Source organism: Triticum urartu, chromosome 4 (assembly GCF_003073215.2).
Source record: "Triticum urartu cultivar G1812 chromosome 4, Tu2.1, whole genome shotgun sequence".
NCBI classification, from domain to species: domain Eukaryota; kingdom Viridiplantae; phylum Streptophyta; class Magnoliopsida; order Poales; family Poaceae; genus Triticum; species Triticum urartu.
Genome location: NC_053025.1, coordinates 111646681 through 111718769, shown reverse-complemented (window position 1 = coordinate 111718769; position 72089 = coordinate 111646681).

Sequence of the window (72089 nt, the reverse complement as noted above, 5' to 3'; positions counted from 1 at the left end):
ATGCATCAGGATATGATTAACGGAAAGCAGTAACATGCTACACTACTCTAATGCAAGCAGTATAGAGGAGAGTAGGCGATATCTGGTGATCAAGGGGGGGGACTTGCCTGGTTGCTCTGGCAAGAAGGAGGGATCGTCAACACCGTAGTCGAACTGGGGGTCGCCGGCAGTCTCGGGGTCTACCGGAAAGAAGTAACGGAGGGGGAACACAATAAATAATAGAGCTATCAAAGCAACACAAGCCATAACATGGCAATACGCGGTGCTAGGTGTGCCCTAACGCAGTACTAGATGATACCGGTGAAGGGGGGAAACATCCGGGAAAATATCCCCGGTGTTACGCGTTTTCGGACCGGTGAACCGGAGGGGGAAAGTGGCGAGTTTGATATGTTAGGGGTGTGTCGCGGACAAGTGGGCTGCGTATTCGGGTTCGTCTCTTCGTTCTGAGCAACTTTCACGTACAAAGTTTTTCCATCCAACCTACGGTTTATTTTATATTAATTTTAAAAGATTTAAATCATTTTTAGGATTAATTTAATTAATTAATTGAACATTATCCAGAATAGTGTTTGCTGACATCAGCATGATGTCGTCATGATGTCAGCAGTTGACCTGGTCAACCTGGCAGGTGGGTCCCGTTCGTCATTGACACATTTAATTAACAGGTTAATTAAACAGGGTCAATTGGTTTAATTAGTGGTTAGGTTAATCTAATCAGGATTAAATAGTTTAATTAATTCTTTAATTAATTAATTAAGTTTAATTAATTAATTAATTATTAATTTTATTTATTTATTTTTTAATCTTTTTTTGTTAAAACGTTCTGGGCACGGGCCCATCTGTCATAGGCCCCAAGGGCCAATCAGGCAAACGGGCGTGCGGGCGCACGGGTGTGGTGCCCGTGCCCGAGTCCAACCACGGGCGCGGCCACGGAAAGGCCGGCCGGCCAGTGCTGCGCCCTGCAGCGGCGAGCCGTGGCGATGGCCGGACGTGGGAGGACGGCGCGTGTGCGCGGCGAACGGCGGGGAGAGCGGCCGCGGGGGTGGGCGCGGCCTGGCGCCGGTGCGGGCACCGGAGGCGGAGCAAGGGCGACTCGGGGGGGGGGGACGGCAGAGGGGCGGGCGCTGGGGCGCGTAGGGAGGCGGCGGTGGCCGGAGCGCGCGGCAAGGCGAGGTCAGAGGCGAGCGGGCGCGGCAGCAGCGGCAGAGCACGGCGGAAGCTGCGGGCGAGGGGCGTGGTGGCCGGTGCGGCCGGGCGCGTGTGTCCGGGCAGGGCGCGTCCATGGGCGCAGGCTGGGAACCCAGGGCGCCGCGCGCTAGCGGGGCACCGGCCGGAGCGCGACGACGGCGAGGCGAGCGCGCATCGGGCGCGGCCGAGGAGGACACGAGCGTGAGCGAGCGCGAGAAGGGGGAGGGCAGTGCGGTGCGGTGGCCGTGGTGCCGCTCGGCGATCCAGTCGGTGCAACGGGGCGGTCGACGGGGACGGGGAGAGAAGAGGAGGCCGGGGCCTCACCGAGGGAGCGTAGGGGACGGGGCAGCGGTGGTCAGGGGGGTGATGGGGACGTCGTGCGGCGGGGAAGCAGGCCGACGGAGGAGTCCGGCGAGGCGGCGCGGTCTCCAGGCGTGGGGGCGGCGACGGCGAAGGGCACGACGTCGGGGGCCGTTCCCTTGATCCGATCTGGATCGGGGGGGAGGGGGGAAGCGAGTGGGGGGGGGCGAGTGGGGGAGTGGGGTGCGAGTGGGGCGTCGGTGGGGGGTAGGGTTTCGGCACCAGGGGATAAGGGAGTGGGGTGCGGCTGGGCTGGCCTGGCGGCCCGATGGCCTGCTGGGCCATGGTCTAGCGGGGGAGGGGATCTTCTAATTCTTTTTTTTGTTTTTTAACTGTTTATAACATTTTTCTTTCACAGTTTTAATTCCTATTATTTTAGTTTTATGAAATATAATTCTAGCACCTAAATTAGTGGTAGTAATTATATTACTGCCACAATTATCCTTTTATTTATTAAAAAGTAGTTTTCAATGATTTAGTCATTTAAGTGACGATTAAATAAATAATTTAGCTATTGTTTCTATCATTTAGTGCATCTAAGCACTTTATAAAATTTTGGGTTCACCACCCTAATCATATATGATTTATTTGCTACACTTTGAACATTTTAGATTTGACTTTAGAAAACTTTTATCGTGTAACTTTATCTTAAGTTAGAATTCGAAAGGGACGTGATACACCGCAAGATTAACAACAGTAACCATGGTGACGTGGCATCAATATCATGAGATAATTGTAGCCTAATTATCCGGGCGTCATAGCACCAGCCCGAAATAGCTCCCGGGCAGAGCCTCTCCAGGCCACAGCCGAACTAGGAGGCCCTTCATGGCCTGTTCGGCTGCCTTGTGGAGCTCGACCAGTTGCTTCAGCTGGTCGCTCAGGGGCACGGGGTGTCCGGCCTCAGCGTACTGCGACCAGAACACCTTCTCCATCGAGCTGCCCTCCTCGGCTCGATAGAATGCGGCGGCATCAGATACACTCCGGGGAAGATCTGCGAACGCTCCTATAGAGCTCCGAATTTGGGTAAGTAACAGGTAACTCACGTTTATGTGTTTGCTTTGCATAAATAATGCCTTACCCGCCGCAATCTTCTTCACCTCATCCAACTCCTGGAGGGTCTTATAGGACTCGGCCTTGGCAGACTTGGCATTTTCTATAGCTGCCGCGAGCTCGGACGCTCGCGTCTTCGAGTCAAGCTCCAAACTCTCATGTTTCTTCATGAGAACCTGGAGCTCTTGCCGCACCTTGCCAACCTTAGCCTCATATCTCTTCCGCTCGGTGCGCTCCACGGCCGCACTCTTCTCGGCCTCGAGCAACGCTTGCTTAAGGGTCGCCACCTTAGACGTGGCCCCTGCAATAGCCATGTCAATCCTGTCATTTTTTGCAATTGCACCTTTTTTATATACATATTCAAACAGGGTATTTCTTACCTTCCTTCTCCTCGAGCTGCTTCTTGGCACGCCCGAGCTCTTGCTCGGACTTCTCGAGACTCTGCTTCAGCACGTCCACTTCCGCAGTCAGTGCGGCGGACGCTAGCAGAGAAGCCTGCATACGCATATTGACTCCTTTTGTTAGACTCCTGCGAATTCTTTGATCCTCTATTCAGCTTTTCTTCCCGAACGCCCAACAGAGCATCATGGGCTACTGTCTATGCGGTAACATTATTTGAACATTCTTTACTTACCTCAAAGCCTATTAAAAGGCTTGTACAAGCTTCAGTCAGTCCGCTTTTGGCGGACTGAACCTTCTGGATCACCGCACTCATAATAGTGCGGTGCCCGTCGTCGATGGAGGCACCTTGGAGCGCCTCCAACATATTGTCCAGCACTCCGGTTGGACGGAGGCCACCGGCACGGTAGGCTTGCTCCTCTTGGAGGGAGTTCGCCCACCGGACTCTGGAACCCTTGAAGATTCCGGAGCTGTGTACGGCCTTAAGCTGGACTTGGAGCCCTGGGTGGTTTCATCCCCTTTACTCCTGGAGTCCGGGAGGTCGCCTTGCAGCGCCTCCAAGACCACCTCCTCCCGGCTAGGACCCTGTTGGGACAACACTTCGGTGTCGTCCGCAGGATGGGGGGATGAAGCCGTCGGAAGCGAGTTCACCTCCGACGGGTCCAGTGAGCCGCTCGACGATGCGTCGAGCTGGTCTTTGGGTGGGCTGCATAAACATATTCGACATAAGGAAAAGCTGTGCGAAAAACGAATACTATGAATCTCCCCGGTATCCGGACACTTACGATTTCGCCAGGGGCTTGGCCCTGGGCTGCCACTCCTCTTCGTCATCGTCGGCGTCGGTGGAGCAGTTCGGAGGAAGGGTTTTCCCCTTCTTGGACCCTCCAACCTCCTCGGAGAGGGCGGCCTTCCTTTTCTTCTCTCCTCCCGCTAGAGGGGGACAGGTCTCTTCTTCTTCCTCCTCGTCTTCACGAGAGGAAGGCACTTCGGGACCATCGGATGACGAATCCGACACCTCCTGGCGCCGGGCACTCTTTCGAGTCCCCGTGGCCCTTTTCGTGGCCTTCTTCTCCGGCACCACATAGGGCGCCGGTACCAGTAGCTTCGCCAAGCGAGCGTCCGCTGGGCCTTCGGGCAAAGGAGCCGGACAGTTGACCTGTCCGGACGTCACCTCCCAATCCTGTCGAAGATAAGGGAGCTTAGATCCCACATATAGTCAAGCTATGAAAAACTGATACCTTGTAAAAGGACGAAAACAGCTTACCGCCAGAGCGCGCGGCTGAGTACTGAATCCGCGATCCTTGGCGGCAGATACGAGAGCCTCGGCGCCCTTGAAAAGAATCCTCCAGGCGTCTTTGTATGTCGTGTCGAAGAGCCTGTTAAGAGTTTGATGTTGCGCCGGGTCGAACTTCCAAAGGTTGAAGGCCCGTCGTTGACACGGGAGGATCAGCTGGATGAGCATAACCTGGACTACGTTGACAAGCTTGAGCTTCTTGTCCACCAGGGTTTGGATGCATGTTTGGAGTCTGGTCAGCTCCCCTTTATTACCCCAAGATAGGCCCGTATCCTTCCAGGAGGTGAGCCACGTAGGGGGGCCAGATCGGAACTCAGGGGGTGCGACCCATTCGGTGTCGCGCGGCTCGGTGATGTAAAACCACCCTGATTGCTACCCCTTCAGGGTCTCCACGAAGGAGCCCTCGAGCCACAGAACGTTGGCCATCTTGCCAACCATGGCACCGCCGCACTCCGCCTGGCTGCCGCGCACCACCTTAGGCTTGACATTGAAAGTCTTTAGCCATAGGCCTAAATGGGGGCGGATGCGGAGGAAGGCCTCGCAGACGACGATAAACGCCCAGATGTTGAGGACGAAGTTCGGGGCCAGATCGTGGAAATCCAGGCCGTAGTAGAACATGATCCCCCGGACAAATGGATGCAGAGGGAAGCCCAGTCCGCGGAGGAAATGGGGGAGAAATACCACCCTCTCATGGGGCCTAGGAGTGGGGATGAGCTGCCCCTTTTCGGGGAGCCAGTGCGCGATGCCGCTGGCCAGATATCCGGCCATCCTCAGCTTTTTTATGTGTCCCTCCGTAATGGAGGAGACCATCCACTTGCCTCCCGCTCCGGACATGACTGGAGAAGGTCGAGGGGGTAGTGCGGACATGGGCGCTGGAGCTCGAGTGCGCGAGAATGGATAGGCAGAGGAGGAAGAAGGCGTGGGCGAAAAGGTGGATCCTTATCCCCTTATATGGGTGGGCGCAACTGCATGTCCCCACTAGCCTGGTAAAACTTGCTTATCTCCAAGCGCCGTAATCAAAGGCGCGGTTGGGTTACCCACGCCCGTATTGATGAGAATCCCGTAATAAGGGGACACGATCTCTGCTTTGACAAGACATGCCAAGGAAATCGCCTCGTATAACGCGCTGAGGTGGGATAATGAAACGATTTGGATAAAGTCTTGGCCATGGCGTGTCGCACCACGGAATACGTCAGCAGATTAGATTTGTGTTAGTATTATTATTCTCTCTATGGCAATATGTGGAAACTTATTTTGCAGAGCCGGACACTATCTTTGTGTTCAAGATCTTCTATGAAGTATTTGGAGGAGGAACCCGCCTTGCAATGCCGAAGACAATTTGCGCGTCGGACCCGTCGTCATTGAAGCCTGGTTCAGGGGCTACTGAGGGAGTCCTGGATTAGGGGGTGTTCGGATAGCCGAATTATACCTTCAGCCGGACTCCTAGAATATGAGGATACAAGATTGAAGACTCCGTCCCGTGTCCGGAAGGTACTTTCCTTGGCGTGGAAGGCAAGCTTGGCGATACGGTTGTTTAGATCTCCTACCATTGTAACCGACTCTATGTAACCCTAACCCTATCCGGTGTCTATATAAACCGGAGGGTTCTAGTCCGTAGGACAACATACACATCAACAATCATACCATAGGCTAGCTTCTAGGGTTTAGCCTCTCTGATCTCGTGGTAGATCAACTCTTGTAATACCCATATCATCAATATTAATCAAGCAGGACGTAGGGTTTTACCTCCATCAAGAGGGCCTGAACCTGGGTAAAACTTCGTGTCCCCTGCCCCCTGTTACCATCCGGCCTAGACGCACAGTTCGGGACCCCCTACCCGAGATCCGCCGGTTTTGACACCGACAGAACCCCATTCCATTTATTCCCAGTTTAAAAGAGAATGCTTTCAATGTTGTTAGGGACTACGTGCATATATTCCCATCATGGGAAGATTATTGTGAAGACAAACACCATTTTCACATCTTCCTGTCCAACTTACGTGTAAGTGCTATTATTCATGGTTATTATTTTCCTGTTTTCTGCCGATTGAACACATCAATGATTTACATTACATTGTTGTAACTAGGCGAGGGTCAATCTGGATAGTCATGACGAGCAAAGCTTGCTTGCGCTTTTCAAGGAAGCATTGCATTAGTATCGGTGTTACCTGAGGAAATCACACTTTGATGGAAAGTCTATAAACGAATTTCCGGTGAAGTCTCTGTGCTAAATTTAGAAGACATTGAATGGAAAAACCTTGTTATGCACTGATCTCATTCCTAGGATGAGGTACTGTCTATGAAATCACATGACAATTTGAACTTCTACTTTTCGGCATGTGCCTTACGGATCTTTTTTGCAGGAAATCTGCTCAAAGAAGAATTCCGGTTTGACAAGAACGACAGGATATCGCAAATATGTTGCCCGCTGCTTTGCTCTTGTTAGTACCTGTTGTCCTGTATCACTGTACTTGCATACATACCTGGTTCATTATGTGATAGCAGTATGCATGATAGCTTGCTTATCAATTGTTTGCTCCAAATTATCTGATCGGTATGAATGGTTACATTAGTGTAGAATATATCCAATGCCAATGTTTTTTTAGCCCTACATTGTTCTTGTAAGTACATGTTGTCCTTTATCAGTGTACTTATAATGACAGGTAGTTGTTCATGTACCATCACTCTGCAGCTTATTTTCCTTTGCCCTCCATTTTCTACACATCAGATCTATATTTACTCTTACCATAAGGCTGCTACTGAAGAAGTTTAGCTGTGCATTGCTCTTGGCTGTACCTTTTGCCTGTATGGCTGCACTTACATTTATAGCTACTTGGTTATGTAGCATCACTCTTCATCTTATCTTAAATATTCTCCATTTTTCGTATATTATCACATCTATATTTACTCTTAACAAAATGTAGAATAAAGGCAATGCTTTTGAAGAAGATTCTGTGGTAAACTTCTTGAATTGTCCCCCCCCCATCAGCATGGCCAAGGCCTTTATAGAGCTTGTCTTCACCAATAATGTAAGTTTGTCCATCTCAAGCCTTCAAACTTTGTTGTATATATTTGGTTACACATGACTGCAACAGCTGTTTATTTTTGGTGTTTGCATCAAATTGCTTGTTTAAAGTTTATTATGTAGTACATAAACAAAAGTTTGTCCTTTTTCAATTTAAGTTTTCAGTTGTACAACCAAGTTCCTTCTTCATACCATGTAAATTAAACTACACAGAGCAAGTGATCTTCTTTTGCACTGCATGTATGCTTCTGTTCTTCATCCGTAATCCAGTGGTGTGGTGAACCTACCCACTACAGCACAATGTCATATTCTGCAATGTCTTAACTATGAACAATGTCATATCATTCTACTATTATTTAAACCATCTCTTTATTTGCCAATCTGAAATGGTATAAATTGACAGCACACTAACCATTGATACTTATGAGTTCTTGATCTGTAATCCAGTGGTGTCGTGAAGCTGCCAACTCCTTCACAATGTCATTTCCTGCCATGTCTTGACCTGAACAATACCATATTGTGTTAATGCAATTTTAAATTGTGTCACTTTATTCGTCAGTAAGAAATATGATGAATTGTCAGCACTGATACTTTTATGTGCAAAACATGTCATCTGTCTGCTTGTTTATCTTTCAGAGTGAGGAAGATATAAGTGTTGAACAAGTGCAGTCTCATCATCTTGCTCAGCTACTTGCGCTGCAGCTCCCCAGCAGGGCTAACCTTTCTTGAACTCTATTGAAGTGCTGTCGGTTTTGTATATTATTTTGTCGGCGTGTTTATTTGCACTGGTGGCGATCTTTGATGCCTAGTGTATGTAATCTGCAGTCTGCTTGTGCTTTATTATCATAGTGGCGAACTTTGATGCCCAGTGGATGTAATATGCCGTAATTTCTTTATTGTATATATAGTCTAGGTTTTCTCTTATTCATGATGCTGCAGTTATTTTACTGTGTATATATCCTGTCTTCTCAGTAAACCGGCCAAACTGTAAAATTACGGTACATAATCGGGCCGTCATGCAATCACGATGTAGGTTGGGCCTGAAACGTGTCGAACAGCTCACGGGCCGGCAGCAGCCCGAAATGAACCTCGGCCCATGATTGTGCGAATCAAATCACAGGCTTTTAACAGGCCAAAATTGTCTCGGTCCTTGTTTGGCCCAATCATATATCGGCTGCGAGCAGGCCGGATGCAAACAGGGGCGTAGTTAGGCCCAACTATATGACGGGCTTTTAACAGGCCGAAATTAATATAGGGCCGAAATGTTAAACGGGCCCTTAATAGGCCAAAATTAATATCAGGCCGAATTACTAAGTGGGCCTTTAGCAAGTGGGCCCAAAAGCATAGTGCCCAGTTGACGGGCCGAATCTGCTATGAGCCATAATTGAGCCCAAAGCCTCTTAAAGGGTCGGACCTGATCTGGGCCGTAATTTGGCCCAGAACGTGGTAGGCTTTTAACGGGCCGGATCTCATATGGGCCACTATTAGGCTCGGAGCGTGGCAGGCCATTAATGGACCGGATCAAATATGGACCGGCATTTGGCCCAAAACATGGCAGCCAGTTAATAGGTCGGCCTACTAGGGTCCTCAAAATCTTGTGGGCCTATAGCTGGGCCGACCCATTAATGTCGGCGAAATCTTGTGGGCCTTTAGCTGGGCCGGCCCATTATGATCCGCAAGAATCTTGTGGGCCTTTATCTGGGACGGCCCATTATGGCACACAAAAATCTTGTGGGCCTTTACCTGGGCTGGCTCATTATGGACCACAAAATCTTGTGGGCCTTTAGCTGGGCCAGCCCATTATGGTCCGCAAAATCTTGTGGGCCTTTAGCTGGGCCGGCCCATTATGGTCCGCAAAATCTTATGGGCCTTCAGTTGGGTCGGCCCATTTAAACTGGATGGGTCGGTCCACGTGTCAACATATCATAGGCGCGTCTCGCCCATTGGATGAGTGACACCTGTGCCAACGCGGACCTGACACGTGTCTCCTCCAGCCAATGATGATTTTACACGTGGAAAATCCCCATTGGTCGGGGCTGTTAACGGGTTATCGGATCCAAAACCCGACCCGATAGCTTAACGGCGTTCCATTATGTTGGATGCCACGTGTCGGTCACCCTTGATGAAAGCACTTATGTGACGCGTGATTTATCATCATGGAAGTGGACACTTCCGTGATGATAATTTTGGTAATGTCATGGAACACTTCTACGACAGCACAGGTACGACTATCTTGATTATGTCATAAAATCGTCATGGATGTACATGCATGACAGCAAACGCGACCTACTGTGACAAACACGTATCATCACGGAAGTGTATTTTTTTGTAGTGTAAACCATCCAAGAAAGAGGATGGTGGGGATTTTGAGCGCTTTGCTAAAATGGTTAGACCTATCTTTTTGCGTATGCGTTTGAGTGATATGCTTAAAATGAATCCTTATGCTAAGTATATGAAAGATATTGTTACAAATAAAAGAAAGATACTGAAAGATGAAATTTCCACCATGCTTGCCAATTATACTTTCAAAGGTGGAATACCTAAGAAACTAGGAGATCCGAGAGTACCAACTATACCACACTTCATTAAAAGAAACTATGTTAAAACTGCTTTATGTGATCTTGGAGCCGGCGTTAGTGTTATGTCTCTATCTTTATATCGTAGACTTGATTTGAATAAGTTGACACCTACTAAAATATATTTGCAAATGGCCGATAAATCAACTGCTATACCTGTTGGTATCTGTGAGGATGTGCCTGTTGTGGTTGCAAACGTTACTATTTTAACGGACTTTGTTATTCTTGATATTCCCGAGGACGATAGTATGTCGATTATCCTTGGTAGACCCTTTCTGAATACTGCAGGGGCTGTTATTGATTGCAACAAAGGCAATGTCACTTTTCATGTTAATGGTAATGAGCATACGGTACACTTTCCGAGGAAACAACCTCAAGTTCACAGTATCAATTCTATAGGAAAAATTTCAACGATTACTATTGGAGGTTTTCAATTCCCTCTTCCTACTATAAAGAAGAAATATGATATTCTTATTGTTGGGGACATGCACATCCCCGTTGAGGTAACCTAGTGTTATTCGAAAATTCTCCGGCTTCATGTTATTCGGAAAGAGTTTGCTAACAAGACTTGATCAACCTTATTAGTGGATTCCTTTGGATGAGCATGAGATGCATGAAGTTAGAAAGCGCAACTCGCTGTACCCTCCTTTTACTTTCTGTTATTTAGATTAAATAAATAAAAAATAGTATTTTCTGTCTATTTTCTAAATTATCCTTGCAATAAAAATACCCCGAAAATAAAGTTCTCCGAATGTCCTGAAAATGAAATATGATTTTTCGTAGAATATTTAAGAATTACTGGCACTGAGAACACACCAGGGGGCCCACCATTTGGCCATGATGGTGCAGGGCGCGCCCACCCCCCTGGGGTGCGCCCCTGCCTCGTGGACCCCTCCACTTATTCCAGCACCCACTCACTTCGTCTTCCTCTAGAAAACAAATCCTCTCATAGCTCAAACCCATGTTCTAGCTCATCTTGCTGCCATTTTCGATCTCCTTGCTCAAAGCTCCATTCACAAAAACTGTTTGGAGAGATTGTTCTTCGGTATGTGATTCATCCATTGGTCAAATTAGTTTTTGTTCTAGTGCTTTATTTACTGCAAATTTTTGCTACTAAGGTGACCCTGTTCTTGAGCTTGCATGTCAAATTTATATGGTCCAAATTAGTTTTAATGCATGATATGGCCTCTAGGCACTTGTAGGAGTAGTAGCTATCAATTTTGTTGAGTTTGGTTCACTTTTATATTGAGTCACTAAAAATTTCAGAAATTTTTAGAGGCAGAAAATGTTGAAGAGATTGTTGAGAGGCTCTTCGAGCCGAAGGTTGAAGGATAAGCAGAATGAGGAGAATAAAAAGCCCAAATACAATCTTCCTCGCACCGCGGAAGTTCGGCCGTGCGAATGTCCTTGTGATGAGTTCTTAAGAACCGCCGAAATTTATGTTGATTTCTATTACTTGCCTGAGAATGCAGGCCTGGCCGACTTCCTCCAAGACCAGCGTGAATAGCATCTCTTACTCACTAATATTTTCGTGCAAATTTTTTATTTCCATGCTAAGAAATCACCACCTTCAGTGGAGTTTCACTTATATGATGAGGTTAAGGAGATGTCACTCTATGATTTTTGTCGGGTTTGAAAGATACCCTTTGAGGGCTGCATCGAGGAACCACATCGTAGTGATGTGGATGGGTTTATTGATAGAATTATTGTAGGAGAAACTAGGAAAGTTTCCAATGCAAGAATTACTAGTATACATTTTCCTGTTCTACGTTACTTTGCGATATTTGCTAGTAGATGCTTAATTCGTCGCGGGAACAGTGGAAATCTTAGTGCTCCTGATATTGTCATTTTGCGCCATGCTTTGTTTCAGGATACAACTTTCAGCTTAGGCGCTATTATTGCTAAACGATTAAGTCTAAACCGTACAAAGGGCCCCATCTTCGGAGGCATCTTTGCTTCACGCCTTGTGCTACCTCTTGAGCACTGCATTGGTTTTCCCTTGAAGAGGAAAGGGTGATGCAGTAAAGCGGTGTAAGTATTTCCCTCGGTTTTTGAGAACCAAAGTATCAATCCAGTAGGAGATCATGCGCGAGTCACCTTGTACCTACACAAACAAATAAGAACCTCGCAACCAACGCGATAAAGGGGTTGTCAATCCCTTCACGGCCACTTGCAAGAGTGAGATCTGATAGAGATAATAATAATAAGATAAATATTTTTGGTATTTTTATGATATAGATTGAAAGTAAAGATTGCAAAATAAAATAGATTGGAAACTTGTATGATGGAGAATAGACCCGGGGGCCATAGGTTTCACTAGTGGCTTCTCTCAAGATAGCATAAGTATTACGGTGGGTGAACAAATTACTGTCGAGCAATTGATAGAAAAGCGAATAATTATGAGAATATCTAGGTATGATCATGTATATATGCATCACGTCCGTGACAAGAAGACCGACTCCTGCCTGCATCTACTACTATTACTCCACACATCGACCGCTATCCAGCATGCATCTAGAGTATTAAGTTCAAGAGAACAGAGTAACGCTTTAATCGAGATGACATGATGTAGAGGGATAAACTTATGCAGTATGATATAAACCCCATCTTTTTATCCTCGATGGCAACAATACAATACGTGTCGTTTCCCTTTCTATCACTGGGATCGAGCACCGCAAGATTGAACCCAAAGCTAAGCACTTCTCCCATTGCAACAAAGATCAATCTAGTAGGCCAAACCAAACTGATAATACGAAGAGACTTGCAAAGATAAACCAATCATACATAAAAGAATTCAGAGAAGATTCAAATATTGTTCATAGATAAACTTGATCATAAACCCACAATTCATCGGATCTCGACAAACACACTGCAAAAGAAGATTACGTCGAATAGATCTCCAAGAGAATCAAGGAGAACTTTGTGTTGAGATCCAAAGAGAGAGAAGAAGCCATCTAGCTACTAGCTATGGACACGAAGGTCTGAAGTAAACTACTCACACATCATCGGAGGGGCCATGGAGTTGATGTAGAGTCCCTCCGTGATCAATGCCCCCTCCGGTGGAGCTCCGGAAAAGGCCCCAAGATGGGATTTCTTGGTTACAGAAGGTTGCGGCGGTGGAAATAGGGTTTTGTGGTGCTCTTGGATGTTTGCGAGGTATATGGATATATATATAGGAGGAAGAAGTAGGTCGATGGAGCAACGAGGGGCCCACAAGGATGGAGGGCGCGCCCCTGCCTCGTGGCCTTCTTGATTGTTTCTTGACGTCCACTCCAAGTCCCATGGATCACGTTTGTTCCAAAAATCATGCCCCCGAAGGTTTCATTCCGTTTGGACTCCGTTTGATATTCCTTTTCTACGAAACACTAAAATAGGCAAAAAAACAGCAATTTGGGTTGGGCCTCTGGTTAATACGTTAGTCCCAAAAATAATATAAAAGTCTATAATAAAGCCCAATAATGTCCAAAACAGAATATAATATAGCATGGAACAATAAAAAATTATAGATACGTTGGAGACGTATCAAGCATCCCCAAGCTTAATTCATGCTCGTCCTCGAGTAGGTAAATGAGAAAAATAGATTTTTCAATGTGGAATGCTTCCTAACATATTTCTCAATGTACTTTTTCTTTATTGTGGCACGAATGTTCAGATCCGAAATATTCAAGATAAAAGTTTAATATTGACATAAAAATAATAATACTTCAAGCATACTAACAAAGCCATCATGTCTTCTCAGAATAACATGGCCAAAGAAAGTTCATCCCTACAAAATCATATAGTTTGGTCTTGCTCCATTTTCGTCACACAAGAAAGCTCTCATCATGCACAACCCCAATGACAAGCCAAGCAATTCTTTCACACTTTAGTAATCTCAAACTTTTTTCAACTTTCACGCAATACATGAGCGTGAGCCATGGATATAGCACTATGGGTGGAATAGAATATAATGAAGAGGGTTATGTGGAGAAGACAAAAAAGGAGAAAGTCTCACATTGACGCAGCTAATCAATGGGCTAGGGAGATGCCCATCAATTGATGTCAATGCAAGGAGTAGGGATTGCCATGCAACAGATGCACTAGAGCTATAAATGTATGAAAGCTCAACAAAAGAAACTAAGTGGGTGTGCATCCAACTTGCTTGCTCATGAAGACCTAGGGCACTTGAGGAGGCCCATTGTTGGAATATACAAGCCAAGTTCTATAATGAAAAATTCCCACTATTATATGAAAACGACAAAACAAGAGACTCTCTATTATAAAGATCATGTTGCTACTTTGAAGCACAAGTGTGGAAAAAGGATAGTAGCATTGCCCCTTTTTTGGGCCTTTTTTATTTGGCCTTTCTCTTTTTTTGGGACAATGCTCTATTAATGATGATCATCACACTTCCATTTATTTACAACTCAATGATTACAACTCAATACTAGAACAAGATATGACTCTATATGAATGCCTCCGGCGGTGTACCGGGATGTGCAATGACTCATGAGTGACATGTATGAAAGAATTATCAACGGTGGCTTTGCCACAACTATGATGTCAACTACATGATCATGCAAGGCAATATGACAATGATGATGCGTGTCATAATAAACGGAACGGTGGAAAGTTGCATGGCAATATATCTCGGAATGGCTATGGAAATGCCATAATAGGTAGGTATGGTGGCTGTTTTGAGGAAGATATAAGGACGTTTATGTGTGATAGAGCGTATCGTATCACGGGGTTCGGATGCACCGGTGAAGTTTGCACAACTCTCAAGGTGAGAAAGGGCAATGCACAGTACCAAAGAGGCTAGTAATGATGGAAGGGTGAGAGTGTGTATAATCCATGGACTCAACATTAGTCATAAAGAACTCACATACTTATTGCAAAAATCTACAAGTCATCAAAAACCAAGTATTACGCGCATGCTCCTAGGGGGATAGATTGGTAGGAAAAGACCATCGCTCGTCCCCGACCGCCACTCATAAGGAATACAATCAAATAACACCTCATGTTTCAAATTTGTTACACAACGTTTACCATACGTGCATGCTATGGGACTTGCAAAGTTCAACACAAGTATTTCTCAAATTCACAACTACTCAGCTAGCACAACTTTGATATCACTATCTCCATATCTCAAAACAATCATCAAGTATCAAACTTAAGGATAGTGAGAAAGTTGGGGTGAACACTTATGAATTTGAGGTCCGCATTTCCCTTACTAGAAGTTTCACCCTTATTTTTAGGAACATACATCAATTTGGCAGTCGTAGCATTAGAAGGAGTATTTTTCATGGAAGAAAAGGCAGACCCTAGGTTGGTAATAATATCCTCAATTTTATCAATTCTAGTGGAATCTTGATCTATCTTTTCATTAACCATAGGTCCCTTTTCTTTAAAAAAATTTAAGAGAAACTCCTACCTTAGATCCATATTGGGTAATTTGGTTATGGATCTTTCTATCCAAATTTTCAATTAACTCTATGGTGGCAACTTTATTTTCAATAATTTCAAGCCGTTGCATAACATGTTCCAAAGTTAAAATAGTTCCATTAACCAAAAGAGGTGGTGGGTCAAACAAATCTATCATGGCATTATAAGAATCAAAAGTGTGGCTACCTAATAAATTTCCTCCGATAATGGTATGAAGAATATATCTATTCCAAGGAGTGATGCCTACATAAAAATTGCGAAGAAGAACAGAAGTGGATTGCTTCCTAGTAGATCTATTTTGCACATTGCAAATTCTGTACCAAGCATCTTTTAGATTTTCTCCCTCCCTTTGTTTAAAATTAAGAACTTCATTTTCGGGAGACAAAGGAGTAGATAAAGGACTAGCCATAACGACAAAGCAAGCGGAAAAGGGGCGAACGAAAAGGGATGGCGAATAAAACGGCAAGGGTGAAGTGGGGGAGAGGAAAACGAGAGGCAAATGGCAAATAATGTAATGCGAAGGATAAGAGTTGTGATGGGTACTTGGTATGTCTTAACTTGGCGTAGATCTCCCCGTCAACGGCGCCAGAAATACTTCTTGCTACCTCTTGAGCACTGGGTTGGTTTTCCCTTGAAGAGGAAAGGGTGATGCAGTAAAGCAGGGTAAGTATTTCCCTCAGTTTTTGAGAACAAGGTATCAATCCAGTAGGAGACCACGCGCGAGTCACCTCGTACCTACACAAACAAATAAGAACCTTGCAACCAACGCGATAAAGGGGTTGTCAATCCCTTCACGGCCACTTGCAAGAGTGATATCTGATAGAGATAATAATAATAAGATAAATATTTTTGGTATTTTTATGATATAGATTGAAAGTAAAGATTGCAAAATAAAATAGATTGGAAACTTGTATGATGGAGAATAGACCCGGGGGCCATAGGTTTCACTAGTGGCTTCTCTCAAGATAGCATAAGTATTACGGGGGGTAAATGCTACCTCTTGAGCACTTGCGTTGGTTTTCCCTTGAAGAGGAAAGGGTGATGCAACAAAGTAGCGTAAGTATTTCCCTCAGTTTTTGAGAACCAAGGTATCTATCTAGTAGGAGGCCACGCATGAGTCCCTCGCACCTACACAAACAAATAAATCCTCGCAACCAACGCGATAAGGGGTTGTCAATCCCTACACGGTCACTTACGAGAGTGAGATCTGATAGATATGATAAGATAATATTTTTGGTATTTTAATGGTAAAGATGCAAAGTAAAATAAAAGGCAATAAAATAACTAAGTGTTGGAAGATTAATATGATGGAAGATAGACCCGGGGGCCATAGGTTTCACTAGTGGCTTCTATCGAGAGCAAAAGTATTCATGGTGGGTAAACAAATTACTATTGAGCAATTGAAAGAATTGAGCATAGTTATGAGAATATCTAGGTATGATCATGTATATAGGCATCACGTCCGAGACAAGTAGACCAACTCCTGCCTGCGTCTACTACTATTACTCCACACATCGACCGCTATCCAGCATGCATCTAGAGTATTAAGTTCAAGAGAACAGAGTAATGCTTTAACCAAGATGACATGATGTAGAGGGATAAACTCATGCAATATGATAAAAACCCCATCTTGTTATCCTCGATGGCAACAATACAATACGTGCCTTGCTGCCCCTACTGTCACTGGGAAAGGACACCGCAAGATTGAACCCAAAGCTAAGCACTTCTCCCATTGCAAGAAAGATCAATCTAGTAGGCCAAACCAAACTGATAATTAGAAGAGACTTGCAAAGATAACCAATCATACATAAAAGAATTCAGAGAAGATTCAAATATTGTTCATAGATAAACTTGATCATAAACCCTCAATTCATCGGTCTCAACAAACACACAGCAAAAGAAGATTACATCGAATAGATCTCCACAAGAGAGGGGGGAACTTTGTATTGAGATCCAAAAAGAGAGAAGAAGCCATCTAGCTAATAACTATGGACCCGTAGGTCTGAGGTAAATTACTCACACTTCATCGGAGAGGCTATGGTGTTGATGTAGAAGCCCTCCGTGATCGATACCCCCTCCGGCGGAGCTCCGGAACAGGCCCCAAGATGGGATCTCGTGGATACAGAAAGTTACGGCGGTGTAATTAGGGTTTTGGCTCCGTATCTGGTAGTTTGGGGGTACGTAGGTATGTATAGGAGGAAGGAGTACGTCGGTGGAGCAACAGGGGGCCCACGAGGGTGGAGGGCGCGCCTGGGGGGGGGGGGGTTGGCGTGCCCCCTACCACGTGGCCTCCTGGTTGATGTCTTGACGTAGGGTCCAAGTCCTCTGGATCATGTTCATTCCGAAAATCACGTTCCCGAAGGTTTCATTCCGTTTGGACTCCGTTCGATATTCTTTTTTTGTGAAACCCTAAAATAGGCAAAAAAAGCAATTCTGGGATGGGCCTCCGGTTAATAGGTTAGTCCCAAAAATAATATAAAAGTGTATAATAAACCCCAATAATGTACAAAACAGAATATAATATAGCATGGAACAATAAAAAATTATAGATACGTTGGGGACGTATCAAGCATCCCCAAGCTTAATTCCTGCTCGTCCTCGAGTAGGTAAATGATAAAACAGAATTTTTGATGTGGAATGCTACTTGGCATAATTTCAATGTAATTATCTTAATTGTGGTATGAATATTCAGATCCAAAAGATTCAAGACAAAATTTTAATATTGACATAGAAATAATAATACTTCAAGCATACTAACTAAGCAATTATGTCTCTTCAAAATAACATGGCCAAAGAAGGTTATCCCTACAAAATCATATAGTTTGGCTATGCTCCATCTTCACCACACAAAGTATTCAAATCATGCACAACCCCGATGACAAGTCAAGCAATTGTTTCATACATTTAATGTTCTCAAACTTTTTCAATCTTCACGCAATACATGAGCATGAGCCATGGACATAGCACTATAGGTGGAATAGAATGGTGGTTGTGGAGAAGACAAAAAGGGAGAGGATAGTCTCACATCAACTAGGCGTATCAACGGGCTATGGAGATGCCCATCAATAGATATCAATGTGAATGAGTATGGATTTCCATCCAACGGATGCACTTAGAGCTATAAGTATATGAAAGCTCAACAAAAAAAACTAAGTCGGTGTGCATCCAACTTGCTTGCTCACGAAGACCTAGGGCATTTTGAGGAAGCCCATTATTGGAATATACAAGCCAAGTTCTATAATGAAAACTTCCCACTATCATATGAAAGTGATAACATACGAGACTCTCTATTATGAAGATCATGGTGCTACTTTGACGCACAAGTGTGGAAAAAGGATAGTAGTATTGCCCCTTTTTGCGGGGGGCTTCCTTTTTTTTATTTGGCCTTTCTCCCTTTTTTATTTGGGACAATACTCTATGAATGATGATCATCACACTTCTATTTATTTACAACTCAATGATTAGAACTCGATACTAGAACAAAGTATGACTCTATATGAATGCCTCCGGCGGTGTACAGGGATAGCAATGATGCATGAGTGACTTATATGAAAGAATTATGAACGGTGGCTTTGCCACAACTAAAATGTCAACTACATGATCATGCAAAGCAATATGACAAGGATGGAGCATGTCATAGTAAACGGAACGGTGGAAAGTTTCATGGCAATATATCTCGGAATGGCTATGGAAATGCCATGATAGGTAGGTTTGGTGGCTATTTTGAGGAAGGTATATGGTGGGTGTATGATACCGGCGAAAGGTGCGCGGTATTAGAGAGGCTAGCAATGGTGGAAGGGTGAGAGTGCGTATAATCCATGGACTCAACATTAGTTATAAAGAACTCACATACTTATTGCAAAAATCTATTAGTCATCGAAGAAAAGTACTACGCGCATGCTCCTAGGGGGATAGATTGGTAGGAAAAGACCATCGCTCGTCCCCGACCTCCACTCATAAGGAAGACAATTAATAAATACATCATGCTCCGACTTCTTAACATAACGATTCACCATACATGCATGCTACGGGAATCACAAACTTCAACACAAGCATTTCTCAAATTCACAACTACTCAACTAGCACGACTCTAATATCACCATCTCCATATCTCAAAACAATTATCAACTTTCAAACTTCTCATAGTATTCAACACACTCATAAGAAAATTTTATTATTAACCTTGAATTCCTAAAATAATTAAAGCAAATTACCATGCTGTTTTTTAGGACTCTCAAAATAATCTAAGTTAAGCATGAGAGAACAATGGTTTCTACAAAAAAAATCTACCAACGTGCTCTAAAAAAATATAAGTGAAGTACTAGAGCAAAAACTATATAACCCAAAAGATATAAGTGAAGCACATAGAGTATTCTAACAATTTCCTAATAATGAGTGTCTCTCTCAAAAAGGTGTGTGCAGCAAGGATGATTGTGGTAAACTAAAAAGCAAAGACTCAAATCATACAAGTAAATAAAAATATAGCTCCAAGTAAAGTTACCGATAGAAGTAGACGAAAGAGGGGATGCCTTCCAGGGCATCCCAGCTTTGGCTTTTAGGTTTCCTTAGATTATCTTGGGGGTTACATGGGCATCCCCAAGCTTAGGCTCTTGCCACTCCTTGTTCCATAATCCATCAAATCTTTCACCCAAAACTTGAAAACTTCACAACACAAAACTTAAAGTAGAAAATCTCGTGAGCTCCGTTAGCGAAAGAAAATAAAAGATCACTTCAAGGTACTGTAATTAACTCATTCTTTATTTATATTGGTGTTATACCCACTGCATTCCAACTTCTCTATGGTTTATAAACTATTTTACTAGCCATAGATTCATCAAAATAAGCAAACAACACACGAAAAACAGAATCCGTCAAAAACAGAATAACGAAACAGGAGCAAAAAGCAAGGAATAAAAATAAGTTTGGCTTGCCTCCCAACAAGCGCTATCGTTTAGCTTCAATTTAACAACTAGGGGCGTTAAACGATAGCGCTTGTTGGGAGGCAACCCAATTTTATTTTTATTCCTTGCTTTTTTCTCCTTTTTAGTAATAAATAATTTATCTAGCCTCTGTTTTGGTTGTGTTTTTTGTGTTTAATTAGTGTTTGTGCCCAGTAGAACCGTCGGGAAGACTTGGGGAAAGTCTTGTTGAACTTGCTGTAAAAAACAGAAACTTTAGCGCTCACGAGAACTGCTGTCATTTTTTTTGTAGAGTGATATTTAGTTAATTATTTTTGCAGGTGATTAATAGATAAATTCCTCCCGTCCAGAAATTTATTTTAGAATTTTTGGGTTCCAGATCTTGCGCTAGCTACAGATTACTACAGACTGTTCTATTTTTGACAGATTCTGTTTTTCGTGTGTTGTTTGCTTATTTTGATGAATCTATGGCTAGTAAAATAGTTTATAAACCATAGACAAGTTGGAATACAGTGGGTATAACACCAATATAAATAAAGAATGAGTTCATTACAGTACCTTGAAGTGATCTTTTATTTTCTTTCGCTAACGGAGCTCACGAGATTTTCTACTTTAAGTTTTGTGTTGTGAAGTTTTCAAGTTTTGGGTAAAGATTTGATGGATTATGGAACAAGGAGTGGCAAGAGCCTAAGCTTGGGGATGCCCATGGCACCCCCAAGACAATCTAAGGACACCTAAAATCCAAAGCTTGGGGATTCCCCAGAAGGCATCCCCTCTTTCGTCTACTTCTATCGGTAACTTTACTTGGAGCTATATTTTTATTTACCACATGATATGTGTTTTGCTTGGAGCGTATTGTATGATTTGAGTCTTTGCTTGTTAGTTTACCACAATCATACTTGTTGTACACACCTTTTGAGAGAGCCATACATGATTTGGAATTTGTTAGAATACTCTATGTGCTTCTCTTATATCTTTTGAGTTATATAATTTTGCTCTAGTACTTCACTTATATCTTTTAGAGCACGGTGGTGGATTTGTTTTATAGAAACTATTGATCTCTCATGCTTCATTTAGATTATTTTGAGAGTCTTAAATAGCATGGTAATTTGCTTAAAATCCTAATATGCTTGGTATGCAAGATTAATAATAAAACTTTCTTATGAGTGTATTGAATACTATGATAAGTTTGATACTTGATAATTGTTTTGAGATATAGAGACGCTGATATGAAAGTCATGCTAGTTGAGGAGTTGTGAATTAAAGAAATACTTGTGTTGAATCTTGTGATTCCCATAGCATGCACGTATGGTGAACCGTTATGTGATGAAGTCGGATCATGATTTATTTATTGATTGTCTTCCTTATGAGTGGCGGTCGGGGATGAGCGATGGTCTTTTCCTACCAATCTATCCCCCTAGGAGCATGCGCGTAATACTTTGCTTTGATAACTTGTAGATTTTTGCAATAAGTATATGAGTTCTTTATGACTAATGTTGAGTCCATGGATTATACGCACTCTCACCCTTCCACCTTTGCTAGCCTCTCTAATACCGCGCACCTTTCGCCGGTATCATACACCCATCATATACCTTCCTAAAAACAGCCACCATACCTACCTATTATGGCATTTCCATAGCCATTCCGAGATATATTGCCATGCAACTTTCCACCGTTCCGTTTATTATGACACACTCCATCATTGTCATATTGCTTAGCATGATCATGTAGTTGACATCGTATTCGTGGCAAAGCCACCATTCATAATTCTTTCATACATGTCACTCATGAGTCATTGCATATCCCGGTACACCGCCGGAGGCATTCACATAGAGTCATATTTTGTTCTAAGTATCGAGTTGTAATTGTTGAGTTGTAAGAAAAATAAAAGTGTGATGATCATCATTATTAGAGCATTGTCCCAGTGAGGAAAGGATGATGGAGACTATGATTCCCCCACAAGTCGGGATGAGACTCCGGACGAAAAATAAATAAAAGAGGCTAAAGAAGCCCAAATAAAAAAAGAGAGAGAAAGAAAAGAGGCCATAAAAAAGGCCCAAATAAAAAAATGAGAGAAAAAGAGAGAAGGGACAATGTTAGTATCCTTTTACCACACTTGTGCTTCAAAGTAGCACCATGATCTTCATAGTAGAGAGTCTCTCATGTTATCACTTTCATATACTAGTGGGAATCTTTCATTATAGAACTTGGATTGTATATTCCAATGATGGGCTTCCTCAAATTGCCCTAGGTCTTCATGAGCAAGCAAGTTGGATGCACACCCACTTAGTTTCTTTTTGAGCTTTCATATACTTATAGCTCTAGTGCATCCGTTGCATGGCAATCCCTACTCACTCACATTGATATCTATTGATGGGCATCTCCATAGCCTGTTGATACGCCTAGTTGATGTGAGACTATCTTCCCCTTTTTTTGTCTTCTCCACAACCACCATTCTATTCCACCTATAGTACTATATCCATGGCTCATACTCATGTATTGCGTGAAAATTGAAAAAGTCTTGAGAATGTCAAAAGTATGAAACAATTGCTTGGCTTGTCATCGGGGTTGTGCATGATTTAAATATTTTGTGTGGTGAAGATAGAGCATAGCCAGACTATATGATTTTGTAGGGATAACTTTCTTTAGCCATGTAATTTTGAGAAGACATAATTGCCTTGTTAGTATGCTTGAAGTATTATTATTTTTATGTTAATATGAACTTTTTTCTTGAATCTTTCAGATCTGAATATTCATACCACAATTAAGAAGAATTACATTAAAAATTATGCCAAGTAGCACTCCGCATAAAAAAATTCTATTTTTATCATTTACCTACTCGAGGACGAGCAGGAATTAAGCTTGGGGATGCTTGATACGTCTCCAACGTATCTATAATTTTTGATTGCTCCATGCTATATTATCTACTGTTTTGGACATTATTGGGTTTTATTATCCACTTTTATATTATTTTTGGGACTAACCTATTAACCGGAGGCCCAGCCCAGAATTGTTGTTTTTTGCCTGTTTTAGGGTTTCGAAGAAAAGGATTATCAAATGGAGTCCAAACGAAATGAAACCTTCGGGAACGTGATTTTTAGGAAGATTATGATACGGGAGACTTGGACCCTATGTCAAGAAAGAAAACAAGAGGGCACGAGGTAGGGGGCGCGCCCACCCCCACCAGGCGCACCCTCCACCCTCGTGGGCCCCCTGTTGCTCCACCGACGTACTCCTTCCTCCTATATATATCCACGTACCCCCAAACGTTCAGATACAGAGCCAAAACCCTAATTCCATCGCCGCAACTTTCTGTATCCATGAGATCCCATCTTGGGGCCTGTTCCGGAGCTTCGCTGGAGGGGGCATCGATCACAGAGGGCTTCTACATCAACACCATAGCCTCTCCGATGAAGTGTGAGTAGTTTACCTCAGACCTATGGGTCCATAGTTAGTAGCTAGATGGCTTCTTCTCTCTTTTTGGATCTCAATACAATGTTCTCCCCCTCTCATCTATTCAATGTAATCTTCTTTTTGCGGTGTGTTTGTTGAAACCAATGAATTGTGGGTTTATGATCAAGTCTATCTATGAATAATATTTGAATCTTCTCTGAATTCTTTTATGTATGATTGGTTATCTTTGCAAGTCTCTTTGAATTATCAGTTTGGTTTGGCCTACTAGATTGATCTTTCTTGCAATGGGAGAAGTGCTTAGCTTTGGGTTCAATCTTGCGGTGTCCTTTCCCGGTGACAGTAAGGGCAGCGAGGCACGTATTGTATTGTTGCCATCGAGGATAACAAGATGGGGTTTTCTTCATATTGCATGAGTATATCCCTCTACATCATGTCATCTTGCTTAAGGCGTTACTCTGTTTTTAACTTAATACTCTAGATGCATGCTGGATAGCGGTCGATGAGTGGAGTAATAGTACTAGATGCAGGCAGGAGTCGGTCTACTTGTCTCCGACGTGATGCCTATATACATGATCATACCTAGATATTCTCATAACTATGCTCAATTCTGTCAATTGCTCAACAGTAATTTGTTCACCCACCGTAGAGTACTTATGCTCTCGAGAGAAGCCACTAGTGAAACCTATGGCCCCCGGGTCTATTTTTATCATATTAATATCCTACGACTAAGTTATTTCCTTTGCTATTTACTTTTCCTTTATTTTACTTTGCATCTTTATCATAAAAATATCAAAAATATTATCTTATCATATCTATCAGATTTCACTCTTGTAAGTGGCCCTATAGGGATTGACAACCCCTATTTGCGTTGGTTGTGAGGATTTATATGTTTTGTGCTGGTGCGAGGGACTCGCGCGTAGCCTCCTACTGGATTGATACCTTGGTTCTCAAAAACTGAGGGAAATACTTACGCTACTTTGCTGCATCATCCCTTCCTCTTCGGGGAAAACCAACGTAGTCCTCAAGAGGTAGCACTTCCATGCTACACACATTATAGGCAGTTCCCAAGCAGAATGGTAAAGTTTATACTCCCCCACCACCAACAAGCATCAATCCATGGCTTGCCCGAAACAACGGGTGCCTCCAACTAACAACAATCCTGGGGGAGTTTTGTTTGCAATTATTTTTATTCGATTTGAGCATGGGACTGGGCATCCCGGTGACCAGCCATTTCCTCATGAGTGAGGAGCGGAGTCCACTCCTCTTGAGAACAACCTGCCTAGCATGGAGGATACAGAAAACCCTAGTTGATACATGAGCTATTCGAGCATACAAAACAGAATATTTATTTGAAGGTTTAGAGTTTGGCACATACAAATTTACTTGGAACGGCGGGTAGATACCGTATATAGGAATGTACGGTGGACATATATGGAATAACTTTGTGGTTTATGGAACTGGATGCACAAGCAATATTCCCGCGTAGTACAAGTGAAGGCTAGAAAAGGACTGGGAAGCGACCAGCTAGAGAGTGACAACACTCATGAACATGCTTTAAAATTAATCAACACTGAATGCAAGCATGAGTAGGATATAATTCACCATGAACATAAATATCGTAGAGGCTATGTTGATTTTGTTTCAACTACATGCGTGAACATGTGCCAAGTCAATCCACTCGAATCGTTCAAAGGAGGATACCACCCTATCATACCACATCACAACCATTTTAATAGCATGTTGGAATGCAAGGTAAACCATTATAAACTCTTAGCAAATTAAGCATGGCATAAGAAACTATAATCTCTAATTGTCATTGCAAACATGTTTCATTCATAATAGGATGAATCAGGAACGATGAACTAATCATATTTACAAAAACAAGAGAGGTCGAGTTCATACCAGCTTTTCTCATCTCAATCAGTTCATCATATATCGTCATTATTGCCTTTCACTTGCACGACCGAATAGTGTGGATAATAATAATAGTGCACGTGCATTGGACTAAGCTGGAATCTGCAAGCATTCAATTCAAGGGAGAAGACAAGGTAATATAGGCTCTTTGTTAGATCAACAATAATGCATACGAGAGCCACTCAACATTTTCATCATGGTCTTCTCCTCTCGACCCCCAAAGAAAGGAAAAGAAACAAAACTATTTACACGGGAAAGCTCCCAACAAGCAAAAGAAGAACAAGAAATCTTTTTGGGTTTTCTTTTTAATTACTACTACCACGAGCATGGAAAGTAAACTAGTTAAAAGCTACAACTAATTTTTTGGTTTTTCTTAAGGTTTTTCAAACACACAAGAAGAAAGCTTAAAAAGAAATTAAATTAGCATGGATGATACAATGAAAAAGTATGAGCACCGACAACTGGCATGAGTGTGTGAACATGAATGTAATGTCGGTGAGAGATACGTACTCCCCCAACTTAGGCTTTTGACCTAAGTTGGTCTATGCCCATGGATGGCCTGGTGGATATCCAAAGTTGAAGCTGGGGTCATACTGAGATGCATCAGCTACTGCCTGAAGGGTTGTAGCTTGGAGGCGGCTGCCTCCGTCCTCCTCTCGTACTCGTTCGCATCCTCCCTGTTTATAACATATCTCCATTTTGCCTGAAAGTCAAAGAAAGTAGGAGCAGGGAGAGCGACATGATAGGGACGTCGTCTGTCAAAGATTAGTCAGTACTAGAGGGACTGATCGTTCCTCTCAACAAACTAATGACGGACCATAGCATTATAATCTAAATAAGTAGGAGGCAACTCAATATCATATCCACGTATGGGTACCTCAAGAAAATTAGCTAAACGGGTTGCGTAAATTCCACCGAACAAATCTCCATTAATACTGTTATTATGCAACCTACGTGCAACAATGGCCCCAAGTTATATTGTCTATCTCCTAATACAACACTCTTGAGAACACTGAGATTCAGAACACACATATGACATGCCTCATCCTTACCGTTTATGCATCTACCTATAAAGAGAGCAAAATAATGTATGGCAGGAAAATGAATGCTCCCTATGGTAGATTGTGTTATTTCTCTAGATTCCCCCACAGTGATACTAGCAAGAAAATCTTTAAATTCGGATTTGTGAGGTTCACTAGCACTACCCCACTGCAGGAGTTTACAAGAAGTATTAAAATCTTCTAAGTCCATGGTATAAGATTTATCATAAATATCAAATAGGACATTGTGAGAGTTGCGCGATGATGTAAATTTAAATCTTCTCACAAAGCAATCAGTTAGGTTTTAATATTGGAGGCACTTATCTGCCTCGAAGCTCTCAAGATCAGTGTTACACACATATGCGTCAAATTCTTCCTTGAAGCCTGCCTGGACCATGAAATCTTCGGATGACCATTCACAAGGCCACACTTGAGCATCTCTTGGTAGTTCATTATCCGGCTCACGTATCGTGGGCATGGGTCCTTGCTTCCTTGAGGAACCACCTTGGTACATTTTCCTAAACATATTTCTTCCTCTGAAAAATTTCTGAAATTTTTAGTAACTCAAAAATAAAAGTGAACCAAACTCAACAAGATTGATAGCAACTACTCCTACAACTGCCTAGAGGTCATATCATGCATTAAAACTAGTTTTGACCACATAAGTTTGACATGCAAGCTCAAGAACAGGGTCACCTAAGCAGCAAAAATTTGCAATAAATAAAGCACTAGAGCAAAAACTAATTAGACCATTGGAGGAGTCACATACCAAAGAACAATCCCCCAAAGCAGTTTTGTGAATGGAGCTTTGAGCAAGAAGATCGAAAATGGCAGCAAGATGAGCAAGAACTCGGGTTTGAGCTGGTGGATGATTTTTTCTGGAGCAAGACGAAGTGTGTGGGTGCAAGGATAAGTGGAGGGGACCCATGAGGCAGGGGGCGCGCCTAGGGGGTGGGCGCGCCCTCTACCCTCGTGGGCACGTGGCTGCTCCCCCTGCTGTGTTCTCAGTGCTTAAAATCCTCAAATATTCTGGAAAAAAATCATATGTCATTTTCATGGCATTTGGAGAACTTTTATTTTCAGGGTATTTTTTATTGCAAGGATAATTCAGAAAACAGACAATAAATAGTATTTTCACTTTATTTAATATAAATAACATAAAGTCAAAAGAAAGTACAGAGAGTTGTGCTTTCTAATTTCATCCATCTCATGCTGATCAAAAGGAATCCACTAACAAGGTTGATCAAGTCTTGTTAACAAACTCTTTCCGAATAACATGAAACCGGAGAAATTTTGAATAACAGTAGGTTACCTCAACGGGGATATGCATATCCCCAACAATAAGAATATCATATTTCTTCTTGACAGTAGGAAGAGGAAATTCAAAACCTCCAATAGTGATTGTTGAAAATTTTCCAACAGAATTGATATTGTGGACTTGAGGTTATTTCCTCGGAAAGTGTACTGTCTGCTCATTACCATTAACATGAAAAGTGACATTGCCTTTCTTGCAATCAATAACAGCCCCTGCAGTATTCAAAAAGGGTCTTCCAAGAATAATAAATATACTATCGTCCTCGGGAATATCAAGAATAACAAAGTCCGTTAAAATAGTAACGTTTGCAACCACAACAAGCACATCCTCACAAATACCGACAGGTATAGCAGTTGATTTATCAGTCATTTGCAAATATATTTCAGTAGGTGTCAACTTATTCAAATCAAGTCTACGATATAAAGAGAGAGGCATAACACTAACACCGGCTCCAAGATCACATAAAGCAGTTTTAACATAGTTTCTTTTAATGGAGCATGGTATAGTTGGTACACCGGAATCTCCTAGTTTCTTTGGTATTCCACCCTTAAAAGTGTAATTAGCAAGCATGGTGGAAATTTCAGCCTCTGATATCTTTCTTTTATTAGTAACAATGTCCCTCATGTATTTAGCATAAGGGTTCATTTTAAGCATATCAGTCAAACGCATACGCAAAAAGATAGGTCTAATCATTTCAGCAAAGCGCTCAAAATCCTCATCATCCTTTTTCTTGGATGGCTTAGGAGGAAAAGGCATGGATTTCTGAACCCATGGTTCTCTTTCTTTACTGTGCTTCCTAGCAACAAAGTCTCTCTTATCATAACGTTGATTCTTTGATTGTGGGGTATCAAGATCAAAAGCAGGTTCAATCTCTACATCATTATTATTGCTAGGTTGAGCATCAACATGAACATCATCATTAACATTATCACTAGGTTCATGCTCATCACCAGATTGTGTTTCAGCATCAGAAATAGAAATATCATTGGGATTCTGAGGTGTGTCAACAACAGGTTCACTAGAAGCATGCAAAGTCCTATCATTTTTCTTTTTCTTCCTCTTAGAAGGACTAGGTGCATCAATATTAATTCTCTGAGAATCTTACTCAATTATCTTAGGGTGGCCCTCAGGATACAAAGGTTCATGAGTCTTTTTACCACCTCTCGTCATAACTCTAACAACATTATCATTTTTCTTATTATTTAATTCATTGAGCAAATCATTCTGAGCTTTAAGCACTTGTTCTACTTGAGTGGTAACCATAGAAGCATGTTTACTAATAAGTTTAAGTTCACCTTTAACTCTAGACATATAATCACTCTCAAGTGTTCAAGCATATCAGCATTACGTTTCAATTGTCTACCAACATAAGCATTGAAGTCTTCTTGCTTAACCATAAAGTCATCAAACTCATCCAAGCATTGCCTAGCAAACTTAGTAGATGGGATTTCACATTTATCAAATCTATAGAGAAAATTTACCTTTACTACCTGTGTCGGGTTATCAAGACCATGTATTTCTTCAATAGGTGGTAAATTCTTAACATCTTCAGTGTTAATACCTTTTTCTTTCATAGATTTCTTTGCCTCTTGCATATCTTCGGGACTGAGAAATATAATACCCCTTTTCTTCAGAGTTGGCTTAGGAGTTGGTTCAGGAAGTGTCCAATCATTTTCATTACTCAACATATTATTCAATAGCAATTCAGCTCGATCAACAGTTCTTTCCCTGAAAACACAACCAGCACAACTATCCAGGTAGTCTCTGGAAGCATTGGTTAGTCCATTATAAAAGATATCAAGTATTTCATTTTTCTTGAGAGGATGATCAGGCAAAGCATTAAGTAATCGGAGAAGCCTCCCCCAAGCTTGTGGGAGACTCTCTTCTTCAATTTGCACAAAATTATATATTTCCCTTAAAGCAGCTTGTTTCTTATGAGCGGGGAAATATTTAGCAGAGAAGTAATAAATCATATCCTGGGGACTACGCACACAACCAGGATCAAGAGAATTAAACCATGTTTTAGCATCACCCTTTAATGAGAATGAGAATAACTTAAGGATAAAGTAATAGCGAGTTTTCTCATCATGAGTAAACAGGGTGGCTATATCATTTAATTTAGTAAGATGTGCCACAACAGTTTCAGATTCATAACCATAAAAAGGATCAGATTCAACCAAAGTAATTAACTCGGGGTCGACAGAGAAATCATAATCCTTATCAGTAATAAAGATAGGTGAAGTAGCAAAAGCAGGGTCATATTTCATTCTAGCATTCAAAGACTTTTCTTTAAGCTTAGCTAATAATTTCTTAAGATCAGATCTATCATTGCAAGCTAAGAAGTCTCTAGCAGTTTCTTCATCCATAACATAACCCTCAGGCATAATAGGCAATTCATATCTAGGGGGTGAATCTTCATCATCACTTTCATCAATATTATCAGTTTCAATAATTTCATTTTCTCTAACCCTAGCAAGTTGTTCATCAAGAAATTCACCTAGTGGCATAGTATTATCAAGCATAGAAGTAGTTTCATCATAAGTATCGTGCAAAGTAGAAGTGGCATCATCAATAATGTGCGACATATCATAATGAATTGCAGGTGTAGGTGTCGCAAGTTTACTCAAAACAGAAGGTGAATCAAGTGCAAAGCTAGATGGAAATTCCTTACCTCCCCTCGTAGTTGAGGGAAAAATCTTGGTTCTTTGATCTTTCAAGTTCTTTATAGTGATGAGCAGATATAAATCCGAAGTGACTCAAAGAATAGAGCTATGCTCCCCGGCAATGGCTCTAGAAAATAGTCTTTATAACCCACAAGTATAGGGGATCGCAATAGCTTTCGAGGGTAGAGTATTCAACCCAAATTTATTGATTCGACAAAAGGGGAGCCAAATAATATTCTCAACTATTAGCAGCTGAGTTGTCAATTCAACCACACCTGGAAACTTATATTTGCAGCAAGGTATTTAGTAGCAAAGTAATATGATAGTAGTGGTAACGGTAGCAAAAGTAATATTTTTGGTTTTATAGTGATTGTAACAGTAGCAACGGAAAAGTAAATAAGCAAAGAACAATATAAGAAAAGCTCGTAGGCAATGGATCAATGACGGATAATTATGTCGGATGCGATCCATCATGCAACAGTTATAACATAGGGTGACACAAAACTAGCTCCAGTTCATCAATGTAATGTAGGCATGTATTCCGAATATAGTCAAACGTGCTTATGGAAAAGAACTTGCATGACATCTTTTGTCCTACCCTCCCGTGGTAGCGGGGTCCTTTTGGAAACTAAGGGATATTAAGGCCTCCTTTTAATAGAGTACCGAACCAAAGCATTAACACATAGTGAATACATGAACTCCTCAAACTACGGTCATCATTTGTAAGTATCCCGATTATTGTCACTTCAGGGTTAACGGATCATAACACATAATAGGTGACTATAGACTTGCAAGATAGGATCAAGAACTCACATATATTCATGAAAACATAATAGGTTCAGATCTGAAATCATGGCACTCGGGCCCTAGTGACAAGCATTAAGCATAGCAAAGTCATAGCAAATCAATCTCAGAACATAATGGATACTGGGGATCAAACCCTAACAAAACTAACTCAATTACATGATAAATATCATCCAACCCATCACCGTCCAACAAGCCTGCGATGGAATTACTCATGCACGGCAGTGAGCATCATGAAATTGGTGATGGGGGAAGGTTGATGATGACTATGGCGACGGATTCCCCTCTCCGGAGCCCCGAACGGACTCCAGATCAGCCCTCCCGAGAGAGTTTAGGGCTTGGCGACGGCTCCATATCGTAAAACGCGATGAATCCTTCTCCTTGATTTTTTTCTCCTCGAACACGAATATCTCGAGTTGGAGTTGAGGTCGATGGAGCGTCAGGGGGCCCACGAGGTAGTGGCGCGCCCAGGGGGTAGGCGTGCCCCCACCCTCGTGGACAGGGTGTGGGCCCCCTGACGTGGATCTTTTTGCCAATATTTTTTATATATTTCAAAAATAATCTCCGTTGATTTTCAGGTCATTCTGAGAACTTTTATTTCTGCACAAAAATAACACCATGGAAATTCTGCTGAAAACCATCAGTCCGGGTTAGTTCCATTCAAATCATGAAAGTTAGAGTCCAAAACAAGGGCAAAAGTGTTTGGAAAAATAGATACGACAGAGACGTATCAACTAGTCATACAAATGCATCTTGATGTTACGTGCAACGCACAGGCATCTTGCTAGTAAGAGTAGAAATATGAACATTTACAATAGCAAATATATATGATGTGAAAGTATATTCAATAATGAATCTAATGGTATTTATTTGTTATTGTATATGTTATTATTTCTGTCTATGAACTTTATCAAAGTTTACAAATTTTGACTTTGAGCAAAGTTAAAATGCGGAGTAAATAAAAACAGAGGGAGTACGCAGGGACTAGTATAGTTACTACTGCCGGAACATGGTAAGTCGGACCCCTAAATGCAGGCATGGACCGGGCACACCTCAATTATTCTTTCAAACAGTCGGACACCTACATTTAGCACACCATCCGGCTACTTAATCAAGTGTTACACTTCACTACTTGAAAAGGAAAAGGGTGGTACCGTACCCAAAACCACCACACTTGGGGCTAGGGTAACAACTTGGTACTGTACCACATTTGAATCAGGGCACAAAAACCACTTGTTTTGCGCCTAATGCGCAACGCGGAGCACTGGTGCTCGAATATGGCTGGGAAAACAGGGAAATGGACATGTGGGGCACAACTGTTGGGATGACGTGGCGTAGACTAGTCCAATGGAGGAGCTGGCCCACGACCTCCTCGCCACCGACAACCGTTCATGTGGGTCGTGGGGGCCAGCAACGTGGCGCAACTCCAACACCGCCTCTGGACAGGGTGACCACGGTGAGCGACACACTCATCGTCGCTAGACACGGTCGGTTTCAGTGTGCCGAGGGTGGCGTTAGTGCTGTGGCATGACCAGAAGATCAACACCCGGCTCGTCGAGGATGCATGGGGTGCCAAAGTGCACGCGCGCCGCGCCGCATCCGCGGAGTGGTGTAGTGCAACCAAATCCATCCCCAGGACCTGAGACCATGCCGGGTCATCTTGCTTTTTCAATGACATGTGGGGTCGCATGTGAGCAAAGGGCATCTCCAACGCTGCCATGACCGCAGCTGACTACCCTAGCACACCGAAAATCCTCATCCCTCGCGCCGTCGCATGGTGCGTTCCCAGCTGGCGCTGCCCGCATTCATGCCGTCCGTCCGTATGCCGTCATTAAGAGGCTCGGTGCCCGAGGAACAAACTCCTGTGACTTAATGATGTGCCCGGACGCTTTGGCCTCACCGGAATGCGCTACTTAAAGCGGCAATGCCCAGCAAACCTCCACACCATAGCGCATCGTCCTGCTACCTGGCACCACATCTGCCATGACCGCGAGCGAGAACGCTCTGCGGGAGAGCTTTGTGGTGACGCCCCCGATTTGACTATACACTAATCATGCACGCAAATGTGTACGATCAAGATCAAGGAATCACGGGAAGATATCACAACACAACTCTACAAATAAAGTAAGTCATACAAGCATCATATTACAAGCCAGGGGCCTCGAGGGCTCGAATACAAGAGCTCGATCATAGACGAGTCAGCGGAAGCAACAATATCTGAGTACAGACATAAGTTAAACAAGTTTGCCTTAAGAAGGCTAGCACAAACTGGGATACAGATCGAAAGAGGCGCAGGCCTCCTGCCTGGGATCCTCCTAAACAACCCCTGGTCATCGTCAGCGGGCAGCACGTAGTAGTAGGCACCTCCGGTGTAGTAGGAGTCATCGTCGACGGTGGCGTCTGGCTCCTGGTCTCCAACATCTGGATGCGACAACCAGGTAGAGGGATAGGGGAAAATAGGGAGAAAGCAACCGTGAGTACTCATCCAAAGTACTCGCAAGCAAGGAGCTACACTACATATGCATGGGTATATGTGTAAAGGGCCATATCAGTGGACTGAACTGCAGAATGCCAGAATAAGAGGGGGATAGCTAATCCTGTCGAAGACTACGCTTCTGGCAGCCTCCGTCTTGCAGCATGTAGACGAGAATAGACTGAAGTCCTCCAAGTAGCATCGCATAGCATAACCCTAACCGATGATCCTCCCCTCGTCGCCCTGTGAGAGAGCGATGACCGGTTGTATCTGGCACTTGGAAGGGTGTGTTTTATTAAGTATCCGGTTCTAGTTGTCATAAGGTCAAGGTACAACTCCAAGTCATCCTGTTACCGAAGATCACGGCTATTCGAATAGATTAACTTCCCTGCAGGGGTGCACCACATAACCCAACACGCTCGATCCCATTTGGCCGGACACACTTTTCTGGGTCATGCCCGGCCGCGGAAGATCAATTGGCCGACACAACTTTTCCGGTCATGCCCGGCCGCGAAGATCAACACGTCGTAGCCCCACCTAGGCACAACAGAGAGGCCAGCACGCCGGTCTAAACCTAGCGCACAGGGTCTGGGCCCATCGCCCATAGCACACCTGCACCGTTGCGTACGCCGGCCGATAGCAGACCTAGCAACCTCCATTACAAAGGAGTCACGTTACGCGGTCCAACCCAGCGCGCGCCGCTCAGTCGCTGGCGTCACGAGTGCTTCGGCTGATACCACGACGTCGATGCCCATAACTGTCCCCGCGTAGATGGTTAGTGCGTATAGGCCAGTAGCCAGACTCAGATCAAATACCAAGATCTCGTTAAACGTGTTAAGTATCTGCGAACACACCAGGGCCAGGCCCACCTCTCTCCTAGGTGGTCTCAACCTGCCCTGTCGCTCCGCCTCAAAGTAACGTGGGGCCGTCGGGAACCCAGGCCCACCTCTACCGGGATGGAGCCACCTGCCCCTTCAGCCCCCATCTTCGAACAGTATCACAGGTAATGGTAACTGTGTAAAGTATTTAGTATATGCCCCGTGATCACCTCCCGAAGTGATCACGGCCCCAGTAGTATAGCATGGCAGACGGACAAGAGTGTAGGGCCACTGATGGAACACTAGCATCCTATACTAAGCAGTAGGATAGCAGGGTATAATGTAACAACAGTAGTAGCAAAGGACAGGCTATGCATCAGGATAGGAATAACGGAAAGCAGTAACATGCTACACTACTCTAATGCAGCAGTTATAGAGAGTAGATATCTGTGATCAAAGGGTGGCTTTGCCTGGTTGCTCTGGCAAGAGAGAGGAGTCGTCAACACCATAGTCGAACTAGGGGTCACCGGCAGTCTCGGGGTCTATCGGAAAGAAGTAACGGAGGGGGAACACAATAAATAATAGAGCAATCAAAGCATCACAAATACGCGGTCTAGAGATGACCTAACGTAGTAATAGGTGATACTGGTGAAGTGGGAAAAACATCCGGGAAAGTATTCCCGGTGTTTGACATTTTCGGACAAATGAAACGGAGGGGGATTGTTGCATGTTTGCTATGCTAGGGAAGTGTGGCGGACGAACGGACTGCGTATTCGGATTCGCCTCGTTGTTCTGAGCAACTTTCATGTACAAGGTATTTTCAACCGAGCTACGGATTATTTTATATTAATTTTTAAAGTTTTAAATGATTTTCTAATTTCTGGATTTAATTTAATTCGAAATATAATAAATACTTAATTGCCATGGATACATAGAGAAGTGTACCCAGGGATGTCCTTGTGAGGCAGACAGTGGGCCTGGTCAACTGCTGACTCAGCATTGACTGTTGACTTGGTCAAATAGTGAACAGTGTTTGTGGGACCCGCATGTCATTGACTGGGTTATCACAGTCAGCGGTTTGACTGGTCAATGGGGCCAGTGGGACCCATTTGTCATAGGTACACATGTTAACAGGTTTTTTTAATAGTTTTAGTTAAATTTGTTAACTAGCAGGCCCAGAGGTCAGTGAGTGCTTAAGGTTATGATTTAGCCCTAAACAAGTTTAGGCCCAAACTAATACACAGCATGGGCCCACGCGTCGGTGCCACACCTAGTGGTTCGAACGCCGGCGATGCGAACAGAGAGCGGAGGTGCTCGCCTGCCGGCCATCTCCTGCGACGGCTGGATCTATAGGTGGGTTCGGCAGACGCAACGCGACGAGGCGCTCCGGAGGATGGCCGTGGGGTTGTCGGAGGTGGGCTGCAAGCGCCAGCGTCGGGGGCTCGCCTCGTAGCGCGTGCGGCGAGGACCGGCAGGGTGCGGCCAACAGGCGTTGCGGCGTAGTCGCGCGGGGGGTTGCGGGGCGCGTTCACGAGGAGGGCGAGCAAAGGCGGAGCACGTCAAGCGCGCAGTCGACGCAGCGGCAGAGGTGAGGGCCGCCGCGGTAAGGCACTAGGCGGGGAAAGAGGACCGGGGTCCTCACCGTCCGTTGGAGGAAGGCGTCGAGGCGCGGTAAGCCTTTGGGGAGGAGGACGGGATGCGTCGTTGGGCGAGGGAGGAGACGAGGAGGACGAGGCCGAAGGCGGTGGCGAGGTCCAGTGAGAAGAGCCGTGTGGCACGGGCGTGAGGGAGGGGGCCGTCACCGGCGAGCGGCTCGTGCACCGCACAGGGTCGCCGGCCGGTGCGGGGCTCGAGCACGGCGCCCTGCGAGCCAGGGCGGCGGCCGGGGCGCACACGGGGCGAGGCGCGGGCACCATGGGACGATGGTCGAGGCAGGTGAGGCCGAGGAAGCGATCCGGCAGCGTCATGGAGGCTGGTCGGGGGCGACGGGGATCGGGGCCCCTCCCCGATCTAGAGTGTGGGGGCACCGGGAAGGAGGTTGGAGAGGAGGGCGCCTGGGCGCGGCGGCGATGGTGAACGGCGGCGCCGCCAACGGGGGGCCCGATCCGATCTGGAATCGGTGAGAGGGAGAGAGAGGAGTTGGGGGGGGAGTGGCTGCGGTCGTGGGGTGGGGAGTGGGGCGACAGCTAGGGTTTCGGTCGGGTGGGGGGGTTAACAGAGTGTGTGGGGGGCCGGGCCAAGTGGGCCGGCTGGGCGGCCTGGCTAGCCCCGTGGCAGCTGGGGCCGAGGCCAGCGAGGGGTGGGGCTTTTATTTCTTTTGTTGTTGTTTCTCATTTTCTTTCTGTTTTATTTTTAGTTGCACTATATTTTGGTTTAGTAAAATATGAAAATAGCTCCAAAAATAGTGTGTCAAATTAATCCACTGTTCTAAGAAGTTTTTACCTCAGAATAAAAATTAGTTTAGAAATTTGGGTAATATATTAGAGTATAACTAATTGTTTTTTGATGTTTTTAATCACTTAGGGAATTTAATATTTTATAAAGTATGTTGTACTCCACCAATAATATCCATGATTTATTTGCCACATTAAGAAACATTTTAGTTTTGACTTTTTGAAAACTTTAATTGTTTGACTTGATTTTAAATTTGAATTCGAACCGTTTTTGAACCATCGCGAGAATTAGTAAACAGTAACCGAGTGATGTGCATCATTAGCGTGAATTACTGTAGCCTAATTATCCGGGCGTCACACATCATTAGCGTGGAATTACTGTAGCCTAATTATCCGGGCGTCACAATTCTCCTCCACTACAAGAAATCTCGTCCCGAGATTTAAGAGGGGAAGTGACGGGGAAGCGATTTGGTTACGAAATTCTAACGAACCCTCGATTTGAAACTTAAGAAATTATCGAGAGCAAAGTAAGAAGGTGCACAATAGAAGTTTCAAGCGCATAGGCAATCGCTCGTTGCCTGATTACGAAATGTGAAAGGGGGTTCAGAGCAATGGGAAAGTATTGCGTCTGATACCAGAATAGATCACTAGGAAGGTGGCCCGTGAATTAAATTCGAAGCCAAGCACGAGGAATAACCATTAGAAACAGGGTTGTTCAGGAGAGTCAGGTTTCGATCCTGTGGAACTGTGGGTTATGGGCCCACCATGTGGGTTAAAAGTTGGAAGGGTGGAGACGTCTTGCGTGATCATGCAAGCAAGGCAAGTCAGAGGCTAGCCTGTCGATTATGTCGGCAACAACGACGGTACCAAGGGCGAGGGACGAAGAGAACCATTTTCCCGCTCGTTGAACGAGGCGGACCAATAGGCAAGGTTCTCGTCCATCGGTGGCTACCAGAATGTCATCAACAATAGTAACAGGGTCTAATTGACAGAGTCGTACAACTGAGGTGTTTATATAAGCAGCGAATCATTACTTCTTATATATTATAGATCACAAGGAGGTTTAAACAAACCAATGGAAGGAAAATGTGATCATCAGATCAAACAGAACAGTGGAAAGGATAATGTGTTTGTCACATATACCAGGGGTATACCCTTCCCAAGGACAAGCAGAGCATGATATCCATGACAGTATATAATGTAGAAAACTCCTTAGGTAGGGGAGAGAAATTTCATGACATTACCCGTACATCGGTGTTTGGATAATTGAGCAGGAAACATTTAGCATTGGGCTTCAAATGGTCTTGTTGAAAATTGAAGTACCATAGGCATGCTCCGAGAAAGCATTGACATGGTCATCAGGTGAAGATCAGACTTTGGAAACACAAAGGATCCATCAGGAATAACTTGTAGAATAAGTCTTACAATTTCCTCATGGAAGAATGGATAACCTTGCTGAAAAGGAATCTATAACAATATGGCCAACCGGCAAGGTGTGCTAGGCACGACACCACCTTACCGGGTCACATAAGACCAATGTTATAACTCTTGGAAATATGTTCCAACCATCATATCTGACCGAGATTCAGATCTGATCGGTGTCAGGATAACTCAGACTCAGGAGGCCCGAGGAGAAAAGGTGCGACACAAATTGTCAAGATAACATTGTAAGATTCTCGGGAATTGAACTGGGGAAGCAAGTTCCGAATCATGAGTTCATTATTAAATCAAGGATAGAATGAGGTGGCTGATGAACTCAGCGACAATTCACCGAGATTTCCAAAAGATGGATTTCCACAATTATGTGAACAGGAAATATCATTTGTCGGATCAATGATATAATGATGTATGCTCGAGGGAAACATGCTCAACTGAGCAATGATAGAAGGGTGCACCCAGGAATCTGGACTAGGTAGCACGATCAATGTTTGAATGATGATTCAATAAGCAATAGAATTCTAATGAAACTGTAGACCAATAACTTCAAAGCAATAGGGTTGCTAGAAGTTTAGAATTTACACATCACAGACCATTTGTCGGTATTCCGGTTAGAAACAACAGGGAGACCAAGAAATGAACGCAAATGGCGAGAGATATTACTATACCAAGAATTCTCAAGAGGTGGTAAAATTACCACGACATTCTTGACACAAAAGGTGGTAATATTCCAAGGTAAAGAAGGACAAATGCTGGATAGCAAGGAACTCAAGGGTATAACCCAAAACATGAACAAGTTTGTGTTGGAGGGAAGGCAATAAAGTGGCCGATGATAACACAAATCATCGGGGGCAAGGATGGTATTTCTCATCATGAATTCAGTTGATACCCTTGAAGAGCTCAGAATGCTGATGATTAAAATTAGCACGATAATGATGTATCCGTTCAGGCTAGGGCAGGCATGGAGTATTAAACTTGTAAGCGATGAAGATCTCTAATCCTCGTTGAATCGCAGTGCAGACTCGATTCCGTTATCGGTGTCCTTGAGTGTTTCATAACTTAAGGCCCGTGAAAAATTGGAGTCCGTGAGAATGTAATACCTGATGAAGAACTCATAAGAGGTTATGCAGTTCCATGATAATCTCGAGATACCAGGGGGGTAATGCTCGACGGCAGATCAAAGTAGAGATTGGACTAGGGTATTGCTCTGCAGAAGACAATTGCTTAAACTTGCACGAGAAATGTTATTTAAAGGAGAACATGGTCAGAACCACGATTGCAAAAGGGCCTGATCCCAGAGATAAGATGAACTTATACCATGGGAATAATTAATTTAAGAAAAGCTTTAATGATAAGATCTACATCGTGTCCATGGGCATGAACACAAAGTTCAAGGTCGACTCCCATTTCTTCAATATATAACCTTCCATTCACTTTTCGCTTTGATAAAGGCATTAGTGTTGAAAGTTTTATCTGGTGAAATACCAGATGAGTATGACTCGTGAAAACTTCCGAGTTCACACATATAAAGGAAGGCATAGGTTTAACCCGTCAGGGTATCGTGGAAACATATAACACAAGCTTCAATAGTAAATACGATCAGCTCGAAAGCAGAGCATGGTTGGCAAAAGGAGAGGATACAAATTACCAAAGGCATTATGTATCGGAGAAAGAACTCACAAGGTGATTAATTATGAAGGACATTGTCGGATAATAATCCAACAGTGGATATGGTGATCCACAATGGAGCTGATGTGAGTATCGATACCCAATCAGAGGAAGAAAGAATGCAAATGCATCGTTTTACAGAACATCTGAATAATTCAACGTTTAAATAACAAAGGATTTATGATTTTCAAATCAAGGGATCAGGAGCAAACGCTAAGATCAAGGACGGACAAGTTGAATAGACTTAGGGGTACAATTGATGGCAATCTGATTGGTCGAGGACCAGCTCACGTTTTAAATGACATCTGAGCTAGAAGGATGAATTCTATGATCTGAGTGAGGATTGCGAGCATTCGCAACATATTGAGTCAATGGACTCAAGATGATATTGACAAAGGTTGCCAATAAGATTACTATACTTATGGGATTAACCATAATGCAAGCAAGCAAGAATTTCAGAAGCAATAGGTTGCTCAGGATTTTCGGAAGACCGAAATGGTATTTCGAAGAATTTTGTGAACTGCATGAATACCTGGGGATGAGCGGATACTCGATAAATGCGAGTAATTATCCGTAGTGGTATGCATGTGGCAAAGAACTGCAAGGCAGTAGGCACAAAGTATTCTCGGGGTATCTTATAATAACAAGATCGACTGGGAATAAAAGTAAGAACGACATGTGTAAGTATTTATCCATAGGGATTTTTCGGTGGTAGGGAATTGCAAAAGCAACAGGCACAAGGTATTGAGAAAATATCGGAGAGTATTGTCAGAATCTTCTGTTGAAGCAATCGACCATCCGTAATGAAATGGTTCTCCGGCAGGAAGTGGTAACGAGAACCTAGAGTTAGATTTTAGCAAAATCATTTAACCCGAATAGAAGAGAGATCAGAGTCCCAGAGTATAGATCGAGGAATAAAAGATCCTAATAACACCTGATGGCGACGTGGGCCCAAGGGCCGCATAGCCAAGTTAGTAAAACAATTTTCATCTACTAGACTCAACTTTGGCCAAGGAGTGTGGAAGGGGGATTCCTGCAGGCAGTCGGCCCTGATACCAACTTGTGACGCCCCCGATTTGACCGTACACTAATCATGCACGCAAATGTGTACGATCAAGATCAAGGACTCATGGGAAGATATCACAACACAACTCTACAAATAAAGTAAGTCATACAAGCATCATATTACAAGCCAGGGGCCTCGAGGGCTCGAATACAAGAGCTCAATCATAGACGAGTCAGCGGAAGCAACAATATCTGAGTACAGACATAAGTTAAACAAGTTTGCCTTAAGAAGGCTAGCACAAACTGGGATACAGATCGAAAGAGGCGCAGGCCTCCTGCCAGGGATCCTCCTAAACAACCCCTGGTCGTCGTCAGCGGGCAGCACGTAGTAGTAGGCACCTCCGGTGTAGTAGGAGTCGTCATCGACGGTGGCGTCTGGCTCCTGGTCTCCAACATCTGGATGCGACAACCAGGTAGAGGGATAGGGGAAAAGAGGGAGAAAGCAACCGTGAGTACTCATCCAAAGTACTCACAAGCAAGGAGCTACACTACATATGCATGGGTATATGTGTAAAGGGCCATATCAGTGGACTGAACTGCAGAATGCCAGAATAAGAGGGGGATAGCTAATCTTGTCGAAGACTACGCTTCTGGCAGCCTCCGTCTTGCAGCATGTAGATGAGAATAGACTGAAGTCCTCCAAGTAGCATCGCATAGCATAACCCTAACCGATGATCCTCCCCTTGTCGCCCTGTGAGAGAGCGATCACCGGTTGTATCTGGCACTTGGAAGGTTGTGTTCTATTAAGTATCCGGTTCTAGTTGTCATAAGGTCAAGGTACAACTCCAAGTCGTCCTGTTACCGAAGATCACGGCTATTCGAATAGATTAACTTCCCTGCAGGGGTGCACCACATAACCCAACACGCTCGATCACATTTGGCCGGACACACTTTTCTGGGTCATGCCCGGCCGCGGAAGATCAACACGTCGCAGCCCCACCTAGGCACAACAGAGAGGCCAGCACGCCGGTCTAAACCTAAGCGCACAGGGGTCTGGGCCCATCGCCCATAGCACACCTGCACGTTGCGTACGCGGCCGGAGAGCAGACCTAGCAACCTCCATTACAAAGGATGTCACGTTACGCGGTCCAACCCGGCGCGCGCCGCTCAGTCGCTGGCGTCACGAAGTGCTTCGGCTGATACCACGACGTCGAGTGCCCATAACTGTCCCCGCGTAGATGGTTAGTGCGTATAGGCCAGTAGCCAGACTCAGATCAAATACCAAGATCTCATTAAACGTGTTAAGTATCCACGAACATCGACCAGGGCCAGGCCCACCTCTCTCCTAGGTGGTATCAACCTGCCCTGTCGCTCCGCCTCAAAGTAACCGTTGGGGGCCGTCGGGAACCCAGGCCCACCTCTACCGGGATGGAGCCACCTGCCCCTTCAGCCCCCATCTTCGAACAGTATCTCAGGTAATGTAACTGTGTAAAGTATATTGTATATGCCCGTGATCACCTCCCAAAGTGATCACGGCCCAGTAGTATAGCATGGCAGACGGACAAGAGTGTAGGTCCACTGATGGAACACTAGCATCCTATACTAAGCAGTAGGATAGCAGGTAATGGTAACAACAGTAGTAGCAAGGACAGGCTATGCATCAGGATAGGAATAACGGAAAGCAGTAACATGCTACACTATTCTAATGCAAGCAGTATAGAGAAGAGTAGGCAATATCTGGTGATCAAAGGGGGAGGCTTGCCTGGTTGCTCTGGCAAGAGAGAGGAGTCGTCAACACCGTAGTCGAACTAGGGGTCACCGGCAGTCTCGGGGTCTATCGGAAAGAAGTAACGGAGGGGGAACACAATAAATAATAGAGCAATCAAAGCATCACAAAGCGCAACATGGCAATACGCGGTCTAGAGATGACCTAACGCAGTAATAGGTGATACTGGTGAAGTGGGAAAAACATCCGGGAAAGTATTCGCGGTGTTTGACATTTTCGGACAAATGAAACGGAGGGGGATTGTTGCATGTTTGCTATGCTAGGGAAGTGTGGCGGACGAACGGACTGCGTATTCGGATTCGCCTCGTTGTTCTGAGCAACTTTCATGTACAAGGTATTTTCGACCGAGCTACGGATTATTTTATATTAATTTTTAAAGTTTTAAATGATTTTCTAATTTCTGGATTTAATTTAATTCAAAAAATAATAAATACTTAATTGCCATGGATACATAGGGAAGTGTACCCAGGGATGTCCTTGTGAGGCAGACAGTGGGCCTGGTCAACTGCTGACTCAGCATTGACTGTTGACTTGGTCAAATAGTGAACAGTGTTTGTGGGACCTGCATGTCATTGACTGGGTTATCATAGTCAGCGGTTTGACTGGTCAATGGGGCCAGTGGGACCCATGTGTCATAGGTACACATGTTAACAGGTTTTTTTAATAGTTTTAGTTAAATTTGTTAACTAGCAGGCCCAGAGGTCAGTGAGTGCTTAAGGTTATGATTTAGCCCTAAACAAGTTTAGGCCCAAACTAATACACCGCATGGGCCCATGCGTCGGTGCCACACCTAGTGGTTCGAACGCCGGCGATGCGAACAGAGAGCGGAGGTCCTCGCCTGCCGGCCATCTCCTGCGACGGCTGGATCTATAGGTGGGTTCGGCAGACGCAACGCGACGAGGCGCTCCGGAGGATGGCCGTGGGGTTGTCGGAGGTGGGCTGCAAAGGCGCCAGCGTCGGGGCTCGGCCTCGTAGCGCGTGCGGCGAGGACGGCAGGGTGCGGCCAACAGCGTGCGGCGTAGTCGGGCGCGGGGGTGGCGGGCGCGTTCACGAGGAGGGGCGAGCAAAGGCGGGAGCGCCGTCAAGCGCGCAGTCGACGCAGGCGGCAGAGGTGAGGGCCGCCGCGGTAAGGCACTAGGCGGGGAAAGGAGGACCGGGGTCCTCACCGTCCGTTGGAGGGAAGGGGCGTCGAGGCGCGGTGAAGCCTTTGGGGAGGAGGACGGGGATGCGTCGTTGGCGAGGAGGAGACGAGGAGGACGAGGCGAAGGGCGGTGGCGAGGTCCAGTGAGAAGGAGGCCGTGGCACGGGCGTGAGGGAGGGGGCCGTCACCGGCGAGCGGCTCGTGCACCGCAACAGGGTCGCCGGCCGGTGCGGGGCTCGAGCACGGCGCCCTGCGGAGCCAGGGCGGCGGCGGGGCGCACGGCGAGGCGCGGGCACCTGGGACGATGGGGTCGAGGCAGTTGAGGCCGAGGAAGCGATCCGGCAGCGTCATGGAGGCTGGGTCGGGGGCGACGGGATCGGGCCCCTCCCCGATCTAGAGTGTGGGGGCACCGGGAAGGAGGGTTGAGGAGGCGGGCGCTGGGCGGCGGCGGCGATGGTGAACGGCGGCGCCGCCAACGGGGACGGCCCGATCCGATCTGGATCGGGTGAGAGGGAGAGACGAGGGAGTGTGGGGGGGAGTGGCTGCGGTCGTGGGGAGTGGGGGGGAGTGGGGCGACAGCTAGGGTTTCGGTCGGGTGGGGGGGTTAACAGAGTGTGTGGGGGGCCGGGCCAAGTGAGCCGGCTGGGCGGCCTGGCTAGCCCCGTGGCCAGCTGGGCCGAGGCCCAGCGAGCGGTGGGGCTTTTATTTTTCTTTTGTTGTTGTTTTCTCATTTTCTTTCTGTTTTATTTTAGTTGCACTATATTTTTGGTTTAGTAAAATATGAAAATAGCTCCAAAAATAGTGTGTCAAATTAATCCACTGTTCTAAGAAGTTTTTACCTCAGAATAAAAATAGTTTAGAATTTGGTAAAATATATTAGGAGTATAACTAATTGTTTTGATGTTGTTTTAATCACTTTAGGGAATTTAAATATTTTATAAAGATGTTGTTACTCCACCAATAATATCCATGATTTATTTGCCACATTAAGAACATTTTAGTTTTGACTTTTGAAAACTTTAATTGTGTGACTTGATTTTAAAATTGAATTCGAACCGTTTTTGAACCATCGCGAGATTAGTAACAGTAACCGAGGTGATGTGGCATCATTAGCGTGGAATTACTGTAGCCTAATTATCCGGGCGTCACATTTGTCTTCGGGGATGAAGCTCGAGGTCGCCGCCCTTGCTCAAGCCGCCTCTCGGGACGCAATAGCAGCATAGCCGGACACGGACGCGACCGCACAAGCGGTTGCCATGATGGCGGCCCACGACTGGAGCATCGTCAGCCACGCGTCCTACTTGCCGCCGTCCAACATCTGGCGCTGCCGAGGTCGGGGACTCCTCTGAGGATGAGTATGGCATGGGAGGCGGCAGGGCATGGTGTGCCAACTGGCCGGTCCGTCTCTCGTGTTCTACTCTTCCTCACCAGGGACCGCACCTTCGTCTTGAACCCCGCCCCCGTACATGGAGATTGCAGAAGGAGGACGTCGGTCGCCGCCGTGGAATAGGTTTAGGGTCAGGTTTCTTTTATTTTTCTGTCCTATAAAAGTTGGAAATGTAATGAAAATCTGCCGTGTTTGCATTAATCTCGGTCGGTGTATATGAACTTTCACAATAATATACTATATTGTAGGAGTACTAGCAAGATACCCGTGCGTTCCACGAAACATATAGATCTTGTCAGAGAAAAGGATGAACGAGGGAAGGCCTTATTTGCAAATGTGGAGAGGAGTGCGGGTAAATTGTCATAGTTTCCTTACTATCCATTAGATATAGATCGGACGGCCTATATTGGAGGATGGCAGGCACACCATCATCACCAACTCTGCTTTTTATTTGTATTGAACTGAGACAAAGCTAAATGCGAAGTAAATAAACACATAGGGTCTACTAACACAATTTATCTTAGGCACTCCAATAGTAATTCCACTACACATTCACGCATTTCACATCGTTCTACATCTACGGGAACCTACGAAAGGGTTAATGTAAATTGCCTCTCTCTCTCCTCCCTAATTTTCATGGTAGTGGGCCCCTCCCTCCCCCCAATCTACAATCAACAGCTCACACGTTCCACATTACGTTAATTACGTAACTGGGATTACGTAGGTGTAGCATTACTCATCCAAAAAAACCAACTAAGCCAACCTCCCAGCATATCATGCGGTAAAGACCCGGCCACGCCGTTTTAGTCGGGATTACTAGATTACTACTAGTAGTATCGATGGATCGCATGAAGCACCAAGTTTTTTTAGCGGGCGAAGCACCTAGTTTAAAATGAAAAAGGGGGTACACTCACAGCACCCCTGTCGCGGTCACATTGCACCCCACACACGTTCAGTCCTGCACACGGCTCACACAAACAGAACGCGCTTCGGATTGCCTCTTCACCGACACATGGGACTGCACTTGGAGAAACCGACCATGGCACAAACTCCCCCCGCCCACCATGCGAAATCCCCCCTCCCCCAAAAAAACTCCCTCCAAATCCCAAATTCAACCGCCCTTCAGCCAACTAGCCAATAATATTCCCCCAACACCCCTCCCCCCGTCCCCCCCCACTCCATTCGCTCCGCCAAAGCCGCCCTCCCCACCGCGCCGATACGTCGGCACCGCGGTTCGTCGAGGGGACGCACGGAGATCCTCTCGCTCCCACAATACGCTCTCGTAGACTGTCGTCCTCGAGTCGTGCCACCACCGCTGGCGACATTCTTGTGGAGGCGCATGGCGGTTAGCTTCTCCCACGGTACGCGCATTCTAGACTAAGGCCCCGTTCATGTCGGTGTAGCGCTGAATGTTAGCTGATAGACATTGTTAATATCACTGTTTGCCGAAGTAGTTTACAGTCAATATGATCTGCTTAAGAAGCTTCCTTGCCCTGTTCTGCACTCAATCTGCTTAGCTGAGATCGCATGCCAAGCCTGAATAGTTGCTAAAATATCCTGTCATATATTTATTGTGACGTAGATTGCCATGGTCTAGTAGCCAATCTATTTGGTGAAATAGCTCTACACCGTTTTATACTCGATCTTTGTTCGATGGCTGTGTGCTCGGCCTCATTGACTACTGAAACAGCCTCCATAATTTAGCACTCAAATCTGTTTGTTGAATTATCTTTAAATATATTTTGAAGATGTGGCCGACGGGCTCAATAACAACTCATCGAGGGAAAGGAATGATAATTCTCATCATGAATTCTATTCATATCTTGGAAGAAGTCAAAATATTGCTGATGATTATGACACCTTCTGTCGAGAGGTTTCATGAAGATGTCATCGATTAATGAAGACATCAAGCAAAAGGAGTGGTGAAGTGAAAGTTTACCGGAGCCACAGATAGGATTGCAAGCTCAAAATCAAAGTTGCCTTGAAAGGCAAACAATGTGTTGTTGAAGGCTCGATGTAGCTTAGCACACTGTCGGGGTTGTGTTCCGAGGATGATAGACATAGGTAGCACGGTCAACCTTTAGTATGACGATGATGATCTAGCCAACCGACTGGAAATGACATGATTGAGGATAAACTCATAAACAATGAATATTACAAGGAGTTGTTGAACCGCAGTGTGAACTCGATTCAGTTATCGGTGTTCTCGAGTACCCAACCACTCAGAACCCGGGGAAGAATTGGAATCAGTGAGAATTAATAGTTGAAGAAACTCATAAGAAGTTATGTAGTTCCGTGATATTATTGAGATACCAGGGGTGAAACTCGAAGGTAGATCAGAATAGAGGTTAGACTAGTGTATTAATTAGTGGAAGACAAGCACTTTAACTTGTCTGAGAAATATGATCAAAGAAGAACAATATGTGCGGAACCACGATTGCAAATGTCCAAAACCCAGATATAAAATGAACGTATACCAAGGGGATAAGTAATTTTAAGAGAAGCTTCCATGATAAGATCTACATCATGTCCATGGGCATGAACACAAGGTTCAAGGTCGACTCCCACTTCTCCAATGCATATCATTTTATTTATTTCTCACTTTCGATGAAGTTGTAGTGTTGAAATGTTATCTACCAAAACACCAAAAGAGTAAGACTCGTTAAAACTCGGGTTCAAACGGATTAGGGAAGGCATAGGTTCAACCCATAGGGGCATCTTAGGAACCTATTCCACAAACTTTAGGAATAAGTAACTCAAGCTCGGAGGTAGAGCATTGTTAGCAAAAAGCAGGGGATACAATTTACCAAAGGCATTATGTATTAGGAGAAGAACTCAAGGATTTGAGAATAGGCAGGAACGGTCAGATAGTAATCCACCAGAGGATATGGCGGACCACCAAGAATCTGATGTGAGTACCGATGCTCAACCATAATAAGAAATAGTGCAAAGGCATCGGATTATTGAAATATCTGGATAATTTCAAAGCTTAAATACAAAGGAATTATGATTTCCAAAACAGGGGATCAAAGGCAGAGGCTCTGCTCAAAAGATAATTGAGTTGAATCGACATAGATCGACAATCAATCAAGGTTTCATTTGTCGAGAACCAGCTCATGTTTGAAGTAACATATGAGCCAAAAGGACAAATTTCATAAGGATCAACTGAAGATTGCGTGCATTCACACACATGCTGAATCAATAAGATCAGAAAGTCAACCACAACGGATTTCAATGGATATTGCTAGACATAGGGAATTAACCATAATGCAAGCAGGTAGTGAAGAACAAGAGCAATAATCTACTGAGGATTTTGGGAGATCGAATAGTATTTCAAAGAATTTTAGGAAACACAAGAACAACTAGGGATGGTTGAATCCTTGATAAGTGTGAGGAATTACTCGTAGGTGTATTCATGTGGAAAAGAGCTACAAGGCAGTAGCTCAAAGGATTCTTAAGAAGTTGAAGAATAATTTGATGTATCTTGTAATAACAAGAGCAACTAGGAATGATTGTATGAACGGCAAGTGTATGTAGTTATCCATAGGGGTTTATCGATGGAAGGGAGTTGCAAAAGCGATGGGCACAAGGGTCTTGGGAAACATTGAAAAGTATCTTTGGAATCTTCTAGTGAAGCAGGCGATCATCCGGATTGAGTGGCTCTCCGGGAGGAAGCAGTTACGAGAACCTAGAGTTGGAGTTAGTAAAATCTTTAATCCGAATAGAATAGAGATCAGAATCCCAGAGTAAAGACGAGGAATAAAATATACTAATACCACCCAGTGGCGGTGTGGACCCGTAAGCCACACAGCCATGTTAGTAAAAACTTTTCAATGACTAGACTCAACTTCGGCCAAGGAGTTGGAAGGGGCTACCTATAAGCAGTTGGCTCTGATACCAACTTGTAACGCCCTCGATTCAATCGTACACTAATCACACACGCAAATGTGCACGATCAAGATCAAGGACTCACATGAAGATATCACAACACAACACTAGACACAACTAAAAATAATACAAACTTTATATTAAAAGCCAGGGGCCTCGAGGGATCGAATACATAAGGTCGAATACACAAGAGTGAACGGAAGCAACAATATCTGAGAACAGACATAAGTTGAACAAGTTTGCCTTAAGAAGGCTAGCACAAAAGCAGCAACGATCGAAAAGGCAAGGCCTCCTGCCTGGGAGCCTCCTAACTACTCCAGGTCGTTAGTGGCCGTGACGTAGTAGTAGGCACCCTCTGGGTAGTAGTAGTCGTCAATGGTGTCGTCTGGCTCCAGGAATCCGTCATCTGGTCACAACAATCGGGTATGGGGAAAAAGAGGTGGCAATGCAACCGTGAGTACTCATCCAAAGTACTCGCAAGAATTACATCAGATCTAAACAAAGTATGCATCTGTATCAAAGGAATGGGTTGTATCTGTGGACTAAACTGCAGAAAGCCCGAAGAGAAGGGGAAAGCCTAGCCTATCGAAGACTAGCATCTTCAAGCAGCTCCAAGCATCTTACACCATCAGAAGAGATAAGAGTGGCATATTATAATATTAGTAAGTATGTTGTAACATCGCCCAGGGATCACTTCCTCGACTCCCTACGAGAAAACAATCCCGGAGCCATTGTAACACTAAAAAAATTGATTTGTCTTTTATCAAATATTTTGTTTTATTAATTGGAAGGAGGTTATTTAAATCTTTCTTAAAGCCTCTCCTTCTCAAATCTTTTATGACTAATATGTCATGGGTTCTTTCCAACCTTGATTTTGGTCTTGAGGGTTTTTCATATTGGGTTGGCTCAACCCAAATGGTTTTTGGAAAGTTTTTACAATTCCTTCTATTAAAAAGAAATCCTGTGGATTATGGATTTATTCTTTTCCCATTCAAACCTTTCTCTTTTTCCATGTCACATGTTGAACTCTTTCTTCCAAACCCACCTCCCTACTTTGGGTCAAGTCAAACATCCAATTCCAGCAAGTTTCAACCTCTTTTAGATTTTATTTCTATTTGATTTATCCTCAAACATTTTTCTGTAATTTAGTTTGGACTCTTGGGATTTACAAAGGAAGTACCAGATCCTTTAAGTTTCTGAGCCCAAGAAAATTACCCCAACTAGTCCTTGTTACCCTCAACCAAGATCCATCAAGATCCACTGGTCCACAGTTCAAATTTTTCAAAATTTGCTTACTGCAAGTTTGATCCAGATTTGCCATTTTTGGTAAAATTCATTCTTTTTATTTTCCTAAAAATCTGAGATAAATCAGGCAGCCTCTAGATGCATCAAGAGACCACCTCACCAAGTCCCAGCTCCAGAAAAAAATTCACGTGCCTAAATCATTTCGTCGAACAGTTGGCGTGCACTGTTCCTGTCAAATTCAGAGTTTCAATGTTTTGGTTCAGTCGTCAGTGTCATTTTCTTCAGAACTTGGCGCCGATCTCGCCAGTGCGCGTGTTGGCGCCTTGCTCCCTGCTCCCACTTCTTATCCATCGTGTCGCACGGTTGCCTAGACGGTTGCGAGCGTCGGCGGTGAGCTGGGAGGGGTACATCGCCCCCGTGAGCGGCGACAGCAACATTCGCTGCTGCCGCCAGAGAGGCTCAGCGTGGAACGGCGCCGTCCAGCACCGCCCAATCCTCCAAGAGCCTCCCCGTGGCCGTCCCCTTCCCTGTACGTGCTGTAGAGACGTCATCGTGGCCTGGAAAGCACAGAGCGTGCACCCTGCCGCCGACGTGCCCGTGAGGTCGTTCCGTCGAGAGCTTGGAGTATCACCCAAGTCATACCAAGTTTAGCCCTTGAACGGAACCAGTGGACCAACACGATGATGCCCAAACACCTAAAACTCCAGCACGACCACTACCTCACCGTAATCACTCGCCGGAATTATCCCGTTCTCGGCAACCGCCTCGGGCCGGCTATAAATAGTGACCCCGAGCTTGTCCTCAACCCAGCACCTCCCCTTCTTCCCTCAGAACCTCACCACGCTCATCGGATGGCCTCGGGAGAGTCTTCTTCTCCAACTCCGACCGCCTCGATCCGCTTCGGGCTCCGACACGATTCTCTCCGGTGAGGGCACCCCCGCCTCCCAAACCTTGCCAGTAGCCTCCTAGTGCTCCCACTCTTCTGACCCTAGCCTCAATTTGGCGTCTGCAACCCTCCTCGGCGAGATCCACCACCGCCCGAACCACCGTCCGCCGGAGTGGAGGCCGCCGTTGACGTGGTGCTCGCCGACGACCAACTCCACCACCCACAGACGCAGAAGAGCTCCGTGAACCCGTAGGTACTCTCCGTTTCCCCTACCTCACCGTGGATCGACGCCGGCAACCACCGCGATCCTCGAACGCCGGTGTGCTCTGTTTTCTTTTTCAAATTTTTAAACCTGATGGGTGGGACCCCCTCGTCAGCCCCTCCTCTTCTATTTGAAACGTTTTCTGAAAGCGCCTTCGGGAAAAGTATGTTTTTCCTTTGGGCTGGCGTATTTTTAACCGAAGTGTTTTCTGTTTTTCTAAACTAGCCCCTGAAAAGTTTCTGTTTCATCACAGATTAGTCCCTGGACTAAAACCTTTATAACTTTTAAACAAAAGATGATTTTGAGTTGATTCTTTTTTTGTCATCTTTATTTTTCTGTCTAGTTTTTTGATCATATTTATTTGAAAAATATTTGGAGCAATTTTTATGCATGCACGGTATTCACGTTAGTATCCGATTTTTTTATACTGAAGATACCGAAGGAGGTGACAGAACCGCAAACTTCGCCGAGCTAGACTCCGACTACTCCGAACCAGGCAAGCATGTTTGAACCTTTGATATGATGAGTGTTTTGCATGTTTGCTTGAGTAGTTTCCTCATGGCATGTTTACATAAGCATTAGTGAATATTATATTGCATGCAAGGCAAGCTACAAGTGGACTTCGAAATATGATGTGTTCATATGATGGTGATATAACCTAATCATGTGGTGGCATGATAGTTGGTAAACTGGTATTGTTGAAGCATGCTAGTCTTATGTCAAACGTTTAACTCCAGTATTACCGTGGATCAAGTCATGTCCCGTTCATCCCTTTTTTGTGCCGCCACGTGTCTTCTGCAAAGAATATGGTCTAGTCAGTTGCTAACCTGTTTCCTTGTACACACCAACTAGAGGGGCCGTGATGAGGGTTCCATGGCCCTGGATTAAAGCCCGTCATCCGGTCAGGGGGCATGGGTGTTTCCGGTTGGGACCGAGAGGGAGCACCCCTTAGAGCACGCGAATATAAATTTGAGCCCATGGTACTCGAGGTTGTAGCCTCCCCGTCTCAGAGTTTTTCTTGAACGTTGCCTAGGGTGATCCCTGGCAGCAGAATGTGGAATGGGTGTGTACTGTTTAGATGTGTTTCTTCTAAAACACCGTAAACGGAACTAGTCCTTTGTGACTACTGAAATTCGTTGGTTGTGGGTAAAGAGTACAAACTCTACAGAGTCAAAACCATCCGAGTAACCATGTCCATGATCAAGGACTTTGATCAACATATCAGGGTCAGTCTCAGTGTTAGTCTCAGTGACAGTCTCCGGAGGATAAACATGAAACTGAGAGTGGTAATCCCGGCTGAAAGTTATTCCCATGGACGAACTAACCAGTTTATTATTATGTACTGAGTATTTCTCTGGGATGATTTAAATTCATGAGCTACTTGAATTCGAATGACGAAATATAAGCCCTTTATGTGATGTCGCCCAGACGTCGACAGTGGCATTCTTGTTATTTACTTTTGATATAAGCCCTTTATGTGATGTCGCTCAGACGTCTGACTATGGAATTCCTGTTATTTGTTTTTGATATAAGCCCTTTATGTGATGTCACTTAGACGTCCGACTGTGGCATTCTTGTTATTTACTTTTGATATAAGCCCTTTATGTGATGCGCTCAGACGTCCGATTGTGGCAACCTTGTCATTTACTTTCATTATAAGCCCTTTTCGAGATGTCGCCTAGACGTCCGACTGTGGCACGTACTGTCATTTACATTTCAATATAAGCCATTTATGTGGTGTCGCCTTGACGCCCGACTGTGGCATGTTAATTTATTTTTCCTTTGGGGGCGTCGCTTCAGACACCCGATCGACCTTCAGTTATTTTATTAGGATTTCGGGAGGACTACCGCCTGAATTGCTTTCATTTATCGTGCAGTACAAATTTATTACCTGAGTGTGCATTAGTAATTTGCTCATGTGCATCATGTTTGCATCTGTTATATCTTATGTCCAAACTGTCTTGCGAGTACATTCAAAGTACTCATCTGGCTTGTTGATTTGGCCAGATGTTGACGAAGGCGATCTTATGGATGAAGAGTTCGATAGCGAGTCCGACGCCTAGAGGAGTCCCAGTCAGTCCCGTGCGATCCTAGAGTTGGTCACTTGTATTATACACGCTTCCGCTACCCTAATAAAATCATCGAGCCTCACTCCAACGGTTGATGAGCTGTAAGATTTGGAGTCATGTCACCCACTTCACTGTGACATATCCACCACCACTTTTATTACGAGTCAGTAGTTATGCCACCATACTCCTTTGTGTCATATCCGCCTTGATGTATAATATCGGCGTGCTTGTAATAAATTGTTGAGCAGCCTCAGCTCAACCTTGTAAATTATTTAGTATTTCTGGATTTCTATATCAAGGATTTGTCTACCGCTAAAAAGGATTCTTCTGTACTGGTCAATACAAGGGTCGGCTTTTCAATAAATGTTTTATTGGAAAACCGGTCCTGACAACCTTGGTATTAGAGCAGGTTGACTGTAGGAAGCCACTAGGTGCGATCGCTAATCGGTTATTATCGTAATAAGTGCTTTTTTAACATTTTGCAATTGTGGCAATTTTCTGTTAGTCATCATAAATTTATGAATTGACTATCTGGAATTTTTGTCTACTTTTGTAGATGGCTGGCAGCGACTGTGAGTCACAGGTGTTCGCCAATGTACCTGAGGGATTTATCAAGCTCCTCGTCTCAATCACCAAGGTCGCGATCGGGCCATCGGCTCGTTCGGAGTTCACACTCTACCAGCACAAGCTCAGCGACAGCGTGTCTATGCACCAGGCCGCGGTGCAATTTAAGGGAGGACGTTCCGAATCACGCCGCTTACGATTTGTTGGAAGGGCCATTCCTACGGAGAGGCATGCCATGCAGATGGCTGCCCGTGAGGCAATAGCTCGTCTCCGGGATGCTCTTCCTTCGATGAAGACTCGTTGCTACCGCTACCTCCCATGCCACGTGCCATACACTTGTCACTATGCATTTGCTTGCACTAGGGGAGAGAGAGATGAGGCTATTGAGATGCTAGTTGAGTATCTCAAAGCTCTTGAGGCAGCCTTTGATAACCTCGTGGACGACTTTGTGGCTGCTCGTATGGACTTCGTTCAGGGCTGTCCGCCAACAGGAGGGAGCTCCTCCGTACAGCACCACCACGGACTTACATCTCTTCCTCAGCATCCTATGCACCTACCATCTTAGCCACCGCTCGCCGCCTGCCTACCACTGAGGAGTTTGACCAAGTCATTGCTCCTACTCTAGTCAGTATTGCACCACCTGTCATGCCCGCACCATCTCCTCAAACCAGTACTTCGCGCCTGGAGCCTATTAGTGAGGAGGAGGTTGAGTCTCCAGCATCACTGGGTCTTACCCTCGGCAGGCAAAGGGAAGTTTTTACCATCTCCGACTGAGTGCGCCAAGCAGCTGTGCGATGTACCAGCTTGTATGATATGTTTATATGTATATAGGTTTGGTGAGAAGTAGTTTGTGTGCGCATCATGTAGGAACTCGGAGAAGTGCACTAGCCTAAATAACATGTCAGGAAGGTGTACTCACATCCTGAGTGATGTATTGTATAATTATGGCTTGCGTGTAAGATATGTACTGAGCAGTCCTTCTCCATGCAAAATCAAGTATTTTTCTTGAAAAAATTGAGTTCTTAAAATTCTGCCTTTGCAAAAATTATTTATTTTTGCCACTCAGTTTTCTCATGAATTCTACAAAAATACCCAAGAGTGGAAAATGCCTCGTCCCTGGACTCGTTCCATGCCAAGTCCGCCAGAGGAAAATTATGGTACCCAGACCAGTAACAATTTCACACAGGGGCAGTCAAGTCAGCAAGGCAGTGAAGCTGCATTTTCTCAAATATGCCGCCTTTATGAGCAAAGACAGCAGCAGCATCAAGAAATGATGAACCATGTTATCAATATGGGAAATCACCGTGAACCATATCAACAACATTCCAAATTGTCTGAACTACAAAAGACACGTCCCCCAACGTTCTCTCACATTGATAAACCTCTTGAGGCCGATGTTTGGCTTCGAGACATTGAAAGGAAGTTAATTATTGCAGAATGTTTGGACTGTGAGAAGGTACTTTATGCACCTCACTACCTCACTGGAGCAGCTGCATCATGGTGGGAACCCAATGAAAATAATATCACCTGGGAAGAATTTAAAGAAGGTTTTCATGGGGCGCACATTCCCAGAAGTATTATGAAGATCAAGAAGAGGGAGTCTGATGACCTCAAGCAGAGAAGCATGACAGTGACGGAGTACAATAGTCAGTTTACTCAATTATCTCGTTATGTCAACGAAGAGCATATGACTGAAAATAAAAAGATGGAAAAATTTCTGGACGGTTTGGCACCAGCACTTAAATGCCAGCTGGTCGTACACACCTTTCCGGATTTCAAAATACTTGTGGACAAAGCTATTACATTGGAAAATGAGCGCCGCAGCTTGGAGGATTTTCGCAAGCGCAAAAGGGACAAGACTACTCATGCTCGCAACAATCGAAACAAGACTGATTTTCAGAAAATTGGACCGAACAAATCCCCAACCAGTGCTCCACGCCCAAACAAAAATTTTCATGCAAGAGACAAGGATTTTACATATCGCCCAGGCGTTACTTGCTACACTTGTGGAGAGGAAGGACACTATGCCAAACAATGCCCAAAACCAAGAAACTCGGCCCCCAAGCCGAACAACAGTGGTAATAATTCAACACCCAAGCGTAACAACTTCAACCCCAATAACAATCACAGGAAGGGTCACTTGAACCATGTGACCAAGGAGGACGCACAGAATGCCCCGGATATCATACTCTGTACGTTCCCTGTCAACACAATACCTGCCACGGTTTTGTTTGATTCTAGAGCTTCTAACTCATTCATTTCAAAGAAATTTGCTTTGCAACATGATTTTTCGATGCTTCCCCTGGAAAAATCCATGACCATCAAGTCCCCCGGGATTAAGCAAGTCACTTAGAGTTACTGCCAAGGTGTGGTTATTGAGATTGAAGGACTAAAGTTTCAGGAAAACCTCATTGTATTGGAAAATAAGGGACTGGATGTTATCCTAGGAATGGACTGGTTAACCACCAACAAGGGATTTATCGACTGCTTCAATCGGACTGTAATTATTACTCATCATCACGGGAAGACAATAAAAGTTGCAGCTCAAGAAAGGCCAGTATCACAGCAACCAAGGTTGAACAAGGTGGACGTTTCGGAGTTAAGAAAAGTTCCAGTGGTGTGTGAGTTCCCTGATGTATTTCCCGAAGAACTACCAGGCATGCCACCAGACCAGGAAATAGAGTTCATCATTGAACTAGCACCTGGAACCACCCCCATTTACAAGAAGCCCTATAGAATGGCACCCTCCAAGTTGGTAGAATTAAAGAAGCAAATAAAAGAATTACTGGATAAAGGATTTATACGGGCCAGCTCCTCACCTTGGGGTTCACCAGTATTATTTGCCAAGAAAAAGGATGGGACACTGAGATTATGCATAGTCTATCGAGCACTCAACATGGTCACCATCAAAAATAAATTTCCGATGCCACGGATAAATGATTTATTTGACCAGCTCGAACAAGCCAAAGTTTTATCAAAATTGATTTAAGGTCGGGGTATCATTAGTTAAAAGTGCGGACAGAAGATATCCCTAAGACAGCATTCACCTCCAGATACGGATTATATGAATTTATAGTAATGCCGTTTGGACTAACAAATGCCCCCGCATATTTTGTCCATCTCATGAACAAAGTGTTTATGAAATTTATGGAAAAATTTGTTGTGGTGTTCATTGATGATATTCTGGTATACTCTAAGACACCAGAAGAGCATGCTGAACATCTGAGAATTGTACTGGGGGAACTAAGGAAACATCAATTATACGCCAAATTCAGCAAATGTGAATTTTGGTTAAGACGGGTTGGTTTCCTAGGCCACGTATTGACTCAAGAAGGTGTCTCCGTGGACCCAGAAAAAGTCAAGGCTGTACTTGGCTGGAAACCACCAGCCAACGTAACAGATGTACGAAGCATCCTAGGAATGGTTGGATATTACCGAAGGTTTATTGAGGGGTTCTCCACCATGGCAAAACCAATGACACAGTTACTCAAGAAGGATAAGAAATTTGTATGGACTAAATCTTGCGAGAAAAGTTTCCAAGAGCTAAAAAGGAAATTAACAACAACACCAGTATTGGTTGTACCAGACATACACAAAAGTTTTGAAGTATATTGTGATGCATCCCGGAAGGGCCTCGGATGCGTACTAATGCAAGAAGGCAGAGTAGTCGCATACGCTTCTCGGAAACTACGAAATCATGAAGAAAACTATCCTACTCATGACTTGGAATTAGCAGCAGTCATTCATGCACTCAAAGAGTGGAGGCACTTTTTGCTTGGAAATCGTTGTGAAATAAATACGGACCATAAAAGCCTCAAATATATTTTCACACAACCAGAACTCAATTTACGGCAACGGCACTGGTTAGAATTAGTGAAAGATTATGACGTTGGCATTCACTACCATCCAGGAAAGGCGAATGTAGTGGCAGATGCTCTTAGTCGAAACCCCAGCTCGGGCAACGACGGTCTACAGAACTTGAGACCTGAATTTCAGTAGGAGTTCGCTAAACTCAACTTGGTGATGGTCACTGGAGGCAATGTGTCAAATTTGGAAATACATCCCACCCTAATGGAACAGATTAAGAAGGCTTAGCATGGAAACCCCAGCATCAAAGGCATAAAAAGAAAAGTGAGTCTAAGCAAGGCCTCAGAATTTTTCATAGATGATGAGGGAATATTATGGTACGGAGACAGACTTTGCGTACCAAATATAGAGGACCTCAAACAGCAAATTCTAGCCGAAGGCCACACCGCTCCATATTCAATCCACCCTGGAGGAACCAAAATGTACAGGGATATTCAGGAAAAAAATTGGTGGCACGGTATGAAGAGGGATATAGCCACATTCATTGCATGTTGTGATTCATGTCAGCGCATTAAAGCCGAGCACCAAAAACCAGCAGGACTATTACAGCCAAACAGGATACCTGAGTGGAAATGGGACGAAATTGGAATGGATTTTATTGTCGGACTACCTCGGTCACGACACGGAAATGATGCCATATGGGTCATCACAGATAGATTAACTAAGGTGGCACATTTCATCCCAGTAAAGACAACCCACACCACTCAGAAGCTTGCCAAACTTTATCTCTCCCGGATAGTTTGTCTGCATGGAATTCCAAAGACTATAATATCCGACAGGGGCACTCAATTCGTCTCTAGATTTTGGGATCATTTACAACAAGCTCTAGGAACTCAACTAGTATTCAGTACAGCATACCACCCCTAGACTGGAGGGCAAACTGAACGTGTGAACCAAATTCTAGAGGACATGCTAAGAGCATGTGTTCTCACCTACGGAACCAGTTGGGAAGAAAGCTTGCCGTATGCTGAGTTCGCATACAACAACAGTTACCAAGCCAGTCTACAAATGGCACCTTTTGAAGCATTGTACGGGCGAAGTTGCCGTACCCCATTAAATTGGTCAGAAACAGGAGACAGGCGTATCTTCGGCCCAGACATGCTCAAGGAAGCTGAGGAGAAAGTTAGACTAATCAGGGATCGACTCAAGCCAGCCTAGAGCCAACAAAAGAGCTATTACGATCAAAAACATCGTGAAGTCAGTTTTGAACCCGATGAATATGTGTATCTACGAGTATCCCCTATGAGGGGCCTTCAACGATTCAAGGTTAAAGGAAAACTAGCACCATGGTTTATTGGACCCTTCTGTGTGGTTGCAAGAAGAGGCACAGTGGCCTACCAGCTAGACCTACCCAAAGAACTGTCAAACGTCCACGACGTGTTCCACATCTCACAGTTAAGGAAATGTGTAAGCAACCCAGAGAAACATGTATCTCATGAGAGCGTTGACGTGCAACCAGACCTCACCTACAGGGACATCCAATAAAAATATTGGAGGAGTCTGAAAGGAGGACCCGTCAGAAAATAATTAAGTTTTTCAAGGTTCAGTGGAGCAATCACACCGAGGATGAAGCAACATGGGAAAGAGAGGATTTCCTTCGGGCAGAGTACCCACACCTATTTGAGGATCAGCTGAAATCTCGGGGACGAGATTTTTCCTAAGGGGGTAGGTGTTGTAACACTCCAAAAAAAAATTGATTTGGTTTTTATCAAATATTTTGTTTTATAAATTGGAAGGACGTTATTTAAATCTTTCTTAAAGCCTCTCCTTCTCAAATCTTTTATGACTAATATGTCATGGGTTCTTTCCAACCTTGATTTTGTTCTTGAGGGTTTTTCTTATTGGGTTGGCTCAACCCAAATGGTTTTTGGAAAGTTTTTACAATTCCTTCTATTAAAAAGAAATCCTATGGATTATGGATTTATTTTTTTCCCATTCAAACCTTTCTCTTTTGCCATGTCACATGTTGAACTCTTTCTTCCAAACCCACCTCCCTACTTTGGGTCAAGTCAAACATCCAATTCCAGCAAATTTCAACCTCTTTTAGATTTTATTTCTATTTGATTTATCCTCAAACATTTTTCTGTAATTTAGTTTGGACTCCTGGGATTTACAAAGGAAGTACCAGATCCTTTAAGTTTCTGAGTCCAAGCAAATTATCCCAACTAGTCCTTGGTACCCTCAACCAAGATCCATCAAGATCCACTGGTCCACAGTTCAAATTTTTCAAAATTTGCTTACTGCAAGTTTGGACCAGATTTGCCATTTTTGGTGAAATTCATCCTTTTCTTTTCCTAAAAATCTGAGATAAATCAGGCAGCCTCTAGATGAATCAAGAGACCACCTCACCAAGTCCCAGCTCCAGAAAACAAATTCACGTGCCTAAATCATTTCGTCGAACAGTTGGCGTGCACTGTTCCTGTCAAATTCAGAGTTTCAGTGTTTTGGTTCAGTCGTCAGTGTCGTTTTCTTCAAAACATGGCATCGATCTCGCCAGTGCGTGCGTTGGCGCCTTGCTCCCTCCCCCCCTTCTTATCCATCGCGCCACACGGTTGCCTGGACGGTTGCGAGCGTCGGCGGTGAGCTGGCAGGGGTACATCGCCCCCGTGAGCGGCGACAGCAACACTCGCTGCGGCCGGCAGAGAGGCTCAGCATGGAACGGCGCCGTCCAGCACCGCCCAATCCTCCAAGAGCCTCCGTGTGGTCGTCCCCTTCCATGTACGTGCTGCAGAGCCGTCATCGTGGCCTGGAAAGCACAGAGCGCGCTCCCTGCCGCCGACATGCCCGTGAGGCCGTTCCGTCAAGAGCTTGGAGTATCACCCAAGTCATACCAAGTTTAGCCCTTGAACGGAACCAGTGAACCAACACGATGATGCCCAATCACCTAAACCTCCAGCCCGACCACTGCCTCGCCGTAATCGCTCACCGGAGTTATCCCGTTCTCGGCAACCACCTCGGGCTGGCTATAAATAGCGACCCCAAGCTCGTCCTCAACCCAGCACCTCCCCTCCTCCCCTCAGAACCTCGCCACGCTCATCGGAGGGCCCCGGGAGAGTCTTCTTCCCCAACTCCGGCCGGCCCGATCCGCTTCGGGCTCCGACACGATTCTCTCCGGTGAGGGCACCCCCGCCTCCCAAACCTTACCAGTAGCCTCCTAGTGCTCCCACTCTTCTGACCCTAGCCTCAATTTGGCGTCTGCAGCCCTCCTCGGCGAGATCCACCACCACCCGAACCACCATCCGCCGGAGTGGAGGCCGCCGTCGACGTGGTGCTCGCCGACGACCAACTCCACCACCCACAGACGCGGAAGAGCTCCGTAAACCCGTAGCTACTCTCCGTTTCCCCTACCTCACCGTGGATCGACGCCGGCGACCACCACGATCCTCGAGCGCCGGTGTGCTATGTTTTCTTTTTCAAATTTTTAAACCTGATGGGTGGGACCCCCTCGTCAGCCCCTCCTCTTCTATTTGAAATGTTTTTTGAAAGCGCCTTCGAGAAAAGTACATTTTTCCTTTGGGCTGGCGTATTCTTAACCGAAGCGTTTTCTCTTTTTCTAAACTAGCCCCTGAAAAGTTTCTATTTCATCATAGATTAGTCCCTGGACTAAAACCTTTATAACTTTTAAACAAAAGATGATTTTGAGTTGATTCTTTTTCTGTCATCTTTATTTTTCTGCCTAGTTTTTTATCATATTTATTTGAAAAATATTTGGCGAAATTTTTATGCAAGCACGGTATTCACGTTAGTATCCGATTTTTTTATATACCGTAGATACCGAAGGAGGTGACGGAACCGCAAACTTCGCCGAGCTAGACTCCGACTACTCTGAACCAGGCAAGCATGTTTGAGCCTTTGATATGATTAGTGTTTTGCATGTTTGCTTGAGTAATTTCCTCATGGCATGTTTACATAAGCATTAGTGAATGTTATGTTGCATGCAAGGCAAGCTACAAGTGGACTTCGAAATATGATGTGTTCATATGATGGTGATATAACCTGATCATGTGGTGGCATGATAGGTGGTAAGCTGGTATTGTTGAAGCATGCCAGTCTTATGTCAACCGTTTAACTCCAGTATTATCATGGATCAAGTCATGTCCCGTTCGTCCCTTTTTTTGTGCCGCCACATGTCTTCTGCAAAGAATACGGTCTACTCAGTTGCTAACCTCTTTCCTTGTACACACCAACTAGAGGGGCCGTGATGAGGGTTCCATGGCCCTGGATTAAAGCCCGTCATCCGGTCAGGGGGCATGGGTGTTTCCGGTTGGGACCGAGAGGGGGGCACCCCTTAGAGCGCGCGAATATAAATTTGATCCCATGCTACTCAAGGTTGTAGCCTCCCCGTCTCAGAGTTTTTCTTGAATGTTGCCTAGGGTGATCCCTGGCAGCAGAATGTGGAATGGGTGTGTACTGGTTAGATGTGTTTCTTGTAAAACCCCGTAAACGGAACTAGTCCTTTGTGACTACTGAAATCCATTGGCTGTGGGTAAGGAGTAAAAACTCTGTAGAGTCAAAACCATCCGAGTAACCGTGTCCATGATCAAGGACTTTGATCAACATATCAGTTTTAGTCTCAGTGACAGTCTCCGGAGGATAAACATGAAACAGAGAGTGGTGATCCCGGCTGAAAGTTATTCCCGTGGACGGACTAACCAGTTTATTATTATGTACTGAGTATTTCTCTGGGATGATTTAAATTCATGAGCTACTTGAATTCGAATGACGAAATATAAGCCCTTTATGTGATGTCGCCCAGACGTCCGATTGTGGCATTCTTGTTATTTACTTTTGATATAAGCCCTTTATGTGATTTCACTCAGACGTGTGACTGTGGCATTCCTATTATTTGTTTTTGATATAAGCCCTTTATGTGATGTCGCTTAGAAGTCAAACTGTGGCATTCTTGTTATTTACTTTTCATATAAGCCCTTTATGTGATGTCGCTCAGACGTCCGATTGTGGCAACCTTGTTATTTACTTTCATTATAAGACCTTTTCGAGATGTCGCCTAGACGTCCGACTGTGGCACGTACTGTCATTTACATTTCAATATAAGCCCTTTATGTGGTGTCGCCTTGACGCCCGACTGTGGCATGTTAATTTATTTTTCCTTTCGAGGCGTCGCTTCAGACACCTGATCGGCCTTCAGTTATTTTATTAGGATTTCGGGAGGACTACTGCCTGACTTGCTTTCATTTATCATGCAGTGCAAATTTATTACCTGAGTGTGCATTACTAATCTGCTCATGTGCATAATGTTTGCATTTGTTATATCTTATGTCCAAACTGTCTTGCGAGTACATTCAAAGTACTCACCTGGCTTGTTGATTTGGCCAGATGTTGACGAAGGAAATCTTATGGATGAAGAGTTCGATAGAGAGTCCGACACCTAGACGAGTCCCAGTCAGTCCCGTGCGATCCTGGAGTTGGTCGCTTGTATTATATATGCTTCCGCTACCCTAATAAAATCATCGAGCCTCACTCCGACGCTTGATGAGCTGTAAGATTTGGAGTCATGTCACCCACTTCACTGTGACATATCCACCACCACTTTTATTACGAGTCAGTAGTTATGCCACCATACTCCTTTGTGTCATATCCGCCTTTATGTATAATATCGGCGTGCTTGTAATAGATTGTTGAGCAGCCTCAGCTCAACCTTGTAAATTATTTAGTACTTCTGGATTTCTGTATCAAGGATTTGTCTACCGGTAAGAAGGATTCTTCTGTACTGGTCAATACAAGGGTCGGCTTTCAATAAATGTTTTATTGGAAAACTAGTCCTGACAGCCATCATTTCCATTATATGCATCGGCATAAATTTCTAGTTGTACCAATTGGGATACAACTCCGAGTGTATGTTATCATAGGATATGCTATCGATAGATGTTTTCTTCCCTGCAGGGGTGCACCAACTTACCCACCATGCTCGATTAACTCCGTCCGAACACACTTTACTGGGTCATGCCCGGCCTTGGCCAAACGAAACGCCGCAATCCGACCTAGGCTTAATAGAGAGGTCAGCACGCCGGACTAAACCTATGCCCCCACGGGTCTTGGGCCATCGCCCCAGGAACTCCTGCAGGTTGCGTGGGCGTCCGGTGAGCAGACCTAGCATCCCTTATACAAGGCGAGGCGTTCCAGTCCAATCTGACGCGCGCTGCTCAGTCGCATGACGTCTATTAAGATTCAGCTGATGCATACGACGCAGAACGCCCATACTATGCCCATGTGGTGGTTAGTGCTTGATGACCCCACAAGTATAGGGGATCTATCATAGTCCTTTCGATAAGTAAGAGTGTCAAACCCAACGAGGAGCAGAAGGAAATGATAAGCGGTTTTCAGCAAAGTATTCTCTGCAAGTACTGAAATAAGTAGTAACAGATAGTTTTGCGATAGGATGAATTGTAACGAGCAACGAGTAACAAAACTAAATAAAGTGCAGCAAGGTGGCCCAATCCTTTTGCAGCAAAGGACAAGCCGGAACAAAACTCTTCTAATAGGAAAAATTCTCCCGAGGACACATGGGAATATCGTCAAGCTAGTTTTCATCACGTTCATATGATTCGCGTTCGGTACTTTGATAATTTGATATGTGGGTGGACCGGTGCTTGGGTGCTGTTCTTACTTGAACAAGCATCCCACTTATGATTAACCTCTATTGCAACCATCCGCAACTACAACAAAAGTATTAAGGTAAACCTAACCATAGCATGAAACATATGGATCCAAATCAGCCCCTTACGAAGCAACGCATAAACTAGGGTTTAAGCTTCTGTCACTCTAGCAACCCATCATCTACTTATTACTTCCCAATGCCTTCCTCTAGGCCCAAATAATGGTGAAGTGTTATGTAGTCGACGTTCACAGAACTCCACTAGAGGCTAGACAACATACATCTTATCAAATTATCAAACGAATACCAAATTCACATGACTACTAATAGCAAGACTTCTCCCTTGTCCTTAGGAACGAATGTAATTACTCACAAAGCATATTCATGTTCATAATCAGAGGGGTAATAATATGCATATAGGATCTGAACATATGATATTCCACCAATTAAACCAACTAGCATCAACTACAAGGAGTAATCAACACTACTAGCAACCTACTAGCACCAATCCCAGACTTTGAGACAAGAATTGGATACAAGAGATGAACTAGGGTTTGGAGATGAGATGGTGCTGGTGAAGATGTTGATGGAGATTGCCCTCTCCCGATGAGAGGAGTGTTGGTGATGACGATGGTGATGATTTCCCCCTCCCGGAGGGAAGTATCCCCGGCAGAACAGCTCTGCCGGAGCTCTAGATTGGATCCGCCAAGGTTCTGCCTCGTGGCGGTGGAGTCTCGTCCCGAAAAGTTCCTTCCTATTTTTTTTCTCATCAAAAGAATTCATATAGGAGAAGATGGGCGTCGGAGAGCCACCAGGGGGCCCACGAGGTAGGGGGCGCGCCCTAGGGGGGGCTCGCCCCCCACCCTCGTGAGAAGGGTGTGGGCCCCCTGGCCTTCATCTTTGGCGAGGATTTTTCTTTATTTATTTTAAGATGTTCCGTGGAGTTTTAGGACTTTTGGAGTTGCGCAGAATAGGTCTCTAATATTTGCTCCTTTTCCAGCCCAGAATTCTAGCTGCCGGCATTCTCCCTCCTTATGTAAACCTTGTAAAATAAGAGAGAATAGCCATAAGTATTGTGACATAAAGTGAAATAACAGTCCATAATGCAATAAATATCGATATAAAAGCATGATGCAAAATGGACGTATCAACTCCCCCAAGCTTAGGCCTTGCTTGTCCTCAAGCGAAAAGCCGATAACAATAAATATGTCCTCATGTTTAGAAGTAGAGGCGTCGATAAAAATAAAATACGGACATGAAGGCATCATGATTATTCTCATAACAGCAACATATATAGGTTTTGTCATATGATTCCTTATGTTCAAGTGATGATCTATTCACAATGCAAAAGTATAAATCATAAACCTTATTGGGCTCCGACAAACTATAATCTCAGTCATTGAAGCAATTGCAATTTATCATAACATCGGAAAGAGTCTATGTCAGAGCTAAAAAGCAAGTCCAAATACTCAACTATCATTTAGTCCTCCATAATTGCTAACACTCACGCGATACTTGTGGTTACGGAGTTTTAATCGGACACAGAGAAAGATAGGGGCTTATAGTTTTGCCCCACAACCTTTTACCTCAAGGGTAATGTCAACAATAATGGTTCATGCTCCCCTACATCCAATTAGATATATATATATATATATATCATATTCTTTCCAACATGCTGAGCTTGCCAAAGGATAAAATGAAAAATAAAAGGTGAAGATCACCATGACTCTTGCATAAGGTAGAAGATAATAATAAAGGATAGGCCCTTCGCAGAGAGAAGCAGAGGTTGCCATGCGCTTTTATGGTTGGATATATAAAATCTCAATGCGAAAGAACGTCACTTTATATTGCCCCTTGTGATATGGACCTTTATTATGCAGTCTGTCGCTTTTATTACTTCCACATCACAAGATCGTATAAAGCTTATTTCTCCCACACCAATCAATCATACATATTTAGAGCAATTTTTATTGCTTTGCACCGATGACAACTTACTTGAAGGATCTTACTCAATCCATAGGTAGATATGGTGGACTCTCATGGCAAAACTGGTTTAAGGGTATTTGGAAGCACAAGTAGTATTTCTACTTGGTGCTGAGAATTTGGCTAGCATGAGGGGGAAAGGCAAGCTCAACAAGTTATAGGATCCATGACAACATACTGTCGGATTTCGGGTTCCGGCAGACCCTTGAGGTTCGAACTCTGGGGTGCGCGCGAAGATTTCGCCTCCTACCTACCTGCACCCCTCCGCCACGCTAGGATCTAAACTATGGGAAGAACAGCACAAGAGACACAGGGTTTATACTGGTTCGGGCCACCGATGTGGTGTAATACCCTACTCTAGTGTGTGGTGTGGTGAATTGCCTCTTGGGCTGATGATGATGATGAATAATACAAGGAAGAACAGCCTCGCGAGGGTCTGTTCTTGGCCGGGGTGATGAACTGCTGGGAGGAGTTCAGTCGCCTTTCTCTTTCTCTCTCTCTCTCTCTCTCTAACCGACCCCCCTTGCTATGTGGGTGGCTGGTCCTATTTATAGAGGCCCTGGTCCTCTTCCCAAATATCAAGCGGGAAGGGAGCCAACAATGGCGGGCTAATTTGAAGGGGGATAGCAAGTATTAGCTATCCTGACAAAAGTAGTCTTCGCCTGCGCAAAGCTCTGGTGATGACGCCGTCTTGGGCTCCACGGTGACCTCCGTCTCGTAGTCCTTCTGGTCTTGGTCTCGTTGCACCGAAATGGCAACCTTTGCCTGATGCCTCGGTACTCCACGGCTGCGCTTGCCCCCTTTGCACCAAAGAGGAAAGGAGGACGCCGCGCGGCTGGCACCCGCCTGGCGCCCTGAGTCATCATGGCTTGCGTCACGGGCACCTCACGAGGTACCCCGCCTTGATTTCTCTGCCTCCTCATGAGCCAGCCTGACGAGGCCGTGCCTGAGGAAGCTCCGCGTCGTCTGCCCCGCGAGGCTTGGCCCTCGCGAGGTTCTTGGGTTTGTGTTGGTGAAGATGGGCCGTGCTGGGGCCCCCTTTGAGCCACACCGCAGGCCGCAGGCAGGCAAGTCTGGGGACCCCGGTTCCCAGAACGCCAACAGTAGCCCCCGAGCCCAAGGCGCGCCCGGACTTGGCCGTGCAGGGAGGCAGAAGGGCGAGGGCGAAGCGCTGCGGGCCCTAACAGCCTGCGGCCTTGGGCGCCGCATGGCGGTTGATTGGACGTGGGCGCCTTAGCAACCGTGCGAGTTGATGAAGGAGCGGCATCTGCCTAGGATTTGCTTTTTTACTTTCTCCGGTTGCTGCTCAGATCCCCTTTCTTGCGCCTCTCCTTCCTTCCTCCAAAGTTTCCAGATCTACTCTGACCGCGTGACCTAGGAAGCCATGGAACCTCGTCAGTCCCCGACCGTAGCTTGGTACTCGCCTGCCCTGGACTCGTTGAATGTGTTGGAGGCGAGCCTTGCCTGGTTGTGCCGGATGGCGGCGGCGCGGGGCATCGACGGGGCGAAGGTGTTCAAGGCCGGCTCCGCCACCCCTGAGGGTCAAGGGAGCACCTTCTATCCGCTCTTCGTAAGTGCCATTGCTGCTGGCCTGGTGCCTCCCTTCTCCGAGTTCTTCTTCTCTATCCTTCGCCATTACAAGCTACAGGCTCTGCATCTCCACCCCAACTCCGTCCTTCTCCTGGCAATCTTTGCCTATTACTGCGAGGCTCATGTAGGGGTGCAGCCCTCAGTGGCCTTGCTGCGCCACTACTTCTACCTCTGGACCTCTCGCGGTACTGCTTCCGCGTGCGCGAGCTTCGTCGCGTACGGTGGCGCCATTGCCATCTCGAACCCCGGGAAAAGGATTGAGGGATTCAGGAGCAAGTGGGTCTTGGTAGATGCCGGGCGCATTCACCCTCGGCTGATCTTGCCCACGGAGCAGCCCACGAGCTCCAGCAATTGGGGCCGGGTGGAGCTCGTGGACCCCCGTGCGAAGCTGGTGTTGGAGAAGATGGACGCGGATCTGAGGCCGGCCAACATTGCGGTGGCGAAGCTGACCGGCGCGTCACTGCTGAGGGAATTCCTGGAGCACCAGCTGGCTCCGCTCCGACAGTACTCGCTCCCAATGTGGAGGCCCCATCCGAGCCCCGCGGCTTTGGCTGACGGAGATCTGGCCGCGGTCCTCCAATCTCTGGTCGGGGGCGATGTGGCGAGGTTGGTGGGTGCTCCTACGCCCTTGTTCCTCCGCGACGACTGGGAGCAGGTAGTGGAGTCCATGCCCGCCTTCAACGGGGATGGGCTCGTGTCCATGGAAACTCCCGAGGAACCGGTGGACGTGCCTTTCGATGACTCCAGCGAAGAGGAGGAAGGAGGGGAGCGGGGAAAAGGGCCTGACTCCGAGGCGACTGACGGAGAGTCGAGGGCTCCTCTCCCCCGGCGCAGGACCCGTGTTCTCCGCCTCTCTCCAAGCGATGATGACGAGGATGACGATGAAGACGATGACGAGCAGGACGGCGGGAGCTCGCCCCCGATCCCGAAGAAGGACAGGACCGGGCTGATCTCCCGAGGGTCTGCCCCGGCCCCAGGACAGACCACAGACGCACCTTCCGCCTCCAAGCTTCCCAAGGTTGACCCTTCCAGCCGGCTTTCAGGCTTCAAATTTGGCCGGAGGCCGCTTGAGCTCGCTGGCGACGACCCGTAAGCATTTGATTCCTGTCTTTATCTCTTGTTCTGCTGCTGAGGCTTGACGTCCGCATCTCTTGGATAGGCTGGCGCCCGCAGCAAAGAAGCCGAAGGGGGCTCCCGAGGTTCCATCCGTGGTAGCGCCTCTGCCCGCGAAGGAGAGTGACCGCGACGCACGGGCTTCTCCTGCCCGGTCGTCCTCGCGAGGCCTGGCTGAGCCGGCTGGGGCGGGCTTGGCCCCCACGGCCTAGGTGACTTCCGAGGTGTCCACGCCTGCTGCCGCCACTACAGCCGTTGGGGCGCAGCAGGCTCCGCCTCAGGATGCTGTGGCCGCGCAATGTCACGACCGGGTTTTCCAGACATAAATTTCCAGAAAAGACCGTCGTGCTCATCAGCCCTAGGATTACTGTTAGCTGATGAGGCTCAAACTAGATACAGAAATTCCAAGCAAAAGTACAAAATGTGTAGTACAAGACCATTGTGTGTGAGACATATCAGTGTCTATGGGACTCCATTCCCACGGGGAACAGCTGACCAGGTTAACTCCTATCTTCGCGAGGCTGGCTATCACCGTTGCTTAGTTTCCGGGGCTGTCATCGCCCCGCTCCTCTCCAAGCAGAAATCTGGCCAAGACAATAGCCAGGGACAAGCAGTGAGTACTTTGAATGTACTCGCAAACATAAGAACACAGGTATAATATAATTGATAATCATGCACTGAAAAATTCTATGATCACATCGTCAGTCATAAATAAAAATGTCTTTTATGCATGCAAGCAGGTTATTTATATGCAACATGAATAAGCAATAATGAAGTGGGAAATAAAATGCCGCAGTCGGGCGTCTGTGCGACACCACATAAAGGGCTTTAAAAGAAATGCCACAGTCGGGCGTCTAAGCGACACCACATAAAGGGCTTTAAAAGAAATGCCACAGTCGGGCGTCTGAGCGACACCACATAAAGGGCTTTAAAAGAAATGCCACAGTCGGGCGTCTGAGCGACGCCACATAAAGGGCTTTAAAAGAAATGCCACAGTCGGGCGTCTGAGCGACACCACATAAAGGGCTTTAAAAAATGCCACAGTCGGGCGTCTGAGCGACACCACATAAAGGGCTTACAAGATAAATAATCACAATGAATATCCAGAACACTTGACCCATCCCAGACTGTAATCCTTAACCATGGACACGGCTATTCGAATAGGTTTTAATCTCTGCAGAGGGTGTACTCTTTACCCACGAGTAACGGATTTCCTTTAGTCCATCGGGACTAATTCCGTTTACGGTCTTTTAGTTGAAAACACGCCTAACTTGCACACACCAGCTTAACTCACCGGTGTCTGGAATCACCCACGACACATGTTAAGCAAAACTCTAAGTGGGGAGGCTACAACCTCGCGTAGCATGGGATCAAATTTATATCACGCGCTCTAAGGGGTGGCCTCCCCTCTCGGTCCCAACCGGAAACACCCATGCCCCCGGACCAGGTGGCATGCCTACCGGCTACAACCGATATCTTCCACCATGGCCTCTCTGTACGGTGTGTGCTTGAAAGGGGTTGACGACTTACTGAACCATACCCTACCTGCGGCGGGGACAAGTGGTAGTACATAGCAAGTATGGGGGTTACTTGAAACAAGACTTGGTCTACGGTCGACTCAGGAGGTTTATAAGTTCCCTGCATGACATGTAAACAAATATATTTCAATCAACAAAATCACCACTCAATATACCTTACCATGCCATACCGGACATAACCGTCCCGACGGGGACCGGCGACAAGCTCACGCCTACCCAAGGCCGAGGCTTTCCCGGATTCCTTTCCGGCATGCATGCAAGGCACATGGGGATGATTACCATCACAATAATATTCATTTCCAACAGAAAGGAAATCACTAATATGCTTCCATGCAAATGATCATGTCACATGAAATAACAAGACCTCTGAAATAAGGTGGTGTTATAAACGTGTCAAATAACAGACCAAAAACATTATGCCAGGGTTCAGAATGCTTGCCTTTAAGTTGTGGAGGGGTGAGGTGCTCTCCAAAACTTTTGAAAGTTTCTTCTCTCTCCCCAAAATCCTATTTAAAAATATATTTGAATTAACACACATTTCAAAAACAGTACAAAAAAGTTGTTTGAAAATTTTTCAAATAAATCTTAAAATAAACTAGACCAAATTTGAGGAAGGTAGGAAAAAGAATCAACTCATTTGGAGTTATATTTAAAAAGTTATAGCCAGTCAAAGATTTGGTCAAAATCTGTTATTTAAATTAAAACAAAAAAGAAAATGTTTCGGAGGGGAATACGCTTTCGGAGTAGGGAAAACGTACTGGGCGGATTACGCCTTCACTTAACCCACGGGGATAGGCGCAGGGTCACTGACAGTGGGTCCAAGGGGCCCACTAGTCAGGTTTGACTAGTCTTTCTTCCCCCTCCTTCCCCTGTCCCGAGCGGAGGCGGAGCTCAGGCGATCGTCGCCGGCGACTGGCAGCTCTTCGCGGGGCCCCGAGGGCGGGGATGGATCCGCCACTCCAGTGCGGTCCTCCCG